This window comes from Diadema setosum, chromosome 19 (genome assembly GCF_964275005.1).
Source record: "Diadema setosum chromosome 19, eeDiaSeto1, whole genome shotgun sequence".
Lineage (NCBI taxonomy): Eukaryota > Metazoa > Echinodermata > Echinoidea > Diadematoida > Diadematidae > Diadema > Diadema setosum.
The window spans coordinates 28,057,753-28,129,841 of NC_092703.1; the positions used below are offsets into that span (position 1 = coordinate 28,057,753).

Sequence of the window (72,089 nt, forward strand, 5' to 3'; positions counted from 1 at the left end):
TCACCTTCTGTTTTTCTGTGAATTAAAGAAAAACTCTTTTGAAGAGCTAAACAGTTACAGTACTGGACATTTACTGGTACTCGACATCCACCTTATCATTACAGTCAACCTTGCCTATGGAATCTATTTGGACTGAAGAAATAGCTTTGACTAACAGAAAATTCAACTTATGAGGGATTAAAATCAATAGACCATAAAGAGAAGAGGACTTGAGACCTTCCACTCAAAGAGACGAGGTCCACCTAAGTAAGGTTGGCTGTACATTGGTAAATTGTGGAACTTGGATTTAACCCGTTCGGCAGAACTTCAAGCAACTATGAACAAAAATGCACAAGTAGCCTTTAGGTGTTATTGGAACTAACAATATTGGTGAAAGCATGTTTACGAACTAGTGAAAATATTCACCCAGTTGAAGTGAAAACTAGGTCGGGTTCAAAGTACACATACTTAATTGCTTAATGCTGATAAAAGAGTGTGACAATTAGACTAAGGGCTTGAGCACATTAAGGATTAATAAACCCAAGCTAAGAAATCTGAATCAAACATGCACACACACACACACACACACACACACACACACACACACAAACACAAACACAAACAATGTATTCAAAAAGTGCTCTAGGTGTGCCAGGCAGGGTGTGTACTTCAAAAATGTTTACAAATTTCACTTGTCTTTTGCTTTGATGTCACAGCCTCACTTCACAGCAGACCATAGGAGAGGACAAAGTTGTCTTCAATGCACATTAGCACTAAGAACACCGTTTTATTTATACAGCACCTTCAACCCTGCAGCCTGAAACCACCCACAGCGTTCTCTCAACAAAACCACAAAACTGAATGCAATCACCTTTGATTTTTGTTTGTGTGCGTGTGTGTGTGTGTGTGTTCATGACCAGTGTGAGGTGCACTGCGTAAGAAATTGTGTACATGCATTTAGAGGGACGGTAAGACATTGACTGGGATGAGGATTCAGATTTAACTTCTTAGAAATGTACAAAATGTTAAATGGCATATCATTCAAATAGAAATTCAAAGTTTATTTGATGAAAATCAGTTTTGAAATGGCCGAGATATCCAAAAACAAAGTAAAACAAAGTGATCTCAACAAAAGTTGCGTCCTACCTTTTATTAGGATCAATTTGTTTGGATATCTCAGCCATTTCAAAACCAATCATCATCAAAAAAACTTTGAATTCCTCTCAGAATGATATGCTCTTTCATGTTTCATAAGAGGTTTCTTACTAACTCAAAAAAAAAGTTGGAAACCCGAAGTCCCATGTTAACCAAAACTATATCACCCCTGCTACCCTTCCCTACCCACTCAGGTTTTTGTTGTTTTTTTCTAAACTCACACCAAAAGAGAAAAGGAAAGTATGAAATTTACTCATTTCTGTCAGTAATAGAGATTTTTCTCACAAGAAATCAACAGAGATATGACGGTAGGAGCATTTATATGATGGTATTAGGATTACATTTTAATACAGAATAGGGATAATTGTATCGAGCACAGATAACCAGCAAGAACAAGTAACCTTTCCAAAAGGAACTGTATCCATGATACAGAGACAGAATGTGAAGTTAGTATTCTCTAATTTCAAGAAGCAAGGTTTTAAAGCAATCTCCTATTTTGAGAGGATAACACACTGCACCTGTGATATGGCAGGCAATGATTACTGTATATTTAGCGAGTCTGATTTTCACAAATTGGGACTTTCCGACGATTTGGTTATTGGTTTATTTACGATCATGGAGTACAGTACTAAAGGAAGAAATGTATGCACACACGTCACATTCATGTCTGGATCAGAGTCAATATTTTCGCATGACTTTAAATTTGTGAAAAGCATCTGACTCATAAAATATGCGAAAATAAAAACCTCACAAAACATTTGCAGTATACAGTATATTACTATGTTTTTAATGTTGTAACTATCAGCCGGACTTGTGAAATTCACGAAATATAACCACTGTGAAATATAAAGTGTAGAAAGCAAAGACATTTGAAAAGAAAGTGAAAAAAAAAAGGAGAGGATCTAATAGGATATGGGGGTGGGGCTTGAAGTAGTCATCTTGGTCATACTTGTGCAATATTTAACAGTAGCATGTGGAACAAAAGATTTTCAAAAATGATTTGCCTTGAATTTGCATTGGGGAATAATGCTGCATGACATATTCCTGAAATCTTCACACTGATGATATTTGTATCCCCAAGCTTTCACACTGTAGAACATTTTCCCACAGCATATAGGCAGTCACCCTAGCAATGTTTTCGACCAGTCCTTCCTGCTGAATTCAAGCAAGTGTCCACATGACTATGATGTCTGAATGTTCATCAAAAGGAAGAAAAAAAAATCCCTCTGAGCTGTGTCATCTCTTGCGCTGGGTGTGGAATTTGTAGACAGGTGCTGATTCTGGTGTCTCCTCTTTGATAAGTTCCTTGCGAGCTTTTTCCTGCAAAGAAAAACAGCAAATTGATCCTAAATAATATATGATCTCCAGATGGGTTTGAAAAAACAAAAACAAATAATGGCCATACACAACATGCAAACTTTACACAGCTGCATGAGAGTGAGAAGTAGACAGAATTTCTACTCTGTTCTGATATTTTATATCAGGTTAATGACAGTGGCTTATATACTCTACATTCCTCTGAACATTTTAAGTATGATTTTGAAAAAGCTCCTGCAATTTAAGTAGAGTATGAACAATTTTCATAGTGTGTGAAGTAAGGAGGTTAACTGAACTTGCGTCAATCACACCGCCATATGTACAGTAGACTTTATCCCAGGTAAAAATTTCAACAATGAACTGCAACGTTCAAAGGATGCTACTCGATAAACACAGTCATCATTTCTCATATTTCTGATTCTGCTGATCTCTTGGACTTATTTCTTCATATTCAATTTGTTTGTGTTTTTTTTTTTCTCCTCCTTACATGATGTTGTCATAGACAACATGCAGTTGACCACTCAGCACCAGATATTGTATAATCCACTGTGAAACACTAATCTCCCGACTCAACATATAAGTAAAGGAAATACCTTACACAGAATTTCGCCATTACTGGTACTAGGTTTCCCAGTACCAGTAAGGAAGCTTCAGTTTTAAGAACAGTCATACCAAGACTCTGTCCAAATCCAGCTCACCTTGCTGTGTTTCTTGGCGGCCATCTTGTCAGCGATGATTCTGAGTTGCTTCTCCCTCTCGATCCTCTGGCCCAACTCCTGGTACTGCTTACTCTTCTCTCGGCCAAGGACCTGAAACAATGAAGCCAGATTAAGTTGACAGTGAGCACGGTATACAGACGGGCAATAGGCAATGCTTGTACGAACAGATGAACCCATTGAGGATGAGTCCCGAGTATACTCGGGCTAGTGACTATGGGAAATGTGTGTTGTAGCAAAATCAGCCCGTCCTCAACAGGTTAAGCAGTTGAGGACGAGTCCCGAGTATACTCGGGCAAGTGACTCCGGGAAATGCGTGTTGTAGCGTGTCGTAGTTGTAGACCTCCACATACCCATCTACTATCAGACAGAACCTGGTACTGTAAAACCACAAAATCTTTGCGTGCACGGAATTTTCATTGATGGGGAGCCAAGAATCACGCAAGTAAATTGCACATTAAATGCCAGAGACAATTCACAAAAAAGAATTTCTGGTTTTACATGTACATTACTCCTCACTGCGCCATATCTCATCCCATCATACTTGTAAAGAAGAGTCTAATGCACACAGGAAAAAATATTTTTTTGTTGAAATTTCCATTCAATAACTTCTTCTCATTCTCTGTCTTTTACAACTGAGATATTGCTTGCATTTTTATCAAAAAAATCACATACCCAATATTCTATTCTCAGACATCAAATTGTACATAGAGAAATATAGAGTTTTCTTGTATTACCACCTGCAAATTTCACTACTGACAAAGAAACACTCTCAAAGTCTTGGTAGTCTTTTGGTTTCTCTGACAACACTAAAGGCCCTATGTGAATTTGTGAATTTGCAATTGTCACTGCTGTTCCTTAACATATCTCCAACAGTTCATTATTTTGAACAAGAGAAATAGCATGTTTGCAAAATAGTGGTCCTGTTGCATAAAACTATGGTAACTCTGAAATCAATGGCAACTGCCATAGCAGCATTATTTCACAACCAATCCAAGCCAAGAAATCACTGATGGTTACTATTGACTCCAGAGTTAAGGTTGGTGGTAAAGTTATCATAATTTTATGCAAATGGGCCTAGGTCAGATTTAAGCTGATCCATGAAAAAGATGAGGTGATGCAACATTCTTCACTGCTGGCACTAGGTCATCTTCTGGCCAGGAAATTACCTGGAGACTTCCAGATGAGCTCGGCCCCTCCCCTGCGCCGCCCGCCATGGCCGCTATCATGGCAGGGTCGGACAGCATGCTGGTGGTGGGGCGGTTGTGGGTGCGGTGCAGGAGGGCTGGATGGGTGTCCAGGCGTTTGGCGAGGTCGATGTCTGTAGCTGTCAGTTGGAGGCAAAGGAGATGGCAAACATTTAGAAATGACTATGAAATGGCTGAGATACTATCACAAGTAACCAGAGAGAGAAAAACATAACAAAGTGAATACAAGAACAACTTTGATGAGAGGAATGAGGAAGAATTGCTCTCAAAGGACTATCTTCTAGCCCCCAAAAGAATGAAAATTTAAAAAAGCAATAACAAAAACATTGACTCCTACTGAAGGAGGCTTGCATCTCAAGAAGAGAGAATTTCAGCCTCATGGATAATAAAACTACCTTTAAAGGTAGGGAATCCCATTTGCACGCCTTAAATGAAGAGTTGTATAAATACAGTGGTATGTTGAAGAGAGTATAATTTTAGAAACTTCCATAAAGTATTGAAAGTGGAAGGTAACATTTAGAACATTTTTTTGACCATTAGATTTTGAACTGAATTGTTGTCAGGGCTCACCGTAAATTCCAGTACATTACTAGGCTACCTTTGCAGACCCATGTACTGCATGTGTGTCCATCATGTATATTTTGTGAAGAAAGTTCATCAACACTTACAAACATTTCTATATACATTCTTGCCACACACTCTATATGTTATTACATCAGCTCTTGTACTTTTAGATTTGTGTTTATAGATCACAAATACAGAAGAATGCAACAAAAAGGCTTAAGTGTGGCTGACACACAGAACAAGTGAGTAGTTGAGTTTTGTGCATTATTCAAATTTTAGATAACTCTTGACTTCCAAATTTCTAAGCAGTGGCCTAAGAAAGTCCCCCGAGGTTTATATTTAATGTTTTGCTGCATTTTGGGAGGTCTGTAAAAGGTATCCCCTACCTTTAACAGCCACTGGACTTAAAAATTATGACCGACCAGAGTTGACATTCAAAGTCATTGCATGCATTTTCCTCTTCCACTAAAAGATAAATTGAATGATGTGAGTCCAAACTGTACATGTCTTGGTATAAAAGTCCGAAAAGGAGGAAATGTTCACATATATTGGCTAAACTGCCTACCTTCTTTTCCAGAGTTCAGAAAAAATATGTGCTTGTTGCGTGGCTTGGCTTCAGCTTCTCCCAACATATGTAGACCGGATTTCAACTTCTCAATTTTCTGAGGAAAAAACAAGAATGAGACTAAAGATATCAAACAGACGTACTGTCAGGAGGAAAATAGGTTACTGGGCACAGCAAAAGCATTGGATGATCCTCACTCAATTTATGATACTGAGCAACTTTCACATCTGTTTGCTCCTTCTCTGCTAATGAAGACAACACATTTAAGAGTCACCTCACAGAGTAAGAAACAAATGAAGGTTGTCATCCACTTTCAAATATCTGTAACAACTTGACAGATAGGGAGATCAGGGTCATCAGAAATTATATTTTCACCAAGAAGACATCCCATAGAATGTGCTCATCATCAAGCTTATACACTGTAAATGAGCTGAATCTGCGACACCATGGTAAGAAGTGAACCTTTCCACATCACAAAGTACTGCCTCATTACCTTTGACTCGATGTTGAGCTTATGGTTGACGTATCTCAGGTCTTGGGTTTCCATCATCTTCATCTGCTCCTCTGTCACTGCTGATGCTTTCCTCCGCTTTGTGTGAACACCATCCTTGGAAACACACAAGGAGAGCAAAACTGATTCACCTTCATGGCATACTATAAACAGAATTATCAAACATATCTTTCAGGGAACACATGCACAGGGTTAGTTAATAAATGCAACCTAGTTTGAATTGCTTTTCATACCTGCATCAGTAATACCAACCTTATAAACAGCACTGCAATATTTTAAGGGCTGAAAAGGCATATTTTTGGTGGGAAAGCAGTATACCTTTCCTGCGTAGTAATACAATTTTGGAAAGAGACTGAGAGTATGTTTGTTTGTTTGTTTTTGTTTTTTTTTTTTGGGGGGGGGGGGGGGGACAGATCAATTACTGCAGCAATAGCAGCAAAAGAAGCAGTTGGCATTTCTATGACATGTATTGTAACTGACAAACTTTTCTTCAAAATGAACAAAGCAAAGTAATGATTTAGTCCACTGGATCACTTGAATTGAGTAAATGTTTAGTGATATCTGGGGCTAAAAGGGAAAGAAAACCAGAAAGTATTTACATAAAGAATGCCTCTGTTACCCAACATAGACAGAGGCATGAAAAACACAGAAATGCGAGAATTAAAAAAAAAGAAAGAAAAAAAAAGTACATTGCCAATACACTATAAATTTCCATTCCTTTTTTTTTTCCTTCTGTTTTGCAAAGAAATTACCTGGTATGCCCAGTACATCTTGATACTACAACATAAAGGTGGCAAGTGATCAGTTACACTGACACCTTTAGACATTACTGGTTGGTGGATCAAAGAATTACATGTACCGGTATATAAAATGCCTAATTCCTACACAAAATTCAAAGCAGCATACAAATGTAGCCTGGCAGACACACACACAACAAAAACCTTTGAGGTGTGATTTTAAATTGATTTGTTTTGGTAATTTCTTTCATTAAGTATGTGCACGAAATATACATTGTACATCCACTCAGGAACATATCAATACAATCATGATTTAAAGGGGATGGCTAGTAACTGATCAGTGGGAATCAGTGGGAATGCTGGGGGATGATTGTTCCAATCCTTGTGGGATTCGTTTAAGAGTACATTATATATCTATTCTTGTGTGAAAATTATTTGCTTCAATGTGGTCCCATATTCAGGTAATAAGCAGTTTAATCACCCCATCACTGTACAGTCACGCTAACCTGGAAACATTGAACTGCACATTACTTGAATATGAGACCATTCTGAAGCAAATAATTTTCACACAACAATAGATACATAATGTACTCTTAAATGAATCCCACAAGGATTGGAACAATCATCCCCAGCATTCCCACTGATTCCCACTGATCAGTTACTAGCCATCCCCTTTAAAGAAAAAAAAAAAAAAAGGAAGAAAGAAATGACTGTCTTTAGATACCTACCACCATTTGTGAGCTGATCATCTTGTAGTAGAATTCATCTGGATTTTTGTTCAGAGCCTTTCGTTTCAGCACTTTCAGAGCATCCTGCTTGCGGTGATAGTCCCTGGAATATGAGCAGAGTTTGTTTTAATCTGTGGACTTTACCCATTTCAATACTGACAAATTCAGTGCAGGACACTTTTCAAACTTTTGAGGGATCCTCACTACTTCTTTGTCTTTGTCTATCTAAAAGGGTTGGTACATGTAGTTCACAGTTGGAGAGATGGACTGTATGAATAAAGTCATTGTACACGTTCTCATTAGTCAGCAACATAATGCTGTGAAAAAAAAAAAAAAAAATCTTGAATCATCTTACACTGTTTGACTTCCAATGCAAAATTATATTTTGTTGCACAGGCAAAAGAACTTACAAAAGTGACATGAATCAACATGCTTTTTGCAACCTTAAACTTCAATGGACTATCACTGCACATGGTAATTGTTTGGTACACATCCATTTGATACATGAATAATGGACAGAGACACAATGTTGCACTATTTACCAAGATACACTCTTAGCATGACTGCATCCATAAAGAACTCCATGAAAACCTGTACAGGGGTAATTGAGATTATCTGTCACTTTTGCTTCTCCACTGCTAAATCTAGGGATAATGGCAGAGAATTCATATGTTACCTGTAAACAGAATAATTTGCAAACATAACATTTGATTGGTTCAAAACAATATAGTGGCATTAACAACTGATGACAAAAAACTTGAGGGTCTTGACAAAGCGAGCAATATTAGCACAAAACAAAAAGCCAGCATATCAATCATATCCCATCTTACTTTGCACGAAGTCTGTAGTCCTTCTTCTTCTCAAGCAATCCAAGTCTTGCTCGACTTGCTGGCTGCAAAGAGAAAAAAAATAAATAATCTAATGAGGGCTGCATTTGCCTGACAGGGACATTGCAAAAAATAAGGTTAATCTAAGAGAATGAATTCATGGTTAATTTACCTGCAGTAAAATAAGCAGAGTACATGTACAGTAAAACAAAAAAAATTCTTACTAGTCCATCTTAATTTTGCAAATTTTGCACGAGCCAACATTTGCAAAAATTAAAATGCATGTGAAAGTTCTTGTCCGTACTACTGCAAAGCAAGATATTTTAAACATTTTTGCGGTATGAAATTTTCGCAAATTGGAGCCAAGTGCCTGTTTAGTGGCATGGGATCTCTGCAAATTGTCACTGTCACTCAATGTATTGAGTGTAGACAAGAACTTTTGCATGCATTTTAATTTTGTGAATCTTGGCTCTTGCCAAATTAAAATGATGAACCTTCCATCTTTTAATACAGAAGTGCATTGAATACCAGTGGCAATTTGTGAAAAAAACAATAATGCCATGGAAAAGGGTGTTGGCTCCCATTTGCAAAAATTTCTAGCCACGAATATTTCTGTCATTATGAGTCTTACTAGTATTCTACAACAAGCTGCAGTGCAAGCAAGTCTGAACATAGACAGAAAAATCCATCTAGATCCAGAGGAGTTTATGACATCTTTTGACTTTACATGGTCCTCCTCTGAAGGCAGGTTCCACGAAGCCAGATAGTGTACGATGTAGTCTCTGCGGAACATATCCCCACTGATAAAATACAGACTGATCTTTTGGTCAAGTCTGAACAGAAGTAATGGTTATTACGACTAGTTTCTACTCTGAGTAAGCACGAGCACTAGGGCATTGCCATAACCCTTCCTCTTCTTCCTCTTCTTCAGGGATACTGTCCAACAATATTTAGTCCTAATCTCACTCCTTAGATGCTGATGGCTATGCAGGGGCTCATCGGACATGCCCTTGATGGCAGCCAAAGACTTTGCCTCATTAGGCATTAGACATTTTTTTCCACTAGCATGTGTGTGCATAAAATGTGCAGTGGTTTTTTTTACCTTGATGCGTATTAAACATACACAAATATCACTTTATCACAGAGATATTCCAATAATATAACTTTATCATGCTTTTTAAATACACAACTGCTTCTTGAATGAATACTAATATGCTTATTTGCTTTGAATATAACAATATGCTTCTTGAATACACAAGACAAGTGACACAAAATATGAGGAAGGTACAACACAACAGGCTATAGCACAGGTGGTTGTGGTGGTACTGACACTGTGGTGGCACTGACTTGGTGTAGCTATACCTCTAGATTCTAGTAGATCATGATTAAATGCTAGACCACCATATCATTCATAATCAATTGTTAGATTTCTAGACCTCAATTCTCTTCGCAGTTTGACTAAAAAAAAGAAAATTTCAATAAAATAATGGTCTTATCGTCATAAAAACTTAACTGGCAAAAGCACAGGTTTACTTGTTGAAGTATTTGTTATGAAGAATATACTGTCTACTGTATGTTTTGGTACATTAACATTATGATTAATATGACAAGCTGAATAATGATGAGGAGGATCGAGGAAGAAGTAAATTTCTAGTGCGTTGCCGTTGCGTTGGTATAAAACGGTAAACAAAACGTGTGGGACTAAGGTAACATATGAACAGCAGTAGAGCCTTCAAATTCCGAGTAAAACGTCTGCATTTGCTTTGCGCTCAAACAAAATAACGTAACTGACCTGCGATCTCTCCCGATGGCTCTTCTGAGCCGATTTTTGTGCTTTCCGGTAAGATGACATGGTTAGTACAAATTTCTGGTAAATTCAAAAGCCAAGCCACACCACACACATAGAATCGTGGAGTTCTATTACGCATCCCATATCCGCGCATGGCTTTCGCAACGGGCAACACACACAACCTTTTACACACAACACACGCGCTACGCGTCCGTACGTGCTGTAAAAAGAACTGCGTAATCTCGGCATAAGGAAACTCGCCCACCATTGTCACATTCTCTGCCCCCGGGACCACAAATTTCTTGTAGCTAAATGCTCTACATCTATGGATAGCTTGTTATGACCTGTTGTCCTAACCATATGGAAGATTTTTCTACTGAGTAATCGAGTTTGATTCTTGTTTTCAGTTATGTTATGATTTTGGTGTTGATGTGTGCAAGAATTAACACTAGTGTTTAACCGCCTGGCTGCACGTGTGAATGAGGGGTGCAGATTCTCACCTCGAAAATGATTTAATTATTTATGGTTTGACAAACTACACGAACAATAATGGAAGTGTACAGAAACAGCTAGAGGCAGATTTAGGCTACTGCAAATGTATATTTTCATACAAACAGTTAAACCCCCCAAAAAACAAACAAACAAAAAAACAAAAAACAGGCTGTATAATAAACATGATTCAAGGAGACCAGAGGAAAAAAGACATTGAAGACAAAGACTGCACAATCAGAAATAGGTACTGGCATATATGTTTGACATAATTATTGATTGCCATGCCCAAATGGAATCATTGCATATGTACATATATTGAAGCAGATGTTGAGCTATGATGTGCATTGGTATGTGGTCTAGCCAGTTACTAGTATCTGGGCTATTCAGTTTCTTGTACAGTACTGATATCATCAGTTGTGAGTTGTACATAATACATGTACATTCATGTTTTGAGTTCAATCTGTACAAATTGGATTAACCAGAGTTATCGTCCATTTAAAAATCAACAATTCTTCAATTGGTATGCTTGCTAGGTACACTACATGTGACATCAAGTTCAATAAACAACTTTTCACACAGACACTTACACAAAGTACAATTCGAACTTCCATGACTGTTCATAATATATTTTCACTGTTTTTATTTTTCAATCCTTTTACACATTCATATTCATTTTATCAATCCATATTTCACCTGAATCATACAGGTAATGTATAGTCGTCAATTTTTAAGAGTGAGGCTGGACCTGGAGGATAACCATGAATTTATTTATATATATATATATATATATATATATATATATATATATATATATATATATATATATAAATTTATGGTTCTCCTCCAGGTCCAGCCACACTCTTAAAAATTGACGACTATACATGTGTGTGAACAAGGCCAGAACACATCAAGAGCAATGATGAAAATGTGCTTCTGCTGAAACCTCAAAGAAGAAGTGTGTATTTTTTCCTAAGAATGTATAAAACACAAGTATTATCAAGATATTTGAAGCTGCAATACTAGCTGCAAATACTGATAATTTACACTTTGTGTCAAATTCTATCAAGACTTCCTTCTCTTTTGTAGATGATTGAGGATATAATTTCTTTGAAGTGTTTGGCGAACAATAACAAAGAGACTAAAAATGATTCATTCTTGCATTGGTTTTGGTTTTTGCTTTGTTTTTACATTGGCAATGGGATCAAAGCTAAGAAGTACACCTGTACAGCAGAAGAACAAACTAGAAATGTCGCTACAGCGACTGGTTATACCCCCGCCAAACAACATTTCATAAGCTTTGGTCAAAACAACATTTCATAAGCTTTGGTCAAAAAACTGAGGAAGTAGTTAAATCCGCAAGATCTTTCCTTGATCTTCTGCCATTAATATGCCGTTACCATGGCAATGTACTTTCGGGTACTGTCGAAAAATGCGTCTTGCACATCTACAACCAAAGGCACACATCTGTACCAAGTTTCATGGAAATTGGGCAAAAACTGAGGAAGTAGTTTGCAACACAAAATTTTCCATCATTTTGGCTCATAATATGTGAGCGTGTTGGCACTGAGGAAGTAGTTCACGACGCAAAATTTGCAACGGACCGACCGCCCGACCGACCGCCCGACCGTCCGCTGATTCCTATATACCCCCTTCAAACTTCGTTTGGCGGGGGTATAATGATTACATCCAATCTGAAGTCTCTCAATATATATCAAGGGAAAATCTCATCAGTCTGCTTTACTACCCATACCACCAGATCTTTACATTATACTGTAACTGTGGACTGGCTTACCAATGCATTCAATTCCATAGATACTGTATTTCTCCACTAAAAAAGGTCTAGTTACACTGAGGTGAAGGTTAATGCCTGCAAAGGATGCCATGATGTGTGTTTCTAATGAGTTGATACTACTTTGTACATGCACTTAGCGCACTGCTCCTCTCTTGATAGGGGTGTCAAAATGAGGGTGTGTTTCTACACCTGGTTTGAATCATCCCTCTAACACCCTACTCTGCAAATCTTATCTTCCCCAAAAGAGTGGGAAATTGATGACTTCCTTTCTGTGAGGAGAGGTTGACATGGCAAGAAATCTCCAGGCACTAACTGATGAAAATCTATATTACTGTATACGCCGAAATATTTCGCGAGGTTTTTATTTTCGCGAATTCGGGAGTCAGGTGCTATTCGCGAAATTAAAGACACACAAAAATATTGACTCTGATCCCGATGTGAATGTGACGTACGCGTGCACACTTCTCCATTCAATACAGGCCTCCAAGTTTGCGAATTTAACCACTCGCGATATTGCCGAGAATTCCCGATTCGCGAAAATTTAGACTCGCTAAATATATGGCGTGTACAGTATACCAGACACAAAGGAATAGTCCTGTCCATCCTCTCTGTCATCATGAAGAATCCAGTACCATGCAACCGTCTCAAATATTCCTGGAATGTCCCTGGAGCAAGAGAAGGAGGCAAACATGCTCAGATTATTTGCCACTTGCTGCAGTTTGATGCACAGATAGCATTGATGGACATTTTTCATTCCATCAAGATACTGCTGCCGTCATCATTTGATTACGGTTCTTTGCATTTCACTCAAGTTTGCCCTCGATGGCAGCACAATTCTGAACAAGCGCATCCACCCACTTCTCATGCTGTCACGTATCCATCTGATCTTGACTTGTACCTGGGGCTGCGCTTGCTGCGGGTTTCTCCATGTACTTCTCCTGAACACTGGCAGTCCTGTTGTATCATACCTGTTAAGGAAAATTCTCTTCACTCTGGGAATCAGGTTACATGTACTACATACTTGCATACACAATTGAACAAGAAATAAAAATTGACAGAGCAAAAGAGATTTAATATTTGTTGCCACAAGATCATGTCGCTTATCAAGTCTGGCATGCCATTTTTTTTTTTCTTTCTCTCTATTTGATGGATCTATATCTATATGAAAATCACGGCACTGATGAAAAAAAAAATGCTGTGCAATGGACGATGCAGTACATTGTCACCGTTTGATGGTGCATAAAGAGCAGAGATTCTAAAGATCTACAGCAAAACACATGCAACAAGCTGCTTCATACAAAGGATACTTGAAGAACTCGAAGTCGGCTCCCACTGCACATGACATCAGCGTCTGCAAGTTACGCTCCTCCAGATCCCCAAAGACATACCCATTGGCCTTGTCGATGGTCTTCACAACATGCAGGACACTCTCCTTGTCCTGGTTTTGGGAGACAGAAATAGATACAAAGGTAAATAGAAAATTATGAAAGATCAGTATTTTTAATTGCTGAAAACTGTGACTGTGCATATCTCCACTGTAATAACACATCTGGATGGAATGGTGTACAGTACACATTCATCATTCAGGCACGCCCAATAGCAAGACAAGTTCCTTCCTAATGAGTTGGTGTACACTTGCAGTGAAAGCTAAATGCTAATTTGCACATAAAGTTGAAGCTATCTGCTACATTCGGTATGTCAATCATGAAGACAAAAAACAAAATGAGAAGATAAAAAAAGAAAATTATCCATATCACTAAAAGCATGCACATTGAATTCTAGGGAGTGGAAGGGATACTCAGCACCATGTCCCATATGGCTTGACTTTCACAATATTGTCTGAACCAATTCTTCAGCATGCAATTTAGAAATTCAGTTTTCACAATTTGCATTCATTCCTTTAATGTGCAGTAGTTGTCAAATAAAAAGGCATACTCTGAAAGAAAAAAAAAATCACTCATTTGACAAGCTGTGATTCTCCTTTACTCTATCAAGAATGTTGATCTGTATGTGCATGTAGTAATGTACAAAATAATGATAATGATGATGATGACAACAACGATAATGATAATAATAATAATGATGATGATGACAACAACAACGATAATAATGATAATAATAATGATGATGATGATGATGATGATGATGATAATAATAATAATAATAATAATAATAATAATAATAATAATGATAATGATAATGATAATAGTAATAATAATCATGACAATGATAACAATGACCATAGCAATAACAGAAACAGCAATAACAATAATGGGCTCATCTAGGCACCAATCTACCCATCCTTCCATCTACACTTTTAACTCACACATCACAGGGCTACCTAGACAGCTGTCCCTCTGTCAAACCAACCTGTATGTTTAGAGTGAGAAAGGACACCAGACTGTAGTCCTCCACCACACCTATGAGGGCTTCATTCAGTTTCTTGAATCGCTTCAGGAACGGGTCCGCCTCCAGATGGGACAGCAGGTAGCCCAGGTCCAGGACTTCCGTGTAAAAATCCAAGTTGAAAGCTGCCACAACACGAGTGAAATGAAGCAAAACAAACAATTGATATCACTAACAATGGATCGGCAGCCTGCAAGTGGGAGAGTAGAGTTAATTTGCCAGATGAATTTTGGCCTCAGATATCAACTGCAAGAGATTTATTCATTTGTCTTTCTCATGTGGAATTGACAAATAGGAACAGGAAATTTTCCTATGTGGTAGCAGTGAACGACCCAACAACAATGCCCCATAATGCAGTCTAACATGTTCTCACCTAGTCTGCCGTACTGCTCGACCAGGTCTATCTTGGACAGGACGTTGACGTGAGGAAGCTCCAGCTGCAGCATGGTCGAGAGGGAGGTGAAGAGGACGCTGATGAACTTGGCTGGGTCGCTGCAGTAGTGCGAGTCCACAAGATGGACCGAGACCAGCTGTGTGAGAAAAAGTTCGAATGAAATAGAGGAAGAGTCCAATTACATGTTCTTTGTTTGTTTTGTTTGTTTAGTTTTTGTTTGTCTGTTTGTTTGTTGGTTGTTGTTGTTGTTTTATGTTCATTACCAACACGCCATTAGACATAAATCAATGAAGAAAGATGAAATTGATATTATAGTCACAGGCGACTCCCATTATAATGAGTCAAAGTCCTCAGGATTAGCAGTTTTCTTTCGTTATAATGCCAAAATTCTGTTACGGGCGAACATTTAATGTATATTTTAAAGATATAAAGATAACTTGAGGATGTGAATTCTTACTTACAAAATTTCATTATAACTGTGTTTGTTATTACAAGAGCACCCTTTACCTTGAATTGCCACTTCTGGAGTTGTGTTACGATGTTCCTGACTGAGTTGTGGTGCGTATACAGCTCCACCTGGCCTGGGCAGTCAAACAGGAGGTAGTGGTCTTTGAGAGCATCCAACTGGTTCTTGAGCCAGTCCAGGTTCTTCTCCAGGTACTCCATGCAGTAGACCAGGCCCCCGTTTGGTCCCAGCCTCAGCTTCTCCATGACGTCCGCCAGAGTGACGAGGTCCGAGATATCGACGCTGGCCTGGTACGGGAGGAAGTCATTGGCTGGGTCCAGGTTCACTATCGCCACCTTGCGCCCTGTCTGCGACAGAAACTCCTTCATCCCCGTGCAGTAAGTGGTCTTGCCCGAGCCAGGTGGACCTATTACTAGCTGGGCAAATGCCATCTTGATTTTTTTTTTTTTTTCCTGATGCCGATGGCTTATTCCTGCAGCTGAAGAGTGTGAACATTAAAAGAATTAAAGATGTGAAAGCTGGGTATAGCAATATCATCATATACACTCTGATGAAGCCATTAAATCGTCACAAGTTACTATTATCTCACATCCTTACAACAACTACAGGAAAACACGAAACTTTTTTTTTTTTTTCAGGGCCTTATTCAAGATGGCTGCTAAGGATGAAGAATGGACTTGTAGATAAGATGGCACAGGAAATTAAAACCCACAATTGTCAAGTATTTTAGAATGATGCACGCATATGGCGTAAAAATTATACATATATGTATACATATATATGTAACAAAAATGACACGATGTTGCGCTGATTAAAACATAAGATGAACAGGGTTTGTTTTAAATGATTTCAAAAATGTTTTGAAGCATTTGAAACAATAAAAAGACAGAAAAATCTAAAAAATTGGCATAAATGAATCTGAACTTTTTTTTGCTGTTTGCTATTGAACATACAATGTAATCTGGATCAATATCATTGTAAATGAGTTTAGAATGTTAAGGCCTGCATCTGACAATTTCTGTTTGAGAGTGCCTCTGAAAGAAGCAGGTTGAATTTGACTTGCTGTTTTTGGACTTGGGAAGTTGTGCTTGTTGAAGAGTTCTTACTTAGTAAGTGGTTGAATTTATAGAAGGCCTGCAGGTATGAAGTTAGTATGGAATACTAGTCTAGAAATAGACACAGACAGCCAATAACAAACCATCATTGGGCAATTTCTAAAAAAAAAAAAAAAAAAAAAAAAGAGAGAGAAAAAAGAAAAATTGTATTATTGCAAAGTGTAAATAGCACTAGCACTAGCACTAGAGATTCTAGGTCAACACAGGACACGTCAACAAGCTTGGTCTGCCTCCCTGGTGCCATGATAATCAACCTGTTGATTGCAGGCATCTTCGGCAAGACAACTCTTGACTCTACACGCACGATTATCTGATTATCTAGTTTAGAAGCTAAAATGATTCATTGAACGGTCCACGGTCATAATGTTTGTCGTCAGTCTAACCGCAGCAGCAGCGGGCCCAACACGTACCGTTACAGCGCCCCGCGCCGGGGTTATAGTCAGTCATTCTTCAATTTCATGCTAGAACTGGGTACTAACTAGAAATGCGAGGCAGTCATAAATTGCTTTGGGAATAAAATACTCGTGAAATAGGCCCCACCATCACCACTGCACTGTGCACGAAAGACTACATGTGGGACTGAGCATCCATTATTCCTTTGATCGAAACTCCCTAATCTGAAAACAGCTGTCTGAAATACAAACTAGATATAGACGTACTACGTATTCCAAGAAAATACCGCAAAATAACTGGCATACTCGTGAAATAGGCCCCACCACTGCGTGTGCGTACAAATACTACGGCGGCACGCCTGTTTATACTCGTGAATTCAGCCCCACCGTGTGGCGTTCATCGGTAGATAAGCACGGCGGTGGGGCTTTCTTCCACAGTATAATACCACGTATGCGCGGCAGGGACAAATTACGGGCCGCGGCATTATTGATTGTGACGTAATCGACCTTGATAGCATAAACAATTTATCGTTTATGATCCCTGCATTTTTAATTACCCCTATATTGAATAAGCACTAAATAAAAGAAAAACAAAAAAGGGTGGAAAGTATAGGTATCTTCATTTCATACATATTCATGTCTTTAAAACACTCCAGTCATAGTTGCAAAATCTCACTAATAATTCCATATAAGTAGTTATTTTTGCACCCTTAATTTCATGCATTAAATATCAACTTATGTCAATTATTTTTACGTCATCGTAATAGTATAAATAACATTTTTTGGGATTTTTTTATATTTATTCCTCTTGGATTTGAATGAAAGAGGTCATGCCTGCCTGTTTCGTGCAATCGGTTTCCATCTTAGAATTTTTTGCTTATCTACCCATTCTCCTAAAGAAGAGGTATAATAGCGTCTCGTGAGCCCGATGGGCTACTAAAATCAGAGCTATTGTGTTGCTAGCGTTAATTTTGGGGGATATCGAGGTGACATGATTATGATCTCCGGTGAAGTTAGTTTTTGTGTAATAACGTTTTAGATAGATTGCACTTGGTATTACATTTTTTTCCCTTTAGGGGAAAAATACAAGATACTTTCCCGATGTAAGAGCCGCAGAATTTTATTTTTATCGGAGTGGCGCTCGCGCTTCCGCCTTGTGCGTAGGCGCAGAGATTCAGTCCCACATCGTTCGTTGTTTGACGCTTGAACGTGCATTTTGGCGCATGCCTATGGCAACTGCGTTATGTCGTGCTATTTTGTAGGTTAGGCTGGTTTTTGTGCAGAATGCATCCTTTGCTGCATGGTTCCTTGGTTAATAAGGTTTTGTTAAAACATGAAAGTTCTGTGTGAAGTCGGATACTGCTTTGGCTTGCTTACGAGAGGGTCTGAATCTAAGCTGCTAAAGTCTCACTTTATGTACAATTTTGCTCTGGGATAACTGTGTACTGTAGTGTATGTAGTCTGGATAACCAGTACTAGCTTCTAAATATGAATGTTTTTTTTTTTTTTTTTTTTTTTTTAAGATTTATCAGTTTAGGCAATTTGTAATATCTGTCCAGGCGTCGATGTTCTATAACCTTACTAAATTACCTTCAAGTCTCCATACCATGGACCTGGTAACGGTGGTTCAGGCATGCTTTTGTGGATTTAAGCCTATACAAATGCCTTCAAGAAATTGGAAAAGGAGTACATAATAGGTAGATTTGATATAGATTCGTCTATATTATATACTGTATGTGATATTTGTGAGTAGGGCCTATTATCAGTATGGTTGCACATTTGCCTTCAGCTTTTGCAATGTTTATATCCACTCATTCCAACACAATGATGATGGGCAAGGTGAAATTGTTTACCAATGATGATATAATGACAAAATATGACATTGATGCAATCAATTGCTAATTGAAAAAAAACAACAACAAAGAATGAAAATATAGTGCTTTATATTTTTTAGGTGCACATAAATTAAATGTGCCCATGACCCTTAAGTGTGAAAAGTATCTACTACAATACTCGGTAACATACATATAAGAGAACACCCTGTCCATAATATTCAACCATAAGCACTTGTCACCTCATATTTGTCGCTGTGGTGGACTTGCGTTCTGCAAGGACGTCTTTGGGATGTCTTTCTTGGGTTACATCGTTTTCTTGTAACCCAACAAATGACTAAAATAACACAAGAAGACTGGAAGAAAAAAAAAAAACAACAACAAAGAGCCAGTACATGTAATGTTGCAACTGTATTCTAACGAGAGTACTGTAGCAACCTCAGGCTATGGTCATCATCCACCCACACTTCTAGCTGCTTATTTGTATTTTTTCTGTTTTAAGCTATGCCAGAGTTAGAATGCGTTTGACATAAAAATATTGCAGGTACCATGGTAGTGGTACTAGTCATTCTAGTAGAGAGTGACATGAATTTGGTGTGATGCTGAGACTTGCAAACATTTTCATATTTTTTTTTTTTTTTTGCTGCCTGCAATGGAGAATATCATTCATTTACAGTACTAAATATAGGGACTGTTGGAATATCATTTTGGTCTCAAGAAAGTGACAGAGTGCATGTGGTTTACTTTTTTATTTTTTTTAATCAGTTATCAATGTTAATGAATTCAACATCACAAACAACAGTGTTACACGACCTGAAAGAGTATTCAGCTACAGGTAGTGATGTATGTTAACTTTCCATCCACTGCTCATAAAAAAAAAATTAGCTGCTGCACAGATGTAATTTCCTTCTTACTTGAATAAGGAAGTACATGTACAGATTTATGCTAAAACATGTACCGGTACTAAATAATGCAGTTGGTGCAATGGATGTGGGTGAGGTTGTTTGTTTTGTTGTTGTTTTCAGTGAGCAAAGCAACGAAACGTGCAGATGTAAATATATGTAGAGGTAGTAAAGTACTGCTGTGTGATGGCGTTGAACAATTAAGTCTTGAACTGTGGATACTATGCTTGCAGTGCACACATATTTAGAAGACTTCAACATGACTTGAATGAGCGCTTTATGAGTGGGGGGGGGGGGGCTATCAATTGAAACTTTTCAACAAAGCTGATAATTAAACAATAGCAATAAAAATGAAATAAAAACAAGGTGATCAACATGTTTCAATAGGGCGTGCTACAATTAACACTAATCACAATGTCGTGACAAAGACAACAGAGAAATTCTTGAGACTGCTGAATGCTAAATGTGTCAAGATTAATTTTGCCTCGACACTTTGCGAGATTTCAAGTCAGTGCTGGTCAGTCAGCCTGGACTTTACTGCTCTCTCAAATGAAATTGTTGGCAAACTAATGTTTTGTTTTTTCTGTCAACTGATGGTGCAATGGTAATGAACATGGTTGAAATGATGAGCAGTCAATGGCGACTGATGGACAGACATCTGACTGCCTTAGCAGTGCTATATAAATAGTGTTGTCCGCTTGGCTTTTGTGCACTGTCACTGGTGTGCAAAGTGAACTGTGCAGTCTTTGTAAAAGTTATGTGTTCTCTCCTGTTAGCTGTACAGTCAAGTCGTTTTTCATTTGTGGAAGTTTTGATTGTAACAGTAGTAGCACGATGTACCGGTACAGGAGTTCGTGGGATGAATTACTGGCACAATCCTTCCGTAACCTTGGCCACCACCCGCCCCTCTGGCCCCGGCCCGCGGCGCTCGGCTCGGCGGTCGACTGTAAAGTAACCCGCGCCGCCCGTGTCGCCGCGGCCCGTGTGGTGACCATATATTTGATTTGCCGTAAAGTGTAAATCGAACTGCCCTGAGCAGTGCACAAGGTCAAATTCAAGGGTAATAAATGATTCGCAAAAAAATTCTAAGATGAACAGGAACCACATGAACTTAACAGGAATGTCCTGAATAATGTTAAACAGGCCATCACATTTCACAGAAAAATCCCGTCGAAACACCGAAAAAGTGAAGAAAATAAGCTGAAAATTGATCGTAATTACGATCCTCTCTGTGTGTCCCATGGGACCAACTCGTCATGACAGCGACATGACCTCAAACGTCGACCCATTGCGAGTTGAATGTTTTGCTAGGAACGTTCTAATTTTTATGAGAGATTGGGTATATCTTGCTCTTCTGGATTTTCTCTGAAACATGTTTGGAAACCACTCTGAGTTTTTCTAATGACGTCAGATCTTGAGTCACCACCCTCGCTCATTTGATCGGTTTCGAACGGAACCCGAATCAAAGTATTTTTTATGAATGATAAAGTGAGCCCTCTCTCGGCGGATGTGCACAATATGGCTGCGCGCGTAAGCTGTCCATTGCTTCTGTGTAGACGTAACATACGTGATACTCGTGAATGCGGCCCCACCAAACGGCGTTTACGCGAGATGCATACGGCGGTGGGGCCGATTTCCACAGCATAGCATCGTTCGTCCTCCCTTTCTCCCGTTTTTTTCTTTGGTCTTCTACTTTTTATTCTCGGAAGGACTCCCTAATGTCCCTTGACTAATTTAATGGCCAATTTAACCATAAATACAACCCTACCTAACCCTAAACCCTAACCCTAACCTAGCCTTGCTTGCTAACGCACGGGTGCACGCGCACTGCGGTGGGGCCTATTTCACGAATAACTCATTTCTTGCCTTCAAACTAGTGATGGACATCTCAAGATAAGATTTTTGTATAAAAAGAAAAGAGAGTTGTAGAAATGTCTTTATCCAATCCAATGCATGGAACGGCAGCCGTGCAGCAAATAGGTCGTACGCCCTCTTTGGTTCAATTGGTGCATGTACATATTTTTCGTCATTCCAGTAGAGACGTGTGCAGGTAAACATAATTCACAATTTAAAAGAACAAAATCTGTAAAATAGCTGCGAAAAATGAGGTGTTTCATCTTCGGCAATCTGAAAAAAATTGAGATATATCCTTTCATCCATCAAATTTCCAAGGGGGTTAGTTAGCTCAAACTCTGTCGAAGGGTTCGCAAAGCCAGACTACGAGTTCTTTTTACTCAAAAAAAAAAAAAAAAAAAAAAATGTACATGCGGCACCCAAACAAGATTAATAATAACCCCTTAAAATTCCATCAGAAAAGCTTCATCTTCCAACCCAAATGCAGTTTGTAGAGGAATTCATACTCAGTATCTGCAGCTGTTCAGTTTTTTATTTATCTATTTATTTATTTTTTTTTTAACCAAACTACATAGTATCTGATTTTTAATTATTTTTTCTTCATTTATTTTAGTATCTTTGGTACGATTTTGTGATGCAATCAGGGACATTGTATTATATTTACATGTGTGAGCTCTACAGTCAGATGTGAGACCAGTGCGATAAATGGCCCCCAGAACAACAGCAACAACCAAAAAAGCCCCCCCCCCCAAAAAAAAAAAAAAAAAAAAACAAACAAAAAACAAACAAACAAACAAAAAGAAACAAACAACAAACAAACAACAACAAACAAAACAAAACAAAAACAAACAAAGAAAGAAAAAAATTCACAAGCTGTATATATCTTCTATCAACACTCAGTGACAGTTCGGAAATCTCTTTGCGGACTGCAAAAGAGGGTGTGTGAGAGTGAGAGAGAGCAAGAGAGTGATAACTCCCGTGCAATGTGACTTGATTATAATATAGGCAGTGATATGACCTATGCTCGTAGTGATACTCGAAGTTTTGCCTACTCGTTTACATGGCATGGATATGGGGATGCTATCACAAATACTTTTCACATAACATAATCATTATCATACACTGTATTGTTTTTGCCGTGTACATGTACCAAATTCGACAAAAGGAAGGATTTAGAATACATAAAGATTTTCAAAATTTCTTGCAAATCAAAACGAAAACTTCTTATCCCACTAAGCAGCAAGTGTTAGCGGACGAAGTGGTTTCGTTGGGGTTTGTAAACAGTGACGATCACATTCGTAAACAGTTGCCGCATCAATTCGCAAACAGTTTTCGTTGTCGTTAACATTTTTTTTTTTCAAACCCCAAAGAAACCTACTCCTACGTTCGCAAAATTCGCCTCTCAGTGAGATAACCGGGGTATTATAGGTATAATGAACATCATCACTTTATTACACCAGACTGATATGTATACAATTATTCACCTCTTAACTGAGAAAACGCGTGTAACTTGTTCTCTCCGTTTGATTCCAAGAGTATATATATAGTAACACTACACTCTTTTTTTTTTGGGGGGGGGGGGTGTATTTTAACAAACTTATTTTATAGGTCAACTTGACGATGATCGTTATATGCCGCAGTTTCCACTTCAACAGTATATCATGACGAATTTTTGTAGGACTCAGGAATGTACTTGAGTAACCTGCGATCATTAGACTTTTTAGACCAAAATAATTCATTCGGCTAACCCATTAGGAGTTTGCCTGTTAGGTTTTGGAAGAGCTGATAGCAACCCCTAAAAGTTTGAGAATACGATGACCAACGTTTTATCTTTTTGAAATTGTTGTATAAATTTTCTAACGCTCGAATTTAACAGTGTGAAGAGATTTCACGGTGTGTTTATACAACTATGCTCACACTGTGTTACACTGTGCCCTTAATTCATAGCTGCGGAATCAGCAAAGAATCCACCTGACATCTACAAGAACGATAAAGGCGTTTTGTTGTATCTGTTCATCAGTTATCAATAAGACATAATATAAGATATAAAATACAATATATGATACATAATAATCATATGATATATAATATAGTAGATAATATACTCTGATAATGATGACTTATACATTATGTAATGATATAATAAAATATACATGGGCACCTATGAATAGCAATGATCAACAACATATAAAACATGACACGAAATTCATACATTTCCATACACGAATCAAACGCCTTTTCAATAACATCACAAAAACATTGTTATGGATGCATATTGTATTGACACTTCATGGAAGATTGAGATAAAGGGAAGTTCAACAAGATGGATTCAATTTTTAACCGATCATACACCTGACTAAGAAGCTGGTTTATTAGTGGTTATTGATGGTCTTTTTCTAGTCCAATTTAAACTCCGTAACAACATCTGGATTACAAATGTACATGATTCAAAGAAAGAAAGTACATTATGTCAGTAATTCCATTTACGAATTAAATAAACAATCTTCTAACAAATAAGCAATTCAAAATTCAGCCGAAAAAAAAAAAAATCATACAAAAGGACTGTCATTTTAAAGGACAAGTTCACCTTCATAAACATAAGGATTGAGAGAATGTAGCAATATTAGTAGAACACATCATTGAAAGTTTGAGGAAAATCGGACAATCCGTTCAAAAGTTATGAATTTTTGAAGTTTTTGTGCAGTCACCGCTGGATGAGAAGACTACTGCAGTGTAAATGATGTCACATGCGTACAACAATATAAGGAAAATATAAAGAGAATTTCACAAAATTTCATCTTTTGAAAAAAATACACATTCCCTTAACCTTCGTTGGGTGCTGTTCGTTATTCCAAAGGTTCGCTGTTCCGAAGGTTCGTTACTCCGAAGGGTCGTTAATCCGAAACGCGCAAATTCCCTATACCTAGAGGTTCGTTAATCCGAAAATGAAAAAGGGTTCGTTAATCCGAAAATTTGTGGCGTTATTCCGAAGGTTCGTTACTCCGAAGATTGGTTAATCCGAAAATGAAATTCGGAACAATGAACCTTCGGAATAACGAATCTTAGGAATAAAGAGCCTTCGGAATAACGAACCATCGGAATAACGAGCTGTAACCGACTCGTTACTGATATAATATGTTATGGATAATATTATTCCCATTGCCTTTAGAAAGAGGTAAGTCAAGTGCTCTTTTATTATGCAAAAAAAGTGAAAATATGTTGAATTGTCTTTACATTTTCTTTATACTGTTGTACTCATATGACATCACGAGCCGTAGTAGTCTCCTCATCGAGCGGTTCCAACACAAAAGTTTTAAAAATTCATAACTTTTGCATCGATTGTCCAATTTTCCTCTAACTTTTACTGATGTGTTCTACTCATATTGTTGCCTTCACTCAATCCACATGTCTATGACGGTGGACTTGTCCTTTAAGCGGTTGCTTGACTTCTTTTCGAGCTGGTGTAATTTGAACCAGTTTTTAGTTTACATTCCATTGTCATTGTTTGCTTTCTCACGTACCAAAGTCCACTAAACTTTTCAGCCAATATACTAGGGCCTACATAATAAATATCAACGATCAATAGGGCTTGAATCTGTTATTTCATCCTTTTAGATTTATGGCCAGCAGCACAACAACTTAACCCAATCTTTAAAAGAAAAAAAATATTTGCATAATCAGTTCCATGGGGGTGTTTCCTCATTTCCACTCAAAGCAAGTCCTTTAACAAAATATGATGCTTGAAATAAAAACTGAACAATCTATTTCCTGTACGTCACTGAAATTTGCATGTATAAAAATAGGTCTATACATTTCCATGTTTGTATAATCTATTTGTACTCCACATCCGAGTCACGCGAAAGATATACAAAATAAATATTGAGGACGAAGGTCACCGGAGAAACATACTTTAATGCTCGAATGTAAATTGCATGCCCGCCTCGTGCGAGTGTAATATCGTTCTCTGAAGACACAATTATGGGTGGTACAAGTATAAGTGAAATCCTCATATTGATGAAGAATTAGACAATATAGTGTCGCATGCTAATGGGGTCGCCCGTGCATCCGCGAACTCGGACGAGGGAAGTGCAAGGGAGAAGTATCTTCCTGTTCTGGGCTGCCTCGATTTCATGCCATATTATGGAATTGGAAATGGTCAGAACTTCTGACCATTTCCAATTCTATAATATGGCATGAAATCGAGGCACCTTTTAGTCCCACCAGCCTCGCCTTGTTGAACTGTCGACACCGAATTTTGTCAGAGACGGGATACGAAAATCAAAACAGCTGTAGCTCTTTCCTGTGTGAGTAAATCTGTGTGATATTCGTTGTGATGTCATCGTTATTGGAATAACGACCCAATAGATAAGACTGGAAACCAGGCTAGGCAGACTGCAGAATTTTCAAGGACGACTCAAGAAAGGGTCATGATAGCAGCAAGATGTGCTGTGCTGTGTCTTTGACCCTACCTCCCTGCTGTTGCAGTGCACAGCAGACTCTTTGAACGACTCCCGGTAGTTCCCGCTCGCAGATTTGCAGTGGCATCTGCTCTCACGCGCACATTCCGACAGTTCCAAGCTATGAGTATAGAAGCTAACGCTAAGAGGGCGTACTCCCGCGATTTCGCATGCAAACGGGTGTAGTACGTCATGGAGCCCCACTTGGAGCCCAACGGCGGCCATTTTAGTAATAATACCGGGTGCTTCTTAAAACGTGAGTCTATGAAGCAAACCCTATACCTTCCTTTCATTTTCTTCATTTTAAGGAGACACACCGCGGTAAAATTGTGTTTCAGACCTCAAAATATCACAAGAAGTATATTTTCTGTCGATACGTAAAAAAAAAATTGAAGTAATGTCATTACTTTTCAGTCTGTAGTCCTTCAAAGTTTTTGTTTGAGCTGACAAACGCCGTCTATCTCTCTAGGGCTACTTTAGCTCAAACTTTGTGGGACTGCATATTGGAAAATAAATGACATTTCTTAAACTGCATTTCATAATTAGACAGGAATGATACTTATGTATGACAAAACGAGGTCCTAAGTACATCTCTTCCCCTGTATGCCCCCTAAAAAGGGGGAAATGAAAGGGAGACAGAAATCACTACTATAAAATCAGGGTTATGATCACGTAATATACGCCCTCTATCGGTCTGTTAGCTAATGGCGTCCGTATTTCGTCCATGTGAGCGTACTACGCGAAATCGCGGGAGTGAGCCCTCTTAGCGTAGCTTCTATAGGCCTACTCTTTGGTTCCAAGGTAATTCCGATAATTCCGCTGCAGGTGCAGAACAGAGGTGGAGAGGTAAGCTTCTACTTGTATTTGCCCTTCTACTACTCGTTCTGATAAAACCTACCATCACATGCAAGGTTAGTTCTTTTCGTTGAGACGATTGTGATAATATACGAGATCGTCAGCCTCCACGATCAAACTGCGTTGAATGAATCGCATTTCATTTGACAAAATAATTATTGCACCTATTTTATGGCCGTCGGCCGCAACAGCTCGCGGCGCGGCGAACAATGGTGCTTGATCATGGTCCCTGGGAGCAGGCAGGTGTCTGGAAGCAATGGGTTGATCGGGAGGTGAGACTCGTAAACCTCCCTGACGACAATATACAATCAAATTTGTAATACCATGTAGTTTTAAACGTGTTTAGTAGGTGCTTTTTTTTTTTTCACGCAAAGCAAGGGGAACCCGAATTTTTAATCCGAAGTTTCTTTTTCATGAAAAGCCTTGAAATTTTCAGATTTTGTAATTTTCTTACGGCACGATGCCGAGAATTAATTTTGTCCACGTGAGACAACTGATACGAGTAGGCCCTACAGTAATAGAAAAAAAAAATATTAATCTAGAATGTAAACTATACGTCATAATTTAAACCCTGTTCCCTTGACCCCATTATAGTCACCCCTTTTTCTCTCAATCTGTCTCCTGTTTTTAGTTTAGTTTAGCTGTAAATTTTGACTTTCGTTCCCAGAGAGAAATCATTATGGCGTTTTATTGAACACTGGGACTGTCACCACGTGGCTATAGAGACATCGATACTGTAATACACAATATTTTCGCGGCATGAAATTTTCGCGAGTTGCCTCTAAATAACATTGAATGCGTATAGTGTAGACAAGAACTTTCACGTGTATTTTAAAGGGATCATATACTATAGTAGTTTGGTTGAATTTCAGGTTTATAATATTTTTTTGTGAGATAGTGAGAAACCTCTTATGAAACATGAAAGAACATGTAATTCCATGAGGAATTCAACGTTTATTTGATGAAAATTGGTTTTGAAATGGCTGAGATATCCAAAACAGAGCGATTCTAATAGATAGTGGCAGAGACTCCAACCTAAAGCACCTTCTGATCTGGAGATTCTCCCGCCTGAAACCCCTAGCAAACGGGAGATTCCAAGTTGATGTATGCGAAGCGCGAAATTCCCAGGTTCTAGATGCTCTCTGAGTGCTATCTAAGGCTTATTTTTCCAACATACGATAGCAATAAGTAAAAAATCCTTTCCAACGGGAGACACAGAGCCAGGGCGGGAGAAATTAAATCATAAGCGGGAGAACGGGAGATTTTGCAAAAATGGGTTTTCGGCGGGAGATCTCCCGTCGAAAACGGGAGAATTGGAGTCTCTGTAGTGGGACCCACTGCACCTTTTATTTAGAATACGATCGCTTTGTTTTCCTTTTTCGGATGTTTCAGTCATTCCAAACCAGATTTTCATCAAATAAACTTTGAATTCCTCAAACCGGGATATGCTCTGTACTATTTCATGTGTGTTTTCTTGGCATCTCGCAAAAAGTTAAAAACCCAATTCTCATCTCCACCAATACTGTACCATCCTTTAATTTCGCGAATCTTGGCTCTCGCGATAATAAAATGCACGCGAACATTAATTCCTCGTTTTACAGTATAAAGGCTTATTAATATGGCCTGGACGATGTAAGGAAGTGATAGTTTGTCTCATTGCCTGAAACTAAAAGTTGATTATTTGCTTTGTATTCCACATCTAGGGTCCTTATAGATATTCCCATTTTATTCCACATCTGAAACCGTTTTAGCTGTCATCCTCATGGCTTAGGCTACGTAGTTGACGTATGCGCGTAGATGACAAAACAATAATTTGCTCCGCGCCCCGTGCTTACGCGCGTGCCACTGAAATAAAAGTGCGTTGCACTGTAGTCTATCACTTGACCCAGGTCAAATGATAGACCACAGTGCAACGCACTTTTATTTCGCGCGTACTCAAAATTGTAAGTTATATCACGCGTTAGGACTGTGTGCAGCGAAACAAAATGACTATCATCATAATAGGAGTGTAACGAACTTTTCTTATAGGTGATGTGATGGGCAAAACTACGCTTTATCACGTGATCAGCTCTTGACCAATCCTATAGCAAGATTCTTAGTATGTGGAATATAATAAGCATTTTTAGATGATAGTATTGACAATGACACATTGATGAGAATAATTAGTCTGTAGTTTTATTGTCCGATGTCCAATCAAACCATGATAATATCCCCTCTCAGCCCCACCATTATACTAAATTTCTAATTTCTCCAAGTGGCGAATTTCAAGACTACAAGACATCGATTCTAGATAGTAAAATTCATATGAAATATACTTGATCTGTCCCATAGATTTATAATTATCTTTTCTGCACGGCGTAGTATGTGTCAACCGCTACTTCTTCTCACATACTGTGTCGCACTTCGCTATATATAAATGCATGCAGGCTATCGTTATTCGTTTTACCTGTCTTTTTCCTGCTACATGTACATGTATTTGGTTTGAATCAAAGTAGTTATCAAATTGATCATTCATTCTTTTCACTATTTTCCGCGTGTATATGTGTGTGTGTAATAGCTATGTGAGTGCCCGCGCTTATTGTGGTAGTGGTGCAAGTATGTGTGCATGTTTATATAAATAGGCATCCTGTATTATGGTGTGTTTCACGTGCCTCATATTATATTACGTACAAAGGGCACAGTTTTTATTTGAACTGTGCAGTACAAAGGCATGCTGACATTTGTTCATTCATGATATTCTCATCATCGCCTTACGTGGCCAAATGTATATCAGTAATTCAACAATTATTGACAGTTCATTTACTGAACAGCTGAACCTTGATCGGAATGTTTTTGTGGGTGTCTCCGAGTAATCTGAATAGAAATATACGTGTCATAAAGTAATATTTCTCTTCAGATTACTCGGAGACACCCACAAAAACATTCCGATCAAGGTTCAGCTGTTCAGTAAATGAACTGTCAATAATTGCTGAATTACTGATATATACGATTAACAAAGTGAAACATTGGAATGCACCATTCCCCTATATTATAGACTGATGAAAACTTTCACGCTTCCATGTTATATGATTAATAAAGGACATATACAAGGAAACATGCAAGTTGCATTCTTTTTAAATGCTCAATCTAGGCATTGCTAGGGGAGGTGCATTCCTGTTCATTTTTTTTTTTCAATCATATTTACATGCTTTGCCAGTAGTAATTGACAGATCAGAATATGACGTCGTCGACAGAATCTTGGTTTGGAATTTTTCTGTGTATCCAAGTATGAGAAAAAAAATCGTAAAATTGTATATTGGCATATGATATCTAGATTATTATTATTATTATTATTATTTTTTTTTTTTTGGGGGGGGTCACATTATAAGTAACAATCAGAGTTGTACTATATGAATCAATACAAGTCATTTGCATTGCATAGTCCTAAAATCATTCTTCCAAACGCAGTCTCTTCAGTGTTAGGTTGGTACTTCCCTTCCCCTCTCGAACAGCGTATATCTCTAAATCTTTCTCTATTTTTAGTAGAACGCTTTGACTGTATCATCCGCTGGCAGGAACTGTTAAGGAAATAGCGTTCTGTCTTTTGCCATTATTCTTTTTTTTTTTTTTTTTTTTTTTTTTTTTTTTTTTTTACTTAAGAAAATTCGACGAGCAGTTCCAAAGGTAATTCTTAAGAAACTGAAATAATGATAAATTTATATCAAACCCACCGAAGATACAATAAGCGTATCTAGGTACAGTAGACTATGGGTTAACCCATGCTCGTCTTGCTTGTCAGTCTAATCAATAGCAACAATATTAACCGATTCTAAAGATCTATAAATGGAGAACGAATTGAAGAATCGTATACTTCAGCAGCCCATTGTTCTGTTGCTGAAGACAGAGACAATCGTAGATAGCGATGCATGCCATAGTAACCACTGCACACCAAGGAGTTTGAAAGTCAAGTGCCCTGATAATACTGAAGCAGCGTGCAGTATAACCATTACAACCTGTTTATGCATCTTTTGACAGAGGCTACATTTGCAGCCATGCCAATTTATTTATTTTTTTTCTTGGTATTCATTATTCAATTTCCTTTTCATTCATTGATAAGCATTCCACTTTGTGTTATTGCATAAACTCATATACGAAACGTAGCATCTCATATCAAAGAACGTCCAGATATAATCAAAATGAGAATTATTATTTTCTTTAATGAAACTGCAACCCCCGTCCAGATTTATGTACTTATTGCTCAAAATAATGCTCATATAATTTTCCAATGGAAAAAAAAAAGTGTGATTGTGTCGATACCAATAGGGATATGAATGAACAAATTCCCACCCAATCAATACATGCATTACGCATATTGAATAAGAATCGATTATTATGAAACTAACAATACAGTCCAAATTTAAGTTGGTCTGATAAGAAAGAGTAAAATATTTCGAGTTCAACGATATAAATTTGATCGAAGTCGGATGAAAAATAAGGAAGTTATAATTATGACATTTTGAAGTTTCGCTATTTTGGGGAAACAGTTCTTGAACAGTCAATATGAATATGAAAATGGCAAAGTGAACATGTCATTCCCTCACAACTTAGCATTTTGTTTGTACATAAAATTTTGAAATTTCCAGATTTTCATTAAAACGCACCTCATGTCCGAGGCTCAAATCCTCGTATATCTAAATGATCACTATTCTGAAGTTATTCAACCATGAATAATGTCATATTTCAGACGTCATGCAACGACAGAAACAATGAATTTCGTCATTTTTTTTTTTACACGATCAATGGAAAATTGTGAGGGTATGACATGGTTGGCTCACTCATTTGCATATTCATATCCACTGTACAAGAACTGTTTTGCAGAAATTAGCAAAACTTCAAAATGTCATAACTTCCTTATTTTTCATCCAATTTCAGTCAAATTTTGACCGTTGAACTCGTAAGATTTTTCTCTTTTTTTTATTGGACTAACTTATATTTATGCTGGATTTCTTCTTTAATTATTTTTTTCGTGTCTCTACCATTATTGGCCCTCATCCCCGAACGGTAAGCACTATTTGGGCAGCCGTCCCGCTTCATCATGAATATTCATCATCTACATGTATCCGTAATACCGTAGAAATACATGATTGTTACATTTCCTGGCAGCGTTTTTACATTTCTCGGCAAAACTGAACATTTTTCCATCTCCCGGCGAGACGTTTTGACGCTCCCCACTGATGCAATTTTTTCGAGATTTTTATATTTCCCGGCGATACGTTTTTACATTCTATGGCACGTATCCAGCGTTCTGTCATTACCAGTACAGTATCTTACTGCCTGATGAATATTCATGATGAAGCGGGACGGGTGCCCAAATAGTGCTTACCATCCCGAACCCTCATGCCATTTTTTCTCTACTCCTTTACCTCCTACATAGCTCCTGCTCCCTTGAACTAGTCTCGTCCTATTCTTGTTCCTCACCCACAAACACACATCCCACACACCCACGAACACACCCACACTAAAACACCACCCTCGCGCAACAAACCTGTACACCACACACGCACACACACGCTATACACATTCGTCTGAATGAAAGAAAAAGAATTCTGAAAAGTTTTTTTCCTGCTTTCGTGAACACTTTCAAAACGTGTGTTTTTGTATAAAAATATGTGCCACACACACTACCATGCACGCGTTGCTCTGATTTTTTTTTTCAGCTTTTCAGGTCAGTAGTTCTATCATTACCCTGGGAATGTCCATAGTCTGCGTATGGAAGTACAAAAATCTCTACCTCCCTGGTCTCAAACTGGTCTTGTTTGCAGCCAGAATGAAAGGCCTGCACGTCGTCACAAACAACTTGTAACAGCATTTCGGAGGTAGAAATAGGTACATGACTGCGCTTTTTGGTTTGGGCGGCGATATTGTTCAACTGCTCTGTACGCAGTTATTACCATGTATTACTAGGCCTGCATTTCTCTTCATCGTAAGCATTGAGAGGGTTGGACTGTATTCAACGTCACGCGTTTTCATGAATACACTTTCGGGAGATATTTGTTTTCCTCCATACAAGGCACTCAATATAAACTAGTTAGGTAATTAGCTCTGTGTGATGTGCCCTTATATTATAAGGTACAATTCGTGCACTCTTTTTGTATGGAGATGACGCCGAGGCAAGATGACAGCAATGTTCTACGAGGACACTCCCACTGTGACTCGCCAAAGCTATAGCGACAGTATAGATGTAAAACATGATATATTTGCGGCATTAATTTTTCGCGGAATGGAGCCGACGACCTTTTTTGCGGCATGAAAAATTTTCGCGAATTGCCACTGGCTTTCAATGCATATAGTGTAGACAAGAACTTTCGTGTGCATTTTGATGTCGCGAATCTTGGTGCTCGCGAAATTCGCGAAATTTCTACGAACCTGTATACTTCCCAATTATTGAATCGACTATAGATTTTCTCCTCTCTCCCTCTCATTCCTCTATGTCCCCTCTGTCTTTATATGAATAAATATAAATGTAATAGACTAGATATGATTATGTATATGTATATATATACATGGATATATATATATCTACAAAACTGGAACAAAGTTCATGCTGTATTCACCAACGGTTTATTTCTGTACATATTTTTTTCTGTATATATAATAACAGAACTCAAGTTCATTCTGTCAATACCAAGGAGGTACTAGGCGAGCTCGCCTTGTACGTTCTTGTCAATACCAACAGTTAATCTTTGACACACAAATTTTCGGGCTCCTCGCCCTTTATCAGGCTGGTGTTCTTGATCAAGAATTCACCATCATGACTATTCATGAATACACTTTCTGGAGATTTTTATTTTCTTCCATACAAGGCACTCGTTATGTATATATCAATGTATTTGATATACATAATGATTATCATTGTATATACAGTATATACATAGGCCTATCTTTTATAGCGAAAGAAGTCACCGCTACAACAGCTTTTTGGCTTCTCCTGAATAATGAATATAATATAGATATATATACATATATATTATGTATATGTATACACGCACACACACACACACACACACACACTTTTTAACTCTGTAATACATATTTATTACCTCCGTCGAGGAAGGAGGTTATGTTTGCACCGGCGTCTGTTTTGTTTGTTTGTCTGTGTAAACTGTGTAAATAACTCAAAAAGTTGTGGACGGATTTGCATGAAACTTGCATGAAAAGTTGAAAATGACACAAAGAACAGAATGATCACATTTTATTAGTAATCCGGGAATTTTTATGGATTTTTGAAGGATAAAAAAGATATTTATTTTATTATTATTGTTATTATTACTATTATTGTTATTATCATTTATTTACTTTTTATTTTTTTAACAGATGCAGTCAATGAACTTGGGAGTTCAAGCTGCGCGTATTTGAGGTTTGCATAGCACTTTAAAGCGCGTGCTCTGCCCGGGCGAGACGCCTCGCAGCTGCACTGCCTGGAAGCTGACGACTGAAACCAACAGGTTTCTATGTATTGTATTGGGAAATTGGACGATTTTCAGTATGTACGGGTGGAAATTAGCTGCTTGGCGGAGGTCTGCGCTCTCGGAGTGCTTTTCTTGTTGTATGATATACATTATAGGTTCGTTGGTACGGTATGTATTTTCGATACACATAATCTACCTTTTACTCTCTCTCTCTCTCTCTATATATATATATATAATATATATATATATATGCAATGAGTTGGGTGTGTGTGTGTGTGTGTGTGTGTGTATGCTTAAATCGTTGTGGATTATGAAAAATATTATCCAAGGTAACTCGTCGATAGAGACATGAATGAAAGCATCCATACATTCCTGACATGACGGTATTCTAATAGTGAGCATATATATATATATATATAGGCCTTCAAAACGCTGAAAGTGCAGACAAGTTTAAAGCTTTGCTTACCCTCCGGTAAATCGTAATGTTTTTGTGAAAGTTATACATTTTTAAAGTTTTGGTGTTGTAATGACTGGATAAGGAGACTCACTTCAGTTTATGACATCACTGTGTGGACAACAATATAAAGAAAATGCAAAGAAAATTCAACATATTTACTTTTCCGTAGCTTAATGAAAGAGCACTATTAACCTCTTTCAGAAAGCAGATCGAGTAATGATCCTTAACCTATGTCGAAAAATGATTTGTGTGTGTGTGTGTGTGTGTGTGTGTGTGTGTGGAATTCTTCTTTTATTTTCTTCGTATTATTATCCACATTATTACGTCATAAACTCGAGTAGTATCCTTATCCAGTCATTACAACATCAAAACTTTACAAATTCTTAACTTTTGCACCGACTGTCCGATCTTCCTCAAAATTTAACTTATGTGTTCTACTATAATGTTGCTGCTATCACTCATCCACATTGCTCTTGTTGGGTTTTGATTTCCTTTAAAGGGATGGTACATTTTCTTTGAGATCTTATAGGGAATTCATATTTTAACTCTGCGAGATAACTATAGAAACCACTTATGAAATGATTTGAGAGCATACAATTCTAAGAGGTCTTCATGATGAAATCGGTTTTGAAATGGCTGAGATATAAAAAAAAAATAATAATTACGCAAAGTGGTTCCAAAAAACATGGTCCCATTTTTTTTTTTTATTAAAGACCTGGGGGCGTTTCATGAAGGAACTTGTCGGATAGAATATCTGACAAGTCAATTATATCCGACAAGTTTTGAGAAATTCTTTAGTCTGATTGGATGATTTCTCTGAACTTGTCAGATATAATTGACTTGTCGGACATTTTATCCGACAAGTTCCTTCATGAAACGCCCCCCCTCCCCAGTTTGTTTCTGGATATTCCAGTTATTTCAATACATTTTTTCATCAAATAAACTTGAATTTCTCTTAGAACTGTATGCTTGCTCATGTTTTGTAAGATGTATTTCATTGTCTCAAAGGAAGTTGGAAAACAAAAACAAGCAAAAGTTACACAAAGTGGTTCCAAAAAACATGGTCCCATTTTTTTTCTTTTTAATTAAAGACCTGTTTGTTTCTGGATATTCCAGTTATTTTAAGACAGATTTTCATCAAATAAACTTGAATTTCTCTTAGAACTTTATGCTTGTTCATGTTTTGTAAGATGTATCTCATTGTCTCAAAAGAAACTGGAAAACTGAAGCCTCATCTCAACCAAAACTATGCCATCCTTTTAAGCATTATGTATAAGCTTTATTTATAATTATTATTATGTGAGCGAATGCACGGCCTAGAAGATAATGATGGGAATGTAAAATTTATGTATATATATATATATATCTTTTTTTTTTTTCACGTGGGCTTGCGTCACCAGGCGCTCTGACCTACCAAGCAAAGGAAAATGTCCGGAAAGTACGACAACGAAACTTTCGAGGAGTTCTGCGGCCGCTTGGGAGGCGTTATCTCCGACGGTCACCTGTCTCTGTGCATAGCACTCGGCGTGAGGAGTGGTCTCTTTGACGTGTTGATCGAACATCAGGGAAACCCCATGACTTCGGTCGAATTGGCCGAGGCCGCAGGCTTGAAAGAGAGGTAGGCCTATCATAGTATTCATACTGCGATATATCAGGGTTCTCACCTCCCTGGCAATGTATAGTTTCATGTGTTTATATTACGAAACACCCATTTCATATCGAATCCAAATCTTATTTTTGAAATATCTTATTGTAGGAAACGAAAAGCCGAAGAAATTATTAACGGAATAGATAGGCGGATATACCTCATTACCACAGGGCCTACTTCTCTCAACGTAAAAATACGAAGGGATTCATTTGATTCGCTGTATGCTTCTGTTTTAGAATTGTTGAATTCATATATTATCAAAGTATATGATGATATGACAAGACATTAGTATCAGTGAAACTCAAATTCTTCGTCTTCGAGATATATTGCATTATGGCACTCTGTCTCCTTTGTAGTAAACAAACTTTGAATTGTCCATACAGTGATTCGAGGTGAAAAATCTAACCTTGTCGTTCCACATCTCCCTTCCCTGGTCGTTGATGTCGTGATTCTGCAAGGTACGTCCGCGAGTGGCTGGGCGCCATGACGTGTTCCCACATCGTCGATCTGGACGCGACGGGGCAACGTTACCACCTGCCGGCCCGTCGAGCCGGATGTTTCGAGGCTGGGAACCCAGCTTACGGCACCACTCAGCTCTCCCTGAGCGTCCCGATCTTGAGCGAGGTCTTCAACAACATGTCCGAATCCATCAAGGCTGACGGCCCACGAGGTGAGACGGCAGTGGGACAGACAGACAGACAGACAGATGAACTGACTGACTGACTGACAGGCAAACAGGCGGACTGATATACAAAACAGGACACAGATTGATACACTGATTGTCAGCCAGACGTATGGAATAGTATTCAGACAGATTGAGCACGTGTTGACTGGAAAGTGTTTGGAAGAGTGTTTGAGATATAGATTTGCTGACAGACGACTGAAGCAAACTTCGGATAGTGAAGACTGACTTTGGCAGATATAACAGTATGACAGACAGGTCAAACTGTCATACTGTCTGCATACATAAGGGCGGTGAGTTACTAGAGTACTAGTAGATCAGTCGGTATGTAGCGCGTCTGCCTCACAATCCGAAGGGACCCCGGTTCGATGCCCGAGTCCCACTGAGCAGTGTTGTGTGTAATCATACCGTCCCCTCTAGTAAGAGGCAAAACACTGTCCCTCGATCACGTGTGCGAGAGAGTCAATGTGAGTTATCATTGCAAAGAACGGGGCGTTTAACCCAGCGACCCCGCCTTACATCCAACTGGACCCGATGGAAGACCAGCTATTGCAGCTAAATATGCATGGGCTATCCAGCCATCTCCTCAGATGGAAATGAAACAAACAAACCAACAGATTGACGGACAGACATGAAGTTAGTAGAAAGACACACGACCAGACTTGCGCAGTGAGACTAAGGAGGTACATGTACTAACTCTTCGGAGAGACTAGCAAACTGATGCGCATAAAACACAAAGCGAACAGAGCGAAACAAACATTCAGACAGACAAACTTGCTCATCGATAGAAAGGTAAACTGACAAGAAGATAAATAATGAAAAAGAGAACTTTAGCTGAAAGATAAGAAAAAGGTTTCCTTGTGATGTCGATAACGATCTCCTCTACGTATGATGTACAATGTATAATACATTTAAGTTACTATGAAATTTCATGTTATTCACGTAATTATCAAATTTGTTTTGAGTACACTTGTGTATATTTTGATGTGGACATTGTTCATTTTTTTTTTCTTATTGATTTCATTCGTACAACAAGCTGAGGCTAAAAACTGAAACTGATGTCTGTGTCTCTATTCTAAACTCACGCTTGTGACAGGTTTGACGTTCGAAGCCTCCAAATCGTTCAACGAAGTCGAGGAAAATTTTACGATGAAGTGGTACCAGGACTGCCTCTGCCAACAGTTCATCCCCGCCTACCCAGAGATCCAGGGGATGTTAGGTAAGGACAGCCTCATCATTAATTTTGATAGACTCTTCCACTATGTTCCAAGTTTCATAAAATTATGTAATTTTTATGTCTAAAGCATCTCCTGGCAATCCAGGAGCTTTACCCGGGACTTGCCGGACGTACTATTATCCAGTGCTCCATGATTGCATTTCATTAATATCAAAATGTGTTTTACAGGAACATGAAAATAGCGGAAATGGCTCGGTACTACATTCAGAAAGAGAGAGAGAGAGAGAGAGAGAGAGAGAGAGGGGGGGGGGGGGGGAGACGGGTGGGGTGCAGACAGTCAGTACATGTATTATTTTTTATGCATCACTAAACCCGTACGACCGGGTTACTACAAATCAGTGTTTACCCCAACCGTTCTTCCCCTCTCATGCTGTTGTGTCTACGTTGACTAAGTCCTGTTCAACGACTTCGTTCGACTTCCGCTGTTCATTACCCTCGTTAGCTTTCTGCTTGCCTTTGGTAGTAAGTAGCAGAGTGGCAAATTTTATTCATAAAATTATATAGAATGTGGCAGTACAATAAAAGGTCTGTAAGTCGTATACCTCTCCGTGTTTTTGTATCCCTATAACGTGTGTTCCAGAAGCACTTCTGCATGTATTGTTTTACATGTGATTATGTTGTAAATGTCCTGCAGAACGCGGGATTCAAATGCTGGACTTGGGGTGCGGACGTGGGGTTGCGACCCGCACTCTGGCCAAGCAGTTCCCCAACAGTCACTTCACAGGGCTAGACATCCGAGAGGAAAACGTTAAGGAGGCCACTGAAGCCGCCGAAGCAATGGGACTGAAGAACGTAGAGTATGTGACGTGCGACGCCACTGGCATGTCGGCGGAGTGGACCAACAAGTTCGACTACGTGTTCACTTTCAATGTCCTGCACGACACGTCTCGCCCGGATACCATATTGGCCGACGTCCGGCGGGTGCTGAAGAAAGATGGCGGCCGACTGTCCGTCGTCGAGTTCGGCTCGCACTCCGAGCACGCCATGAACATCGACAGCTACCCTTCGGCCGGCATGCTGTACACCATCAGCCTGTTCCACTGCTTGCCCGTGTCGTACCAAGAGGAAGACAGCCTTGGGCTGGGCACGCTCTGGGGCAAGGACAAGGTGGTCGAGTTTCTGAAGCAGTGCGGCTTCGTCGTCAAGTCCGTCAGCGAAGTCCCCATGCTTCCCGAGGCTCACTTCCTGTGCGAAGTTGCCCAGAAGTAGTCAAACGCCCTCACCGTTGATCATCAGACACCCCTTTAACCGTCTTCGTCTCTCATTTGAGAAATCTAGATGAAAAAAAAAATGATGTCGAATACTAGTAATGGTAATGGGTGTTTTTGGTAATACGGTGATACTGTACAAGCATATTCCTGCTCAGGCTATCATCATTAAAGCTAAAACATAGTTCTCGGACGGGCTCCAAGTTCATCTCCCACCATTTTGGTCCTTGCTTGTTATACATTGACAGGGGCGAACAAGAAATTTACCTTGCCGACGCAATTTGCCAGGATGATGTGCTGTTTTGGAGTATTTTGAGATCAAAAGTGTAATATTTCGGTTGTAGTATTCGATTTTTTATTCAAGTAAAGCACTCCCCGTTCAGATTTGTGGGTAGGACTATAGGTAGAACGTTACGTGATGATCGATCGTGCTCCAGCAATCGTATTTCCATGCGACTCCCTCCAACGCGAAAGATAAATATGGTGAATGTACTGCCGTTGCCCGAATTATCAGTTATCGATATTCCATTATTTAAAAAAAAAATAAATACTGAGCAACCACGATAGATTATACACTGCAAATGTAGTATTTCTGGCAAACCTTTTCGGCTAATATTTCGTACTCTGTATTTTCGTCGTTACCAAACTGGAAATCGTGTTATTACAGCGTTATTTCATACACTTCCTACCCAACTGTGTACATTTTCAGAGCAAATATCGACAGTTCGGCAGACATGATTATTATGATGCCTATGTTTTCTTAACCCTAAACAGGCCAGGATTTTTGGCCTGTTTTGTGGCCAGGGGAGGGTTGATTCATACCCCTTCCGAGATCTCGGCAGTCGATTGCACAATCGCCCTGAAAATTGGCAAACTCATTACTTGTCGCGTAATCTACAAAATTTTATAACCAAAAATGGAATTTTTCATTGTTATAATTTTGTATTAATTCATATGTGTGAAATCCTAAATTTTGATCCAATTCAGAAAGTAAAGCAAATGGCAGACTAATTTTAAGTGACATTATTCGTTGTAGCATTCCTAACAAGGTACTTGAAAAAAAAAATCTGGTATCAAAATGCATTTCTCATGTATTCTATTGTTTAATTAATTTCTTATGTATTCCTTTGTTTTACGACCCTTTTTTTCCACAAAATTTATTATAGAACCTATTTTGAGCATAATTATGCAAAAAATTAATTGATTTTAGCCATTGAAAGTGACAATAATCATACCTTTTTGAATGAGGTGAGAAAACTCTATTTGCATAGACTTTGTACACAAAATTACTATTTTCAGTCATTTTCGGTCTGACAAGCATGTATAAAAGGTCGTGCAGCGTCGTAACGGGATGTCCGATTTTCGCGAAAATGGTGTCATAGGATGTGTGAGACTTGAAAGTAAAAAGTCAGGGAACGGCGCGGTCAGAAAAAAAAAACAAAAAACAAAAAACAACATCGCGCGGGTTGATTCACCCCCACCTTAGTTTGCTTCACCCATAATTTTGTGATTAACAAAACAAAACAAAACAAGGTATTTTAAAAACACTGAATCTCTGCCGGCCATAAATGGTCTGTGAAAACCAGTTATTTTATTTTCTTTTCGGTATGTTGTTTGTCATTTTGTACTCTCAGTTGATACAGCCAGTACATCGGCGTGAATGTTACCTAGTGCTACTAATATTTCATGTCTTGTCTTTTAAAGGGCAAGTTCACCTTCATTAACATAAGGATTGAGAGAATGTAGCAATATTTGTAGAACAAATCATTGAAAGTTTGAGGAAAATCGGACAATCCGTTCAAAAGTTATGAATTTTTGAAGTTTTTGTGCAGTCACCGCTGGATGAGAAGACTATTGCAGTGTATGATGTCACATGCGTACAACAATAAGGAAAATATAAAGAGAATTTCACAAAATTTCATCTTTTGAAAAAAGTACACGTTCCCTTAACTCGTTACTGACATATATCATGGGTAATATTATTCCTATTGCCTTTAGAAAGAGGCAGGTCAAGTGCTTTTTTATTATGCGGAAAAAAAGTGAAAATATGTTGAATTTTCTTTACATTTTCTTTATACTGTTGTACTCATATGACACCACGGGCCTTAGTAGTCTCCTCATCCAGCGGTTTCAACACAAAAATTAAAAAAATGTCCAATTTTCCTCAAACTTTCACTAATGTGTTCTAATATTATATTGCTGCATTCTCTCAATCCTTGTGTTTATGAAGGTACGTCGTGTATAAACTCTTACCCAATCTCTTAATTAAATCAGTCAAACGCTTTCTTTGGAATGATAATTGTTGATCGGACGTGTGTTTTTGTTTTTTGTTTTTTGTTTTTTAAATAGGAAGTGAAGAATGGAAAGATGGAGGAAACGAAATGTCGTGAGAGATATTTAGATGAGTTCGAAATGATGATGATGATGATGATGATGATGATGATAAGGAGGAGAAGGAGAAGGAGGAGGAGGAGGAGGAGGATTGTTGTTGAGTTGGTTTACACCAGCCTCACCCCAGTTATGCCAGTATAAGCCATTCGCCAACTCAACTATACGATTGTCACCATCATCTTGATTTCAATATAGGCCTACACACAAATGCTGGGTGTGTGTTCTTGGTGGACAACCATACACCCGCGTTTTAGGAAGGGTGTGGGTATCTTTGTTAAAAGGATCGTATAGTTTTTTGGTTGAGACCTAATTTCAGGTTTTTAATAGTTTTTGGTGAGATAATAAGAAACCTCTTATAAGATATGAAAGAGCATGTTATTCCATGAGGAATTCAACGTTTATTTGACGAAAATTGGTTTTGAAATGGCAGAAATATCCAGAAGAGAGTGATTCTAGTAAAGTGTGGGACCCACACTTTATTACGATCGCTTTGTTTTACTTTGTTTTTTGATGTTTCAGTCATTCCAAACCTGATTTTCATCACATAGACTATGAATTCCTCTTAAAATGATATGTCCAGTACTATTTCGTACATGTTTTCTTGGCATCTCGCAAAAAGTTAAAAGCCCAATTCTCATCTCCACCAATACTGTAGGCCTACTATCCCTTTAAACTGTGATAGGCCTGGCCTAACCCACAGAGGGGCGTGAAAGATTTCGTATGAAAGATAGCAACTCTGGTTAATAGAATAATCCAGACAATTTTTATGCACATCTGATATTTATAAAAGCCGTCGAAACGTCTATCTCGTCTGAAAAAAAAAAAAAAACCAACACCGCAGCCAAAGTACTATTGTATTATATAATATGCTTACTTGACGACAGTCTTCTGCATTTACACTCCCAATACAATGTACCATAATTCAGTCAGATGACTTGATTTTCTTTATCCCGAGTGGTTCCCAATCGACGTGTTCTCTTACTCTTTTCTTTAATCTATACACGTATATCTCAGTTTTATATTCGGATGTACACACTGTATGTTTTATTGTCTTGTAAACAAAAAGAAATGACTGTATTTCATTTTTGTAATATATGATCGATGCAGAAAATGCCTAATAAATTCATTTGAATTTGGATCGTGTAATGTCATAACAACCACTTATGTCATAAGACGTCGACGACAAATTTCATAACGACCGCTCCGCTAATGTCATAACACGTCGACGCCGACAAATGTCAAAATCATATTAACCACAAATGTCATAACGCGTCGACCACAAATGTCAAAATTTCCAAATTTACCACTTATGTCATAACACGTCGACGACAAATATCATAACGACCACTAATGTCATAACACGTCGACGACAAAATATCAAAATCGGATTGACCACAAATGTCATAACACATCGACAAATATCATAACGACCTCTAATGTCATAACATGTCGACGACAAATATCAAAATCGGATTAACCACAAATGTCATAACACGTCAACGACAAATGCCAAAATTTCCGTTTTTACTGCAAATGTCATAGCACGTCGACCACAAATGTCTAAATTTACAAATTCACTGCAAATGTCATAACGCGTCACAGGGGAGGATCCAGGAATTCCGTAAAGGGGAGGCGCCTTTACAAAATCAAAGGCTGGCGCAACCCCCTCCCCTTTTTTAATCTTATTTCTTTTGTTTTAGCAAAAATAGAGACGGGGAGGGGCACTACGCCCCTCTAGATCCGCGACTGCGTCAACCACTAGTTAATGGCGACGACGACAAATGTCAAAATTTCAATTTTTACTGCAAATCTCATAACACGTCGACGACAAATGTCAAAATAGAATTAACCGCAAATGTCATAACACGTCAACCACAAAATGTTAATGGCAAAACCATTTGCTTGCATTACAGGGGCGGATCACGGAATTCCGTAAGGGGGAGGCGCCTTTACAAAAGTAAAGACCGCCGCACCCCCCTCCTTTTTTTTCTCTTTTTTCGTTTAAACAAAAGAAATAAGAAGAAAATAATAAGGGTGGGGGGTTGCGCCAGCCTTTCATTTTGAAAAAGTGTCTCCCCTTTACGGAATTCCTGGATCCGCCCGTGAAATGCAAGCAATGAGTTTTGACATTAGTGGATGACGCAATCGCGGATCGAAAGGGGGCGCATCCCCCTCTGATGCCCCCTTTCTGGTTTTTGTTTTTGTTTTTGTTAAAACAACAGAAATAAAAAGAAAAATGGGGGTTGCGCCAGCTTGTAGTTTTGAAAAGTCGCCTCCCTGTAACGCACGCATTGGGTTTTGCCATTAACGTGTGGTTGACGCAGTCGCGGATCTAGAGGGGAGCGCGGCGCCCCTCCCCGTCTCTATTTTTGTTAAAACAAAAAAAAAATACAATTAAAAAAGGGGGAGGTTGCGCCAGTCTTTGATTTTGTAAAGAGGCCTCCCCTTTACGGAATTCCTGGGTCCTCCCCTGTGACGCATTATGACATTTGCTGTAAATGTGGAAATTTTGACATTTGTGGTCGACGCGTTATGACATTTGTGGTTAATCCGATTTTGACATTAATTTGTCGTCGACGTGTTATGACATTAGTGGTCATTATGACATTTGTCGTCGACGTGTCATGACATTAGTGGTCGCTATGAAATTTGTCGTCGACGTCTTATGACATATGTGGTTGTTTTGACATTACAAGATCAAAATTCAAATGAATTTATTAGGTATTTTCTGCATCAATCATATATTACGAAAAAAAACCCTCTTTTCTTTTTGTTTACAAGACAATGAAACATACAGTGTGTACATCCGAATATAAAACTGAGATATCTGTATAGATTAAAGAAAAGAGTAAGAGAACACGTCGATTGGGAACCACTCGGAATAAAGAAAATCAAATGATCTGACTGAATTATGGAACATGTATTGGGAGTGTGAATGCAGAAGACTGTCGTCAAATATGCATATAGCTTGAAGATACGACAGCCACATTTAGTGGTCGAATATTGTTGACATTAGTGGGCTCTACACAATATGGTGACAGCATAATTTTATTTTGAATGAAAATCATACAACGTTATTTTGAGCAATTGACTTGAAATTTGGCACACGTGACAGCTATGATATATAGCCAAACTTCATTTTTTCTTTAATGTCAAACATTGTGTTGCCATGGTAACAGTATTTTGAAAATCATAGAAATTGTTGATTTATTTACTTTATACTCACTCAGGCTTTGAGCACTTGACTTGAGATATGGCAAATGTGACTACCAGTGAGCAAAATAACACAGTATTCCCCAAAGAAAAGCATACAAAGTAATGATTGCTAGTTGAGCTAACTGCTTGAACATAAAGAAGTTAATAAAGTGCATAATGGATTCATGCAATAGTGGTGTAATTATAATCTATGCGTTTCAAATTATCGGGGGGGGGGCAGGATTGGCTTCACCTTCAGTTCCTCCTTTCCCACATATTGTAGCCAATACATGAATTCGCAACATGTTTGGACCTAGAGTAAATATATGTATATGTATGTATATATATATATATATATATATATATATATATATATATATATATATATATATATATATATATAATATATATAATCTTAGAAATTTGGTCAGTAGCCCATTACACATCCCCATCATACACCAATAAAGTTGTGGTCTTCCATGGAACCCGCAATAATATTGATCACTGCTGTGCATGCGGATATCACAGGATATTCATTGCTTTTGTGTATCTTTCCTTATGATTCTCTCTCTCTCCCCTCTCCTCCTTGTCAGATTTTTTGTTTTGTATTGTTTTGTTTTTCGCACTCTCACTCGTTTACATACGTATTTATACATGTACTAATTGGATGAGGGTCTATCCAAGGAGGTATGAGATACCTCCTTGGTCTACCACGGCGAGCAAAACTTTCACAGCGCGTGCACACACTCACTGATGAACGTGTACGAATCGAATCGTCGCGAGCGGAGGGTACTCACAGAACTCTTCGCAACAAACAACCCGAGAGCGATTTTATTGAATTTGATTGCGAAAAACCACAGGCTTGCGTGTAAATAAAAAATACGCTGACTTGGGCCATAGCCGAGTCTTCATTGTAACAGAAACCACAGATAATGAAAATCATGTAGATAGATCTTAACGTATATCATAACACATATTCAATCATAGAAATATGATTGTTTTCATTCCTAGTTTTTCTTTTACAGTAGTATTGAAATTAATAAAGCAGTTGTGCTGCAATTACTTTTGATGGTCTCAAGAATAACAGTATTCAAACAAAAATGTAACTGTGATCGGTGATACGCTGAGTAAAGACTATAAATGTTTGTACGTATACAAAAGTACCAACTTCCTCTTTTAGATTCATTCCAATTTACGTGTCGCCAGAGATAGACCTGCTGAACACGCAGTAGGCGTACATTATTGCAGGCTGTATTTTCACGTAGATTGTAGAGTTTATCTTAGTTCTAAAGGATATTTCATTTTTCATCAATTACAACCATTTGCACAAAACGATAGACATTATTGTCACATCATTTTCATGATCAGTACACTTACTTTGATGAATTTGATTTGTCGACTATAAGGGTTAAGCCGAGTGATGGCGCGATCACGAGAACTGCTGGGAGTCGGGGGTGGGGGGGGGATAGGGAAGAGGTGGTATGAAATTTGATACCTTCTCATTCACAAATAAATATGCAATATCTTTGTACAATGCATTTATGGTCGGGCGAGCAGACAACGAGGTAAGGAATCTTTCATGGTTTCTATGTTGATCGCATCTCGCATGAAGATCATAAAAGCAATATTTCATTTTATTTACTTATTTACTATTTTCGTCCTGCCTTATTCAACAGATTGTCACTGTATTCTTCATTGGCTTAAACGTTTCCACGCCAATTATTATGTTAGCACGCTGGACAACTATAGGCTTAGGGCTCCATCAAAACGTCAAAGCGCTTTTGTTATGAGGGAATACAATTTAATGCAGGAGTGTTACGGCTCATTTTGGTAACTGCACATCTTGGTAAAAGAAATTTGTTACCAAAATGTGCCGATAATGCACCTATACCTGACGGGATCAGCTGTTACCAAAAGTAATGTGCAGTTAAAAGTTGATTTGCCTGCACATTTTGGACAATCTGCACATTTTGGTAACTGAACTAAAAACCCATGGATGGGCTTGAGAGTTATTATACGGTCAAGGAGTTAAGGTGATATGGTCCTGCAGTAAAGACAGGCAAGAAACTTTTTTTTTTTTTTTTTTTTTTTTTAAGCTCACTCGAGCGGAAGGCTCGAGTGAGCTATTGCGATCACTTTTCGGCCGCCGTCCGTTGTCCGTCGTCCGTCGTCCGTCGTCCGTCGTGCATAAACTATAATATTTACATTATCATCTTCTCTTCGAGAACCGGCTTGCAGATTTCAACCAAATTTTATGGGAATCATCCTTAGGAGGTATAGGGACCCAAAGTTGTTCATGTGGAGTATGTAGCCCCCAGGGGGCCAAGGGGGAGGGCCCCCAAGGGAAAAGGGGTAAACTTTAAAAATCTTCTTCTCCAAACCCAGAAGCAGTACAGTAAAGATATGTTGTATAGATACCTTTATATGAAGTATGAAGTTTGTTTATGGCAAGACCCGAGATGGCCCCCTGGGCCCTATAGGGGGTGAAGTTTGAGGGGTGGGGGCCAAGGGGGAAACATATATTTTCATCTTCTCCTTCAGAACCAGTGGGAAAATTTCAGTCAAACATGGTGGGGATCATTCTAACGGGGTAGGGACCCAAAGTTGTTCATGTGCGGAGCATGTGGCCTCCAGGGGTTCCCAGGAAGAGAGCCCTTAAGGGGGAAAAAGGAGTAAACTGAAAACTTTAAAAAAAAAAAAATCTTCTTTCTAGACCCAAGAGCAATACACTGCCCTACTTTGGCAAAAGGAAGCAAGTGACATACCATCCAAATTTGAGTTATTGATGCTTTCATAATTCACATAATGATTCATACAGAAACACTCATCCTATACTAAGAGATATGTTAGATAAGACATCATGATAGTCCATTGACGTCAGTGTAAATGACAGACACATTTTGCTCTTTTACGAGAAATGTCACCTTTGTCACTTGCTTCCTTTTGCCAAAGTAGGGCAGTACAGTCCAGGTATGTTGTATATGTAGAGACCTTTACATGATTGTGAAGAATATAGTTTGTTCATGGCAAGACACAAGATGGCCCCCTTGGGCCCCTAGATGGGGGTGAAAGTTTGAGGGATTGGGGTCAAGGGGGGAAACACATTTTCATTTTCTTCTGCAGAACCAGTGGTCGAATTTCAATCAAACTTGATAAGGGGATCATCTCTAGGGGGTTGGGTTTGGGGAAGGGAAAAAGGCATATTATTCCAAGACACGTGTGGACGGTCGATCGTAAAAAAGATAAGATCTCTCCCTCTCTCTCTCCCCGCGAAGGGGGGAATCGTCTGAACGCCGGGATTGTAGATGAGGAATATAAGCTGTTCATGGCAATATTTAGGATGGCCCCTCGCATGGGTTCCTAGAGAGGTGAAATTTAAAACGGGGACGGCACCAATGCATTTTGATGAGGGGCGGGGCAAAATGACTCATAAGTGAATTTATTGAACAGGCGTTTCTTTCCCCCACCCTCTTCGTTTTTCCCTTTTCTCCCTTTTTTCTCCCCTGTTTTGTTTGACAAGCAGTAGGCCCTATATAAACGCCCCTGCCAACTGTCCCCGCGTTCACATTGTCCCCCGCGCCCCCCTCAAGAGATCTTATCTTTTTTACGACTGACCGTTCACATTGGTATCTCATCTGTCCCCGAGCTGTGGGGGCAATTGGGGCTTGGGGCGAGCTCTGCCAGGCATAGCGCATGCGCACATTTGATGACCACAGCTGGACGCTATCAATTTCGCCCCAAGGTCACTCTCCCCTCCAAATCTTGTCCCCGTACCCGACTTGATTCGCGGGGACGAGGGGACAAGTCCCAGCGAGCGTTCACATTATGGTTTTGGAGGAGAAAGTCCCACAAAGCGTTGCCCATGAGTAAAACAAATCTTTTGGATCAATTATTTTCCCCAGGGGAAGGGTGAGGGGTCTTCATCGAGCTCATGAGTGGCACTTGGTCACATGGTCTAGGCATAATCAATTACGATGTAATTGCAGAATTCTGTGTTGAAGTTTGATAGTCCCGACTAAGCCCCATCAGATAAAACAACCAGAATAAAAATCCATTGTTTAATGAAGGAGATGTATCATTACCGTCAATTTCTGAGAAAATTTCGTACATTTGCATAAATTTGCATCATTAATGAATTTCAGAATTCTTATCATCCTTATCATTTCGAGCACACATAGACATACACACACGCACACGAACAAACACGCCGTTTCATAGTTTCCTTAAGGCTACCGAACTCATTCAATGGGGACAAAAACCAACTGCACTTACACTTTGTTTTTGCGATGATTGTCGAGGAGCACAAAGTTACCAAAATGTGACGTCAATATCCTGTACATTTTGGTAAATTTAAATTTACCAAAATGTGCAGGTACCAAAATGTGCCGCGACATGTTACGGCACATTTTGGTAAATGAAAATTTTGGTAATCTACCAAAATGTGCAATTAAAAAAAAAAAAATGTGCCGTAACATGTAACGGCACATTTTGGTAACTTCGCATTTTGGTAACTGCACATGTTGGTAATTATCAAAATGTGCAATTTACCAAAATGTGTCGTATAACAAGGGGTACAATGCTGTATGTGTGTAATGATTATTATAAAACGAAGCAGGGAGAACGGGGTGGGGGAGGGATAATCCATCTCTTGTACAGTATTCTCTCTCTCTCTCTCCGCTTCTGCACGCGTCTACTCACTTATCACATAATGTTCTCATTGTTTCATTGACAGTTTTGCAGGTTTTGCTAGTATCATTCTTATGCTCATGAAATAAATTACTGTAATACATTCTCTTTGCATTTTGTCAAAACATTTCCAAGAGTATTTCTGTATATCTTTTACACTTTGCGGTATGAATTCCTTCAAAGTTTGCTGCCTTGCATTCCTTATATAACTTATGTTTTTTGTTGAAAGATTTTAAGATTGCTGAAGAGTTCCAAGAGTATTTCTGTATCTTTTATACTTTGCGGTATGAATTCCTTCAAAGTTGGTAATTGCTGCCTTGCATACCTTATGTAACTTCTGTTTTTTGTTGATAGATTTTAAGATTGCTGAAGTCACCCATATAGTATAAGCGAGCGCGCACTCTATTACATTATATAGGGCTCACACCTGTAAATAAAATGGAATGTCCCAGACCATATAAAATAAATGAAGAAAAAAATTAATTAAAAATCAGTGATGCAGTTTGGCAAAAAACTGAATAGCTGTAGATACCGAGTATGAATTCCTCTACAAACAGCAGTTTGGTTGGAAGATGAAAGCTTTTCTGATGGAATTTGAGGGGACTATACCATTGGCTGCATGTACAGAAAATGGGTGATTTTTTGAGTGACAAGAACTCGTAGTCTGGCTTTGCGGACCCTTGGACAGAGTTTTAGCCGAAGAACCTGCCTTGAAAATTTGATGGATGAAAGGGTATATCTCACTTATTCAGGTTGGTGAATATGAAACACCGCATTTCTCCCAGCTATTTTACAGAATTTTTTGAAATTTGAATTTTAGCACACGTCTCTATGGGGAATTATTTACCCGTGTGAGCCCTATAGAACCTCTTTGGTGGGCACAAGGTGGGCACAAAATGGCGCCTGTGTTTAAGTTGGCCAAACTCTGTAATAAAAGGCTGTGTCTCTCTCCTGTAAAGTGCGACCTCACATAACGTTTCTTCTTCTTCGGCAGTAAAGGCACCAAAAACATCCAAAATTAGTCATCGATTTGGACTATTAATCGATAAAAAGTCTTACCAAAGAGGTTTCTATATCGGTTCTTACAGTTCTTTCAGTTCTTAGAGTTTTCTATACAGTAATGTTGTTCAGTTTGAGACAGTAGTGCATGCAGTGGTTTTGGGGTTCAGCAGCGGTGCGGCCGGCTACGCTGCTGTGTCTGCTTGGAATGGGGCACACAGTGCCGACCCCTAGCCCTGCACTAGAGGCGGATCAGACAGGCAGCCTCCAGCCTCCATACAGCCTCCAGCCTCCAGATTGTTCTTTTTATACTACATGTCACCACTTGGTCTGATTGCTACCAACATCCTGAATAAAATCAACGTTTGAAAAGGTACATATCAGTTGCTTCTGGTTTGGATTATTATTGGGAAAAATTCTCTGATCATTGTGTGCCTGAATGCATGTTAAGAGTTCATTATTTTGTTGGTCAGCGATGAACCTGAAGTGAAGTGCGTGCGTGCATGGGATTACGAGTGGTGAGTTGGAACCAACTAATTATTATTCCAGCGACTAGCAGTACCGCATAAATATCATTTTAACCGTAACCGCTTCAATATCAATATGGAAAAAATGTGGTTATGATCAAATATAAGTACTGAATTCACGGTACAGGTATGACTTTTATTAACTGTTGATCTCTATTCCTATATTTGATTCACTTGTTCTCAGTGTAGTCATCGAGAACAATCAAAAATTAATTAATCATCATTTTCGGTAGTTGCGAAAGATGTATGTCATCGATTATTGTGTAAAAAAATATATAAGTACAAAAAGCACATAATTATGAAATTGGTTATGTAACATTAAAATGGCATTTAGATAAAAATCATATGGGAATCGCATCAAAACTTATAACAAAGAATCTAACTTCAATTTTTTTTTCACCATCAATTGCAAATTAAATTCTCTAGCAATGTAACGAGATAGAAAAAAAATATCATAATATCAATATTAGAAAAAAAAAGAATTATGGAAATTATCGATTATAAGAACCAAATTACACGATTCTCCATTAATCGATCTTTCTAATTAATTTTTTTTTGCTTTTTTTTCTGTTGCTGTTTTGATGAATTATCTAATCATCACTCGTAACAGAACCAAAGATACTAAAATCATGTAGATAAATATTAACATAATCATAACACATGCACAATAATGACAAATATAACCCAAACTTACAAAAATGCACAAGTAATCATAATGTCTAAACGTCATAAAGTAATTTCACCCTGACTATACACATTAGGCAGACAGATGGCAGGATCCCGAAAGCTTGTGTGGACTTTCTTATGGGTAGCAGTTCTCGGGGTCGCACCATCATTCGGCTTAATGGGTATGTGTCTGGAAATGAAATTCATCAGAGTTTACTGTTCATGAAAATAATGTCATAATGCTGTATAAAGTGTTATACAAATGGTTTTCTTTGATGAGGAATAAAACATTCTTCAGAACAAAGACAAAAATTTAGAATCTACGCGAAATTGGAGCCTACAATAATGTAAGCCTGCTGCGTGTTCTGCAGGTCTATCTTTGGCGACACGTAAATTGGAATGAATCGATTAAAGAGGAATATTGTAGTACGTACTACATACTGTATAATATTCACTTTATTTTGTTTCAAACAATATTTTATTTCGATTCCATCATCTATCCTTGATTACAATTCAACATTTAGTTGTTGTTGCTAGCTGCGTGACATTTCAAACATCATATTTAATCAGCTTATCATCGATCACATTTAAACTTTTTAAAAATATTATTATTCTTAAGAATATTCCAAGTAAATGCAACGCAAGTGCTTTATTAATTTGTAAACTACCGTAAAAAAAGAAGAAAGGAATGAATGGACGATTATTATTTGGTAATAATTATGGGATACTGGAATCATTTCTTCATAACTTACTTTCTTATTGGACTATCGATTTTAACTTAAGTGAATTATTCTCTTGTATTAAATAACCAAAGAGCTACTATACAGTAGCTCTAACCAACCAAATATACATTTATCAATTTAATTCAGAGTATTCTACAATTATTTAAATCGCATGTTGAAACTGTTTAAGAATTATTGAGATGCTTATGGCGTCCAGAGTCGTTCGATTAGCTCTGCAGATTAGTAATGCTAAACTAGAGAGTAAACACAGCAATGTAATGAGGGCTACCACTACCATGAAATTCCATCTAAAGATTATGATGATCCTCAACAAGACCATCACAAGGGTAATGTGATATCTTGCCGTAAACATCATGTATACTCGTTCGTTCCCATCTTTCCTCACTTCTTATCAAGAGAGTACGAATGATGGCAGCAATGTGAAAATATGGTCAAAGTTATGTGAGGGAGTCGAATAGATTGTTCTCTAAGGAATTTTCACAAAACAATGTGAATTTGTTTCGTTTGACAATGAAAGTGAGAAACTGATGTTCTAAGTAAAATATCATTACTTTTATTTTTATACCAGTCAAAATACGCTTGCGACGGTAATCAAGTCACAATGTATAAGCATTTTGAACGGTTTGAGTTATATTTTCATTGTTATTGTGGTTTTTGTGTTTTTTTATGATTATGTTCAGATGTATATACAGTCTTTGGTGCCTTTGGTTTCTGTTAGGGATGATGATTAAATAAAATGTAATTCAGAAATCAAAACGGCAACAGAAAAAAAGGGGTCAATCATTTTTTTGTTTTAAAGAATATTTTATTCTTCATCAATGGAAACATAATATACAAATAAATTGATACAAAAATCTCCGGACCAATTTTATAGTCCTTTTCAACATTGGATGCAACACTGATACCAAAACTTTACATCGGTTTAACATGTTTTGATACACTCTGGTACATTTTTTTCACAATCAATATATACAATCCATATAAACATCTCTTCTTTTCTAGTTTTACATTACTAATTCCTCAATCTCTTAACAATTTTTTTCTTTCATTACATAATAAATTCTATTAACTGAATCACTTACCCCAAAAATATTTCTTTTCAGCTTTCATACAATCCAGCCTAAAATATCAATATCCATTGATTGAAGTTTTTTGTTAAAAAACAAAACAAAAACAACCCCCCTCGCCACCCCCTACTCAATACCCCCGTCCATTCTCCCTCTTACTACCCCACCCATCCCCCTCCCCCTTCCAGAACCCCCATCACAACAAAACCTCAAAAGCAACTGAAACCTGTGTGTCCTGACTTACATTATAACACTTAATACGAGTGCGTGGAAAAGGCATTTCCTGGTGGATGTGCGGCAGACCATACTCTGTATCATAGTAACTTGATCGATTAATGGAAAATCGTGTAATTTGTTGCTTATAATCGATCATGAACGCATTTTTAATATTGGTATTATGATTTTCATTCCTATCTTATTGCGATGCTAGGAAATTCATCGTGCAATTCTTGATTACCAATAAAATTATTAATTAAAGTTAGGAATTTTTCAAGTACCGAGCAATTCTAATGGAGTGCACATGTAATTTTTACTAAATGCTTAGTTAGGGGAATGTAACCGATTTCATAATTATTTGATTATTATCATATATACGAAAAGAACCTTTCATCATCGAGACCCCTCGCGATAAGTCCATATCTTAAACTTAGATAAGAAATTTTGAATGTTCTCGGTGATTCTACAGCCGTGAACATAGTGAAACCACAGATAGCCCATAAAAGTATATGTTCACACCAATTCGTAGATATATACGAAGGTGCACGCTCGCGATTTTACACGTAAAATTGTGTAGTACGCCACAGCGCCATGGAGCCTAACGGCGGCCATTTTAGGAAGCAAACCGCTGGATTATCGCGAGCGTATAATACGTGACCTATAGGAGTGGAATTCTGCCTCCCCTCTAATTTCCTCATTTTAAGGGGGCAAACAGCCGTTTAGCTTTGTTTAAGACCTTAAAATTCAATTAAGAAGCATCATATGCAAAAAATTGAAAAAGTAAAGAAATGTCCATTATTTCGAAACTGTAGTCCCTCAAAGTTCGAGCTATATTACACTGTATAAGCACTACTGAAGGGCCCTTCTCTCTCCCTCTCTCTCTCCCTCCCCCCTCTCTCTCTCTCTCTCTCCTGCCAGGATTTTAGGCCATATACATCTGGGGAATTGGAATTTCAATTCCGTATAACATATTTTAGTGTCGTCCGCATGTTTTTATTGTTTTTTTTTTATAATGTAGGCTAATAACATAATATATACCCAGGAAAAACTGCCAGGATCAAATCATTCTATAGAGGCAAATAATTTCACAGTCGTCATTCATAATAATAATAATAATAATAATAATAATAATAATAATAATGATAATAATAACAATGATAATCATAATGATGATAAAAATAATAATGATAATAATGATTGATTAAAATCAAAATACTTACATAATTCAACTTTGAACCCCCTGAGACTACATAGGGACAACACACACAAACACACCACAATTCCAATACAGAGTGCACCGTGAAGACCGACAACGTATATAGATCAAGAGTTGCCAATCACTGTCCCTGAATCTCTTTGATTAAAAACATTGTAAATATCATTCCACCAAAGTGGGCACCGCGGAGATTGTTGAATTCTTCTTGAAAAATCCAAAAGTTCCGACGGGATGGAAGGGGTAGTGGCGTAGACAAGTCCTCAGAACAGACCTGGGAGGTAGGTAATTTGCGGCCAAGAGATAACAATCTCAATGTAAGAAAGGCAATTAATGTACGTTCAACCCCCCCCCCCCCCCCACACACACACACACACATCACTACACAATGAGGTTTGTATATCGGTTCTTACAGTTCTTCAGTTCTTAAAGTTCTGTATAATTTGTTCAGTTTGAGACAACAATGCATGCAGTGGAGTTTGGGGGTTCAACAGCGGTGCGGCGAGCTGAGCTGCTGTGCCTGCTTGGAATGGGGCACACAGTGCCGACCCCTAGCCCTGCACTAGAGGCGGACCAGACAGACAGCCTCCAGCTACGATTGTTCTTTCAATACATGTTACCACTTGGTCTGATTGCTACAGTCAGTCCGCAGCACGTATGCTAATGAGCCGATCCGGCAAGATTTAATCAGCACTCTCGTTGACGATCTTTGCGTTCGAAAGGTGTCTCGTCGTGCGAGATTTTGCGAGACTTTGATAGGGCTATGGTATTCACAGAGTCGCGACTTGTACATACATTCGTCATGGCTACAAGTCACGGTAAATTGTTTTCCAGACTTTGATCTTTATTTTGATACTAAATTTGCCTATAACATCGGATCTTATCATGACTATATAATCAGTTGAATTTGCGTAAATTTTACCTGCTTTTCACGGCAGATTTTGTCGCCTAAAGTTCTTTTTTGGTTCCTGACCGGATTAAGAAACTGTTGATTCTGATTTTGGCATTTTCGTAGAGAGGAAACTTAGATGCTCATCATATATTGGAGTCAAGGAGACGCAAGCATGATTTATACTAGTTTTTCCGTTTTGAAATGTCTGTAAAATTCACTCCTAAGCCGGAAGTATGCTCCGCACAAAGTGTACAGTGGCGCGAAAGAGCTCTCTCATTGGACAGAGCGTGCGTTCAGCGCTTGAACTACACGCGTGCCAAGAAACCGCAAGTGGCATGAAACCGTTATGTAGCAGCGTAATGACGTAATGCAAGCGCTGAGTGCAGGCGCTGTCCAATGAGAGAGCTTACTCTTGAGATTGCACGGTTTCAAGCTGATCAGCACTGACATCGATGTATATTTTACTGGTTCCTGACCGGATTAAGCAACAAATTGTCAAGATATTTACATGGATACAAAGATTAGGAGATGGACTACCAAATAAAGCATTTTCATTGAGACGCAAGGTGAATTTGGTATTTTTTTGACGTCTTGAAAGTGTACTGCACGAATTACTTTTTTCATCATTTTTCAAGCTCAAATTACGCTATGATATTTTTCATTTACAATAATTTGAGTAACATGTGACGATAGTTTACATATTTTCGTTGAATTTGATACCAAATTTGTGAATATAAGGTGTATTTTTGTTGCCGAAAGCCCAAGGACAAAATCCCCTTACGCAGCTCATTACGTATGCAAGCCTAAAGCGGGCTTGCCCACGAGTTGAATAAATACGAGCGAATTATCGGGTGCTGCGGACTGACTGGCTACCACCAGCCTGAATAAGGTGAACGTTTGAGAAGGTACATATCAGTTGCTTTTGGTTTGGATTATTATTGTGAAGCATTCTCTGATCACTGTGTGCCTGAATGCATGTGAAGAGTTCATTGTTTTGTTGGTCAGCGATGAACCTGAAGTGAAGTGCATGCGTGCATGGGATTATGAGTGGTGAGTTGGAGCCAACTAATTATTCCAGAGACTAGCAGGACAGCTTAAATATCAGTAACCCATAACCACTATAATGCCAATATTGAGAGAAAAAAAAAATGGTTATGATCGATCAAGTACTACTTTATACATAACGTGTATGACATGTAATAACTACTGTTGTCTGTCTTTAGCTTCGTATCGCTTGTTCTCAGTGTAAGTTACTGAGAACATCCAAAATTTGATGAGTTTAGGTAGTTTCAAAACGTACATTTGAATACTGATAGCGAAGTTTATTGTAAAGCATAGGAATCTATACAAAAAAGCATATAATTATGAAATTGGTTATATAGAATTAGAATAGCTTTTAGTTAAAAATCATATGGGATTCGCACAAAACTTATACAAAGAATCTAACTTCACTATTTTTTTTTTGTTAACCGTCAATTGCAAACTAAATTTCCTGGCAATGTAACGAGACAGGAATAAAAATCATAATATCAACATTTGGAGAAAAAGAATTATGGCCATTATCGATTATAAGAACCAATTAAAAGTCAGTACACAGTGATATGTCCTTGAAAAGGAGGTTCTCTCCAGAGTTTTGTAAATCCATGAGAGGGAGAGGGAGGTTCCCTGTGGAGTGGTGAGGGAGGGGCCGAGTATAGGGTGGAAGGATTGTGGGGTTCGGAGGCTTCACGGTTTTCGGGGGACACTTCTAGACCGGCCATGTTTGGTGTTCAGATGGGCGGGTTGGTGGGTCACGCCCCCACGGTTTCTCATGCATTTCAATACAGAGGTGTGATAAGAATAATTTCTTGTATTAGCTCTGTAAAAGTGGGACTTATTTTAAGACATAAATAGAAACAAATGTTGCCTTGATAGGGCGCGGTCTTGCAGCGACCGGTAGACGATGTACCCTTTGGTACTCAATTTGCTCCACTTCCTCCCGGGGTATTTGTAGCTTTTCCGACAGCAGCTTGGCCAAAACGCTCTCCACATTTTCATTTCAGCTTCTGGTACCCCAATGAACACTAAATTCTCCCTACATATGTAGGCGTTTACTCTGTCCAGCTCCTCTTCGAAAGATTTCTTGTCCTCTTCCATTCTATGTTGAATCTTTGGTATCACGTCTTTCTGTAATGTTTCTAGGGTTTCCGCGTTGAAGCCTACTGCCTTCGTTAAATCTACTAACTTCTTATCAATCTGGCGAACCTCTGCTGCAATTTTCATTTCCAGTCCCTTGATATTCTCCTGAATTTGCTTGATCGATTAATGGAAAATCGTGTAATTTGTTGCTTATAATCGATCATGAACGCATTTGTAATATTGGTATTATGATTTTCATTCCTATCTTATTGCGATGCTAGGAAATTCATTGTGCAATTCTTGATTACCAATAAAATTATTAATTAAAGTTAGGAATTTTTCAAGTACCGAGCAATTCTAATGGAGTGCACATGTAATTTTTACTAAATGCTTAGTTAGGGGAATGTAACCGATTTCATAATTATTTGATTATTATTATATATGAGAAAAGAACCTTTCAGCATCGAGACCCCTCGCGATAAGTCCATATCTTAACCTAAGATAAGAAATTTTGAATGTTCTCGGTGATTCTACAGCCGTGAACAGAGTGAAACCAAAGACAGCCCGTAAAAGTGTATGTTAACACCAAAGAGCGTAATATATACGAAGGTGCACGCTCGCGATTTTACACGCAAAATTGTGTAGTACGCCATAGCGCCATGGAGCCTAACGGCGGCCATTTTAGGAAGCAAACCGCTGGATTATCGCGAGCGTATAATACGTGACCTATAGGAGTGGAATTCTGCCTCCCCTCTACTTTCCTCATTTTAAGGGGGCAAACAGCGGTTTAGCTTTGTTTAAGACCTCAAAATTCAATTAAGAAGCATCATATGCAAAAAATTGAAAAAATAAAGAAATGTCCATTATTTCGAAACTAGTCCCTCAAAGTTCGAGCTATACTACACTGTATAAGCACTACTGAAGGGCCCTTCTCTCTCCCTCTCTCTCTCCCTCGCCCCCCCCCCCCTCTCTCTCCTGCCAGGATTTTAGGCCATATACATCTGGGGAATTGGAATTTCAATTCCGTATATCATATTTTAGTGTCGTCCGCATGTTTTTATTGTTTTTTTTTTTTATAATGTAGGCTAATAATCTAATATATACCCAGGAAAGACTGCCAGGATCAAATCATTCTATAGAGGCAAATAATTTCACAGTCGTCATTCATAATAATAATAATAATAATAATAATAATAATGATAATAATGATAATAATAACAATGATAATCATAATGATGATAAAAATAATAATGATAATAATGATTAATTAAAATCAAAATACTTACATAATTCAACTTTGAACCCCCTGAGACTACATAGGGACAACACACACAAACACACCACAATTCCAATACAGAGTGCACCGTGAAGACCGACAACGTATATAGATCAAGAGGTGCCAATCACTGTCCCTGAATCTCTTTGATTAAAAGCATTGTAAATATCATTCCACCAAAGTGGGCACCGCGGAGATTGTTGAATTCTTCTTGAAAAATCCAAAAGTTCCGACGGGATGGAAGGGGTAGTGGCGTAGACAAGTCCTCAGAACAGACCTGGGAGGTAGGTAATTTGCGGCCAAGAGATACAATCTCAATGTAAGAAAGGCAATTAATGTACGTTCAACCCCCCCCCCCCCCCCACACACACAGACATCACTACACAATGAGGTTTGTATATCGGTTCTTACAGTTCTTCAGTTCTCTATAATTTGTTCAGTTTGAGACAATAATGCATGCAGTGGAGTTTGGGGTTTCAACAGCGGTGCGGCGAGCTGAGCTGCTGTGCCTGCTTGGAATGGGGCACACAGTGCCGACCCCTAGCCCTGCACTAGAGGCGGACCAGACAGACAGCCTCCAGCTACGATTGTTCTTTCAATACATGTTACCACTTGGTCTGATTGCTACCACCAGCCTGAATAAGGTGAACGTTTGAGAAGGTACATATCAGTTGCTTTTGGTTTGGATTATTATTGTGAAGCATTCTCTGATCACTGTGTGCCTGAATGCATGTGAAGAGTTCATTGTTTTGTTGGTCAGCGATGAACCTGAAGTGAAGTGCATGCGTGCATGGGATTATGAGTGGTGAGTTGGAGCCAACTAATTATTCCAGAGACTAGCAGGGCAGCTTAAATATCAGTAACCCATAACCACTATAATGCCAATATTGAGAGAAAAAAAAAAAATGGTTATGATCGATCAAGTACTACTTTATACATTACGTGTATGACATGTAATAACTACTGTTGTCTGTCTTTAGTGTCGTATCACTTGTTCTCAGCGTAAGTCACTGAGAACATCCAAAATTTGATGAGTTTAGGTAGTTTCAAAACGTACATTTGAATACTGATAGCGAAGTTTATTGTAAAGCATAGGAATCTATACAAAAAAGCATATAATTATGAAATTGGTTATATAGAATTAGAATAGCTTTTAGTTAAAAATCATATGGGATTCGCACAAAACTTATACAAAGAATCTAACTTCACTATTTTTTTTTTGTTAACTATCAATTGCAAACTAAATTTCCTGGCAATGTAACGAGACAGGAATAAAAATCATAATATCAACATTTGGAGAAAAAGAATTATGGCCATTATCGATTATAAGAACCAATTAAAAGTCAGTACACTGTGATATGTCCTTGAAAAGGAGGTTCTCTCCAGAGTTTTGTAAATCCATGAGAGGGAGAGGGAGGTTCCCTGTGGAGTGGTGCGGGAGGGGCCGAGTATAGGGTGGAAGGATTGTGGGGTTCGGAGGCTTCACGGTTTTCGGGGGACACTTCTAGGTCGGCCATGTTTGGTGTTCAGATGGGCGGGTTGGTGGGTCACGCCCCCACGGTTTCTCATGCATTTCAATACAGAGGTGTGATAAGAATAATTTCTTGTATTAGCTCTGTAAAAGTGGGACTTATTTTAAATAAATAGAAACAAATGTTGACTTTGATGTATTTCGATGTAGGAGTGTGTTTTATCTGTATTGGCTAAAGGTGGCATTTTTTCCGCGTTTCAGGTATGGCATGCATGGGAGATTGGGGAGCGCGGTTTAGTCGGCTCGCTGCCATTCGTCTGAGTATTCACGGGGCTGGTCGGGGGTGTTTTCCGGGGAGTGTGGGGGTTAGTTTTGAATGAAGTTATTTTCGGAGATCAAGTAGGTTATATTGAGGGAAGAAATTCGAAGTATAGATGATATGATATTTCATTCATCTTATTATAATTTACCAGGGTTTTATTGGCTATAGATTTTGAAAAGGCTTTTGATTCTATTTCCCATCAATTTCTTCAAAAGGTTTTGCTTTTTTTCGGATTTGGCCCGTCATTTCAAAAGTAGGTAAAAGTTTTGTATACAAATGCTTTGAGCTGTGTTTTGAATGAGGGGGTTTCTACCGGTTATTTTAAAGTGGAGAGAGGTGTTCGACAGGGTGACCCACTGTCTCCTTATTTATTTATTTTTTGCATGGAAATGATGTCACATAGATTACGAAGAGATAATTTTGTAAAAGGAATAAAGTTTGGAGATGAGGAAATTAAATAAGTTTTATATGCAGATGATATGACTATTTTTATACGTAATGAGAAATCAATTTATAGGTTAAAGATGTTTTTTGAAGAATTTGAAAAAAAATGTCGGGATTAAAGGTAAATATGGATAAGACTAGAATATTAAGATTGGGATCATATCAGCATTTGAAATTAGATACTAATTTTGGAGAAACAGTTTATTTTGTGAAGATACTTGGGGTCTTCTTTTCCTTAGATGAGGGAACGAAGGAAAATATGAATTATAAGGAGATTTTGAGTAAAATAAAGGTTCTTTTGAATTTCTGGAAGCAAAGAGATCTAACTTTGATGGGAAGGATTCACTTACTTAAAGTACATAGTTATTCAATAGTTATATATCGAGCTTCTCTCACTCCAGTTCCCAGGTGGGTTTTTGATTCTTTAGACAAATTGTTTTTTTGATTTTATATGGAAAGGAAAAGAGATAAAATTAGAAAAAATACATTGTTTTTAGATTATAAACAAAGTGGGTTAAAAATGATGAATTTTGTTGATTTAGTTAAAGCACAGCGAGTTATGTCAGTTAAAAAAACTTCTTGATAAAGATGAAAATATGAAATGGAAGCAATATTTTAATTTTGTTACGAGAGACATAGGAGGAGAATTTATATTTTTGTGTGATTATTCACCAGTGCAGTTGAGAGTGAAAGCTCCATTATTTAATAGGGATTTATTAGAAGTGTGCGTAAATACGAAACAAATGAGAAGTAATGTTAGTGATAGTTTGTATAGTGGTAATATTCTAATATTTAATGATAAATATATACGATTAAATAGAAATTGTATATATATATATGATGAAAATATGCATAAAAAGGGAGTTTATAGATTAAAACATATATTAGGAAATAATGGTGAATTGAAATGTGATAGATATTTTAGAGATTTAGGTTTAGAAGTTAAAGACATTTTTTTTTTGTCAATATGTATTTATGAAAATATACCGATGGGTTGGAGGAGAAATATGAAAGAACAAGAACAACATATTTTGAAACTGATTTTATTATAGAGGGAAAACAATTGATATTAGCAATTAAGATCAAAACAGGTGTATTTGCAGTTTCTTAAGGAAAAAAGACAGTGTAGTGTTGATTTTTGATAGAATTAATCAAAATTATGTGTTTTCTGTTAAGGAGATACAAAATATATTTTTAAGGCCAAGACAATGTACATTAAATAGCCGATTAAGAGAGTTTCATTTTAAGCTGGTGAATGGTATTGTTTATACAAATCACCATCTTTTCAGGTTTGGCTTTACTGCAAGTAACTTGTGCTCTTTTTGTGAAAAAGAAGAAGAAACATACAAACATTTATTTTACACCTATGAGCATGTGAAATTAATCTGAGAATTATGTGAAAAAATAATAGAGGATGTTGATTTTAAAAAAAAATTGTACTTGGGGAGAAATTCTGTTCGGGTGGAAGGAGGATAATAGGGGAAAACACCAGTTGTTAAATCATATTTTACTTTTGGTTAAATATTTGATTTTTAAAAGTAGAGAATATGGAAAGCCGCTTACATATAATGAAATAAAAAATAAGATTTTAGAGGATAGATTTGAGGAAAAGAAATTAGCATCAATGAGGGGAACTTAAATCATTCATTTCAGTAAATGGGAAAATTTGAAAATAAGTATGGAAGGACCCGGAGCCAGATGTCCACGGGGAAGGGGGAAGGAAGGGGAAGGGTAGTTGGGAGAGGGAGGGGGAGGGGGGAAGGGGGAAGGGGAGGGGGGGGGGATTAGAGGGAATATCGATTCCATTTGATTGTATAGCGATTTTATTTGGGTGTATATTGATGTGTTAAATATTTTTTTTTCTTATGAAGCACTGTCATGCTGAAAGTACAGCTCCATTTAATATGAATATTCTTTTTTTTTCTTATGAATGCACTGTCTTGCTAAAAGGACAGCTCCATTTGATTTAAATGAAAGTAAGTAAGCAGTGTATGTTATTTTGTTTGTTTTTTCGGTGCAGTGTATATTCTTTACGAATGCACTGTTTGTACTGAAAGTACAGCTTGGTTTATTGTGTTTTGTTGAATCGTGGATTCTGTAATACATGTGATTCGATTTATCATGGAATTGTATTGAATATGGAATCAATAAAAGATTATGGAAAAACAAATTTACACGATTCTCTCTTAATCGATCTATTCTGATTAACTTCTTCTTTTTTTTGCCTTTTTTGTTGTCTGAATTATCTAATCATCGCTCGTAACAGAACCAAAGATACTAAAATCATTTGGATAAATCTTAACATTATCATAACACATGAAAAATATAACCCAAACTTACAAAAAATGTATAAGTATAATAATGTCTAAACGTCATAAAGTATTTTTCCCTGACTATACGCATTAAGCAGAATGATGGCAGGATCCTGAAAGCTTGTGTGGACTTTCTTATGGGTAGCAGTTCTCGGGGTCGCACTCGGCTTACAGGCATAATTCATCAGTTGCAGATGAAATGAAAACCCAGCATTAGTGCCTTTACGTAGTTCTAAAATGTGAGTTTGGGATAGAAACAACCACTGTGAAGATTTGAACTCGTATAATCAGTGTTAAATATTAACAAATACACAAAATGTGACAATACTTAAAATGTAAAAAAAAAAATCCCAGATTAAACTGTCTACAGTTACGGTTTATTGAGAAAAATACTGATATCTCCGTACATTTTAGGCTTTATGGCAAAACACAAATAGGATGTTTTGCGATACAACAGACCTACACACATGCATCAAATATGATATCTTGAACATTTTTGAAATCACTGCTCCCAAAGGTATGTGTCTGTTTATAAAAATGATGCTATAATACTGTATAATGTGTTATACGAATGGTTTTCTTCGATGAGGAATAAAATCTACTCGAAATTGGAGCCTATAATAATGTAAGCCTACTGCGTGTTCTGCAGGTCTATCTTTGGCGACACGTAAATCTGAATGAATCGATTAAAGAGGAATATTGTAGTATGTACTACATACTGTATAGTCTTTACTCAGCTTATCATCGATCACATGTAAACTTTTTAAAAAGTTTATTATTCTTGTGAATATTCCAAGTAATTGCAACGCAAGTGCTTTATTAATTTGTAAACTACCATAAAAAAGGAAGGAAGGAATGGACGATTATTATTTGGTAATAATTATAGGATACTGGAATCACTTCTTCATTCCTTACTTTCTTCTTGTACTATTGATTTGAACTTCAGTGAATTATTCTCTTGTATTAAATAACCGAAGAGCTACTAGTAGGTCTTTGAAATGAATAATCGAAAATACATTTATCCAAGTATTCTACAATTATCTAAATCGCATGTTCAAACTGCTCAAAAATTAATTAGATTCTTATTTCGATGACACTGAAAGTGAAAATATGATGTCCTAAGTAACTTATTATTATTATTATTATTATTATTATTATTATTATTGATAATATTTACCAGTTGAAATATGCTTGCGACGGTAATCAAGTCATTGTGTATAAAACGTTTTGCTGGGTTTGATTTATAATTTCATCGTTTTGAATTTGTTATGATTATGTTCTGATCTATCTACATGATTTCAGTATGTTTGGTTTCTGTTAGGTGTGATGATTAGATAATGTAATTCAGAAATCAAAACGGCAACAGAAAAAAAAAACCCACACACAAAAAGGATCGATTATAGAAGCTTAGATCGATTAATGGAAAGTCGTGTGATTTTATAATCGATCATGACCGCATTTTCTATTAATATTTATATCATGATTTTGATTCCAATCTTATTGCGATGCTAGCAAATTCATTGTGCAATTCTTGATTACTAATAAGGCTATTATTTAAAGTTAAGGGCTTTTTTTTTAATCGTGCAGTTTTAATGCAATGCACATATTATTTTGAAAAAAAATACCTAGTTATTGCAATGAAACCAATATCATAATTATGTGACCATTTTATAAATTTGTCAGACTAGCATTAGACGAAGTAATTTGAAGACTTACGGAATCTACGTTGAAGTATTGAAAACAAATATTTTGGATGTTCCGGGCGACTTTACTGCTCGGAACAGCAATTACCTTGTGGAAAACTGGTGTAATATCATACCCACTTGCGCCTTTCCTCTAGTGAATTGTACATGATATCGTGCAGTGCATCGTGTCTTCCCCCGCTCTAGATGAGTATAGCAGTGATTGCTGCATAGGAGAGCCCCTAGTCAAGTCGATCAACGCCCATGTTAACATATCAATTGTCGTGAAAAACGATCAAGCCATTGTCAAGAAGTGCTGTCACAATTTGTTGAAAAAAAAGGGGGGGGGGCGTGCATATATATAATTATATACATAGAAATGAAGAGATAAACTGGTAATGCATTTTTTTTTTTTTTTTTTGCCAACAAAGATGGATTTTATTCGACTCGAATTTTCAGCGGCCTCCGCCTTCTTTGGGAGTCTTGACCCATTTTTTTATTGAAAAAAAAAATGCATTACCAGTTTATTTCTTCATTTCTTCGTGGATTCAATACGTGAATTGTCAACACGAATATATAAGATGACCCACCTCATCCTGTCTTTGACTAACGCATCAACATTTAAGCTGGTTGACTATCAGGTAAAGTCTGATTGACTACAGGAAAGACCGTTGACTATCCCTTCGCCTCGTTCTCCCTCGTTTGTTTTAAACACATACAGCATTGTACCCCTGTACTTAATCCTAATTGTATCCCCCGCCCCCAATAACAGAAGTGCAGTGAATGTTTTGATGGAGCCCCAAGCCTAATTGTCCATAATCTAGCTTCTTTTTAGTGCTTTTTACTCGTAACCGTGATTCAGTGAACACGACAAGATTGGGCGAGCAGTCTCTCGATTATCGCAATCAGAAAATTTGCGCCCTCTATCGGTTTATCCCACCAAGGAAAGACTGAGTTGTCCAGCGTGCTATCATCATGACTTGCGTGGAAACGTTTAAGTCAATGGAGAAGTACGGTCACAAACTGTTGAATAAGGCACGACAAAAATGATAGATAAATAAACGAAATGAAATATAGCTTGTATGATCTTAATGCCACTTAATGCAATTGCTTACTATAGTAAATCATCAGACGACTGAAATAAAAACGATGAAAAATTCCTAATCTCGTTGTCTGCTCGCCTGACCGTAAATGCATTAAATATTGCCTATTTGCGAATAAGAAGTTATCACATTTCGTAAATTCGAATGATACACGTACTATTTTATGTCTGTGCCCCTTTTTTGTCCATACCCTCCCCCCCCCCCCCCCCTCCGCCGACTACCGAGTGATGGCATGACCGCGTAAGCTTGTGTGGACTTTTTTTTAGGGGTAGCAGTTATAGGGATCATGCCATCACTCGGCTTAACACGTATAGTCGACAAATGAAATTCATCAGAGTACGTGTAATGATTATGAAAATGATGTGAGAATGTTGTATGTTGTTATGCACAAATGGTTTTCTTCGATGAAGAATAAGATATTCTTTAGAACGAAGACAAAAATCTAGAATCTAATTGAGCCTATATAATAATGTGCGGCGAGCTGAGCTACTGTGCCTGCTTGGAATGGGGCACACAGTGCCGACCCCTAGCCCTGCACTAGACTCAGACTACCACCAGCCTGAAAAAAGTCACAGTTTGAGAAGGTACATCAGTTGCTTCTGGTTTGGATTATCATTGTGAAGCATTCTTTGATCATTGTGAGCCTGAATGCAAGTGAAAAGTTCATTGTTTTCTTGGTCAGCGATGAACCTGAAGTGAAGTGCATGCGTGCATGAGATTAAGAGATGTGAGTTGGAAGCAAATAAATATTTCAGCGGCTAGCAGCACAGTATAATCATCATTTATATACCGATCACGCATGACATCTGCTACTTAGTAGCTGTACTCTGTTCTTAAATTTGATTCACCTGTTTTCAGTGTAGTCACTGAGAACATTCAAAATTAAATTCATCATCAATTTCGATAGTTACGAGAGTACGATAAATCAACATAAAATAAGAAAAAGCACATAATTATAAAAGTGGTTACAATAGCATTAAAATGGCATTTAGATAAAAATCGCATCAAAACTTATCACAAGGAATCTAAATTCATTTTTTTTTTTAACCAGCAATTGCAAACTAAATTCCATTTCAATTAAACGAGATAGCAAATTCATAATATCAATATTTGGAAAAAAATTCATAGTCATTATCGATTATAAGAACCAAATTACACCATTTTTCATAGATCAATCGATCTATTCCAATTAACTTCTTTCTTTTTTTTTTTGCTCTTTTCTTCTGTTGCTGCTTACATATCAAAATTATCTAATCATCACTCGTAACAAAACCAAAGATACTAAAATCGTGTAGATAAATCTTAACATAATCATAACACATGCACAATAATGACATATATAACCCAAACTCACAAAAATGAACAAGTAATCATAATGTCTAAACGTCATAAAGTAATTTTACCCTGACTATACACATGAGACAGACAGATGGCAGGATCCCGAAAGCTTATGTGGACTTTCTAATGGGTAGTAGTTCTCGGGGTCGCACCATCACTCGGCTTAAGGTATGTGTCTGCAAATGAATTTCATCAGAGTGTACTGTTTATGAAAACGAGGTCATAATGCTGTATAATGTGTTATACAAATGGTTTTCTTTGATGAGGAATAAAACATTCTTCAGAACAAAGACAAAAATTTAGAATCTACGCGAAATTGGAGCCTACAATAATGTAATCCTACGGCATGTTCTGCAGGTCTATCTTTGGCAACGTAAATTGGAATGAATCGATTAAAGAGGTATATACTATGTACTACAGACCCCACTGTATTCTTTACTCAGCTTATCATCGATCACTAGACTTTTTGAAAAGATTATTATTCTTAAGAATATCCCAAGTAATTGCAACTCAAGTGCTTTGTAGACTACCGTAAAAAAAGAAGAAAGGAATGAATGGACGATTGTTATTTGGTAATAATAATTTCTTCATTACTTATTTCTTCTTGGACTATTGATTTGATCTTAAGTAAATCATTCTCTTGCATTAAATAACCCAAGAGCTACTATACAGTAGCTCTTTGAAATACCAAACCAGATTTACATTCCTCAGTTTTATTCACAGTATTCTACAATTACTTAAATCGCAGGTTGAAACTGGTTGAGAATTAATGAGATACTTATGGCATCAAAAGTCGTTAGATTAGCTCTGCAGATTAGTAATGCTAAACTAGAGTAAACACAGTAATGTATTATGAGGAGTACCAGTACCATGAAATTCCATCTATAGGTTATGATGATCCTCAACAAGACCATCACAAGGGTAATGTGATATCTTGCCGTAAACATCATGTATACTCGTTCGTTCCCATCTTTCCTCACTCTTATCAAGAGAGTAGACTATAAGAAATTCTTATGAGTTATTGGTTGCAGGAATGTGCAAAGATGCTCAAAGTTATGTGAGGGAGTCGAATAGATTGTTCTCTAAGGAATTTTCACAAAACCATGTGAATTTGTTTCGTTTGACAATGAAAGTGAGAAACTGATGTTCTAAGTAAAATATCATTACTTTTATTTTTATACCAGTCAAAATACGCTTGCGACGGTAATCAAGTGACAATGTATAAACATTTTGAACGGTTTGAGTTATATTTTCATTGTTATTGTGGTTTTTGTATTTTTTATGATTATGTTCAGATGTATATACAGTCTTCTGTGTCTTTGATTTCTGTTCGGGATGAAGAAAAAAAAAAACGCAATCCAGAAATCAAAACGGCAACAGAAAAAATGAGGTCAATCATTTTTTTTAAAAAAGAATATTTTATTCTTCATCAATGGGAAATGTAATATACAAACAGATTCATACAAAATTCTCTCGACCAATTTCATTATCGTTTTCGTCAATGGATACAAAATTTATGCCAAAACTTAACATCAATTTAATACATTTTGATACACTCTGACACATTTTTTTTTTCACAATCCATACACACAATCCATACATACACATCTCTTCTTTTCTATTTTTACACTACTAATCCCTCGGTCTCTTTTTAATTTTATTCTTTCATTACATTATAAATTTTATTAACTAAATCGCTTACCCCCAAAATAATTCCTTTTCAGCATTCATTCAATCCAACCTAAAATACGAATATCCATTGATTGAAGTTTAGTGTTAAAAAAAAAAACCCACATCAAACCCCCACACCACTCTATGCCCCCGTCCACTCTCCCTCTTACTACCCTACCCCTTCCCCCTCCCCCTTCCAAAACCCCCATTACAAACAAAACCCCAAAGGCAACTGAAACCTGTGTGTCCTGACTTACATGATAACACATGTTAACATGTTATCATGTACGAGTGCGTGGAAAAGGCATTTCCTGGTGGATGTGCAGCAGACCCTACTCTATTAAATAAAAGCAAAACAAATTCTCAATTCTTTTTCCCGTTTTCCCACTCTTGTAAATGTATTGACAACGTATTACGTATAACCGCTAACTTTTCTTCTTCTAACTTATCCTGCTCTTTAGACCTTTTAATGAAATATTCCGTTGGGGTGTCTTATTTGTCCTTCCTAAAAAAAGGCAATTTCTTCACCAAAATTATATGGTTAACTAACTGAGCTTTTCCTTTATCTGGTAGCTCTTTACCAGAAACAAATCTCTTCCCAACTCAACTGTTGCAAATCAACATATTAAAAAAAATGTACTACATTTTCCCCAAACTTTCCTAGCAAATTCACATGTATGAAATATATGTTTATATGTCTCTTCCTCTTTATGACAAAAAGAACATAAATTATCATTTACGAACTTCAACTGAAATAATTGATGATTTGTGTACACTATTCCATGCAATAATATATCTTGAAAATCCCTCAAAACAGAACTCAAAGTGCTACTTCTTAACCTACTAAAAATGCATTTTATATCTTTATTAGAAAAATCACAAAGATATGAATTTCTAATTTTTTCTATCACCAAAGAATCATCACTTACTTTCTTCACTAATTCAACATAAATATCTTTGAAGGTAATCTTTTCTTGTAAAAATCATTTCATCAACACTTGTATCCTTCTCTACCTCTGTGTTCTCTATATTCCTTTTCCAACCAATTGGATGCGCTTCATATATCTTCTGAATACTCAAAATATTTAAACAATTAAATCTTTTATTATGAAAATATTCAACAGAAAATAATTTTCCATTCCTCCTAAATTCCAATTACCCGTAAATTCCCTTGTTTTCACCCATGTTTTTAGCAGATCCCTGGAAAATTCCGGTATAGACAAATTCAAAAGATGAATAAAAAAATTACAACAGAATATAAATTTTCCTCCAATATGTTTAGTAACAAACTGAAAATATTGTTTCCATTTCTTGTTTACCATGAAATAACCTTTTAACCCACATTACTCTTTGATTGTTAATCAATCATAGTAACTTAGATCGATTAATGGAAAATCGTGTAATGTGTTGCTTATAATCGATCATAAACCCATCTTTTATATGGATATTTTGATTTTCATTCCTATCTTATTAGGTTTGCTAGGAAATTCATTGTGCAATTCTTAATTAACAATGAAATTATTATTCAAGGTTTGAAACTTATTAAGAATCGGGCAATTCTAATGAGATGCTCAAGTAATTTTTACTAAATGCTTAATTAGTGCAATGTAACCGATTTCACAATTATTTGATTATAATATATTTAACAAAAACACTCTTGCAACAGTTGCACTCGCTCGAAAATCCCAATCTAAGATGTCCGAAGATATATAAGAGATTTTGGATGTTCTCGGTGATTCTACTACCGTGAACAGAAATCATGAACGAGAAAAGAAGCTACGCTGAAAGAGCTTACTCTCGCGATTTCGCGTAGTACGCTCTTGGGCAAAAAATTGACGCCATTAGCTGAATGATCGATAGAGGGCATATTTTACGTGATCATAACTCAGATTTTATAGTAGCAATGTTTGCCTGCCTATTATTTTCCCCCTTTTTAGGGGGCATACAGGGAAAAAGATGTAATTAGGAGTTCGTTTTGTCATACAGAAGTATCATTCCTGTCTAACCATGAAATGCAATTGAAG

At 37.6% G+C, this 72,089-nt stretch overlaps 3 protein-coding genes across 3 annotated transcripts; 1 reads left to right on the forward strand and 2 right to left on the reverse strand.

Moving 5' to 3' along the window:
* Nucleotides 1-1,306: 1,306 nt before the first annotated feature.
* On the reverse strand, nucleotides 1,307-10,238 carry LOC140242675 (probable U3 small nucleolar RNA-associated protein 11). Its single transcript, XM_072322434.1, has 8 exons — nucleotides 10,100-10,238; nucleotides 8,311-8,372; nucleotides 7,481-7,583; nucleotides 5,998-6,111; nucleotides 5,505-5,601; nucleotides 4,337-4,494; nucleotides 3,150-3,260; nucleotides 1,307-2,454 (listed from the first exon to the last, which is right to left on the reverse strand). Exons 1-8 carry the CDS (start codon nucleotides 10,157-10,159, stop codon nucleotides 2,371-2,373), a joined length of 789 nt encoding a protein of 262 aa, XP_072178535.1. The 5' UTR covers nucleotides 10,160-10,238; the 3' UTR covers nucleotides 1,307-2,370.
* Nucleotides 10,239-11,429: 1,191 nt separating this feature from the next.
* LOC140242564 (GPN-loop GTPase 2-like) lies at nucleotides 11,430-17,584 on the reverse strand. Its single transcript, XM_072322307.1, has 6 exons — nucleotides 17,460-17,584; nucleotides 15,688-16,124; nucleotides 15,160-15,316; nucleotides 14,751-14,911; nucleotides 13,688-13,818; nucleotides 11,430-13,334 (listed from the first exon to the last, which is right to left on the reverse strand). Exons 2-6 carry the CDS (start codon nucleotides 16,075-16,077, stop codon nucleotides 13,250-13,252), a joined length of 924 nt encoding a protein of 307 aa, XP_072178408.1. The 5' UTR covers nucleotides 16,078-16,124; nucleotides 17,460-17,584; the 3' UTR covers nucleotides 11,430-13,249.
* Nucleotides 17,585-27,045: 9,461 nt separating this feature from the next.
* LOC140242736 (S-adenosylmethionine-dependent methyltransferase Rv2258c-like) lies at nucleotides 27,046-40,165 on the forward strand. The gene is made up of 5 exons (XM_072322495.1): nucleotides 27,046-27,109; nucleotides 36,359-36,576; nucleotides 37,065-37,276; nucleotides 38,385-38,507; nucleotides 39,160-40,165. Exons 2-5 carry the CDS (start codon nucleotides 36,386-36,388, stop codon nucleotides 39,732-39,734), a joined length of 1,101 nt encoding a protein of 366 aa, XP_072178596.1. The 5' UTR covers nucleotides 27,046-27,109; nucleotides 36,359-36,385; the 3' UTR covers nucleotides 39,735-40,165.
* The last annotated feature ends 31,924 nt before the right edge of the window (nucleotides 40,166-72,089 follow it).

Coding starts and splice junctions, on each gene's coding strand:
- LOC140242564 (XM_072322307.1), bottom strand. CDS start 16,077: ATGGCATTTGCCCAGCTAGTAATAGGTCCACCTGGCTCGGGCAAGACC. Junction 14,912..15,159: donor CGAGCAGTACGGCAGACTAG/GTGAGAACATGT, acceptor GTGTTGTGGCAG/CTTTCAACTTGGATTTTTAC. Junction 13,335..13,687: donor GCCGACTTCGAGTTCTTCAA/GTATCCTTTGTA, acceptor ATGATACAACAG/GACTGCCAGTGTTCAGGAGA.
- LOC140242675 (XM_072322434.1), bottom strand. CDS start 10,159: ATGTCATCTTACCGGAAAGCACAAAAATCGGCTCAGAAGAGCCATCGG. Junction 6,112..7,480: donor TGATCAGCTCACAAATGGTG/GTAGGTATCTAA, acceptor TGTGTTTCCAAG/GATGGTGTTCACACAAAGCG. Junction 3,261..4,336: donor GCTCATCTGGAAGTCTCCAG/GTAATTTCCTGG, acceptor TCATTGTTTCAG/GTCCTTGGCCGAGAGAAGAG.
- LOC140242736 (XM_072322495.1), top strand. CDS start 36,386: ATGTCCGGAAAGTACGACAACGAAACTTTCGAGGAGTTCTGCGGCCGC. Junction 36,577..37,064: donor GCCGCAGGCTTGAAAGAGAG/GTAGGCCTATCA, acceptor TGATTCTGCAAG/GTACGTCCGCGAGTGGCTGG. Junction 38,508..39,159: donor AGAGATCCAGGGGATGTTAG/GTAAGGACAGCC, acceptor AATGTCCTGCAG/AACGCGGGATTCAAATGCTG.